The 70,657-nt window shown below is 53.1% G+C and overlaps 1 protein-coding gene and 1 long non-coding RNA gene across 2 annotated transcripts; both read right to left on the bottom strand.

Moving 5' to 3' along the window:
- Positions 1-25,467: 25,467 nt before the first annotated feature.
- LOC135285592 (uncharacterized) lies at positions 25,468-26,152 on the bottom strand. The gene is made up of 3 exons (XR_010350396.1): positions 26,030-26,152; positions 25,803-25,940; positions 25,468-25,521 (listed from the first exon to the last, which is right to left on the bottom strand). It is a non-coding gene; the product is annotated as an uncharacterized LOC135285592 (long non-coding RNA).
- Positions 26,153-56,793: 30,641 nt separating this feature from the next.
- Positions 56,794-59,387, bottom strand: LOC135285435 (serine/threonine-protein kinase pim-1-like; the record flags this gene model as incomplete). Its single annotated transcript, XM_064397709.1, has 5 exons — positions 56,794-57,498; positions 57,731-57,907; positions 58,536-58,902; positions 59,107-59,157; positions 59,271-59,387. Coding segments are annotated over 5 exons (819 nt in total), but the record flags the coding sequence as incomplete, so codon positions are not given.
- Between the last annotated feature and the right edge of the window lie 11,270 nt (positions 59,388-70,657).

The raw sequence follows: 70,657 nt of genomic DNA, 5'->3' as shown, positions 1-70,657 counted from the left end.
CACCCACCTTCAGGGCATCCCCTGCATCAACAGGGCGTGCATTTTGGCCTTTTCATCCCTCCACACCAGAACCAGGCCTGACATCTCCTCCTCTGCAGTTTTTACACTTAGGACGTCATCTCACGCTTGGCCAGTGCATCAGATGAGGCCGCAATGGCTTCTGATACCACCTCCATGCCAACCACAGCTCCACTGTGTGCTGTTCCTCTTTCACAGGTTAACTTCCCATCAATTGACCAATCCATTGTTTCTCTCAAGGGTCACATTCCCACCAGTTCAACCATAAGGTTTCCTTCACTGTCTGTTCTTCATTATCTTGCTGACGTGCACAGCAGCAGATCAAATGTGGCAGGGCCTTAGACACGACTTGGCTCCTGACACACAGGCTCCTTGTGCCACTGCTGGCCTTCCGTGTGCTCAGCAGGATCTGTACCTGCACAGTGTTGTGGAACTGCACCTTCAGCACAGGGACCGTGCCAGCCTGAGCTGCCCTCGTTCCTCTGGGTCTGTGCACAAAACACGGCGTGGCAGAGAACGGCAGCAGGGGCCTGTGTGTCCCAGGGCCCCGGATTTGTTCTGCTGCAGCTCCACAGGGATGCAGGCAAAGTGAAGGAGCCAAACTGTTTATTAATAGAAGGCGAAGCAAAGGGATGAGCTGGGAGGGAGAAAAGGGGAAGGGCAGGATCTGAGGACTAGAGGGAAAGAGCCGTGAACAGGGAGGGAGAATGGAGGGAAAAAGAAGGGATGGGCAGAGTCTGAGGGCTGGAGGGAGGGAGCTATCTATAAGCAGGGAGAGGGCTGAAGCCATGCAAGTTTCCCACAGGCTCAGCTGTGCCAATCATCAGCGGTGCCTGGAGCTCCAGCTGGTCTCTTCTGGTCTCAAGGCAGTCTCATCTTCCATGGCATTTGCAGGTCTTCTACAAACTCTGGTTCTTCTGTGGCAGTTCTGCAGCTCTCCCACTGACTATCTGTTGAACTAACATGTATGCCTGGGAAGGGCTGTCATCTCTCCTCAGGGCTTGAAGGGCTGGAACGGAGAGGAACAGAGCCATGGTCAGAGCCTGGATCGGTGGGAATCCTAGGAGACCATCCTGCCAGGGCCATCCCACCCAGCTCTGGCCATGGCCACAAGAGAGGGGGTGTCAAGTGGATCAGCTGGCCACGAATCTGCCGCCCCCCCCTTCTAGGCCATTCCCACTGACTAAGAAGATACCTTTGTGCAACTCAAAAGATTTCAAGAGATTTTCTAATGCTCTCCCAAAAAGATTGGGTGACTCCGTGAAACCTTGCGGTAGCACCATCCACCCAAGCTGTTCCCTTCTACCTGTATCCGAATCTTCCCACTCAAAGGCGAAATAATCTCTACTGCCCTCATCCAAAGGGCAAGTCCAAAAGGCATCTTTCAATTCCACTACACTGTACCACGTGTAATTAGGGGGCAATTGACTCAACAAAGGATATGGGTTAGCTACTATGGGAAAAGGAGGAATAGTTCTTTGATTTATTGCCCTTAAATCTTGAACCAGTCTGTAGCTCCTGTCAGATTTATTTACCGGTAAAATGGGAGTATTATGGGGTGGCATGCAAGGTTCTAATATTCCTTACCATATTAAATTTTCAGTTACTTGTTTTAATCCCCTCCGCCCCTCCAGTGATATTGTTTATTGCTTCACTCAGATTGGTATTTCTGGATTTTGTATTTCAACTTGAATGGGCGGAATGTTCAACCTCCCTACTTCACCTGAATGCCAAAAGGTATTATTAATTTCCAGATTATCCTCTTCATTTAAAGAATAGATTTTGAGTTTTCCTTCACAGGGGTTTATCTGTATTCCCAAGGCTATTGTTAAATCTCTGCCCAACAAATTATTCTCAGCCTCCGGGAGCAACAATAAGTCACTCACTCCAAATCTCTCATCTGTCTCTATTTGCACCCCTTTAAATACAGGAACTGAAAAAGCCTCTCCCTTAATTCCAATTACTGGAATTTTCTCCTGACTTATCTTACATCCCTGTGGTAATTTCCTTACTGTTGACCTAGAATCTCCCGTGTCCACTAAAAATATAATTTCTTCGCTATGGGGACCTATTTTTAACTTTATCAAGGGCTCTTCTGGTGGTGTTTCAGTCCCCTTCATTAAATAGAGCCCCTGACCACCCTAATCTTCCTGAAAATTTCCCTCATCTTGCTGCTTTTTCCTACAACTTTTTTGTAGGTGTCCCTTTTTATGACAATAAAAACAGGTGGGTCCTGTACCCATAAAGGCAGGGCAAGAATTTTGGAAGTGTCCCTTCTTGTGGCAGAAAAAGCACGTGGGTCCTGGGTTTCTAAAAAGAGGACCTGATGTCTGCTGTTTGTTCTTTCCTGAGGGTTTTTCTCTATTCAAAGCTGCCTGCATTTCTTTAACTGCTGCCACCAAGATTCTTGCATCTGCCCTCTGCTTCTCCTCATCCCTCTTTACATACACCTTTTGTGCTTCTCTCAGGAACTCCTGAAGCCCCCTGTCCCGCCAATCTTCTCGTTTCTCCAGCTTCTTTCTGATGTCTCCCCAAGATTTCGCCACAAACCGAGGTTTGAAAAGAACCTGCCCAGCTGCAGAATCAGCACCTATACCTGAATATAATTGCAAGTCCTCCTTTCATCTCTCTAACCATGCTGCCGGGGACTCATCCTTTCTTTGATGCTCACTCAAAGCTTTTCCCATATTTTGCCCCCTGGGCACTGCCTGCCAAATTCCTCGAATAATTGTCCACCAAAGATCACTCATATTCTGCTTATGTCCCACATCCTGGTTATTCCAATTTGGATCCTGCACAGGCCATTTCTGATCACCCCGCTCTGGTCCCTGATGTTCTCTGTCCCAAATCCGCATCCCTGCCTGTCAGATCATCTCTCTTTCTTCTCTGGTAAACAAAATTCCTAGGATAGACTGCAACTCCACCCAGGTATATGTGTTTGGTGCCAAAACCTCATCCAACTATTTTGCCACTCCAACGGGGTCCTCTGCATCTCGCCCATCTCCTTCTTAGACTCCCTGACATCCCCTGTATTTATGGGAGCACTCACACAACTAATAGGTGGTCCCTGTCCTGCATTTGCCATTGGAACCCCTCTAAGTGGGTAATAATCGATTTTCCCTTTCTTCCCCCTCATCTCCATCATTCTCCTCCCCTTGCCTCCCCCTGCCTCTGGTGCTGTGTGCCACTGGTTCCTCTTGAATAAGAGGTGCCTTTGGATTCACAGGGGGACCCTCAGACACTCGAGGCTGAGCTAGCTGCTTAGGTTGTCCATAGGGGGGTGGGAGATGATTCAATGGGTCTCACGGCTCCTGCCTGTTCCTTTTGACCGCTTGCTCTTTGCTTAATAAAGGATACAACGGGTAACCCTTACCTTCTTGCTTCTGAACAACAACCCACTTCTCCCCTCAGGGATCTGTAAGGCAGCATATTCACTCTCTTCCTGATTAACAGGCTCTTTGGAATTCACATATATATTTAGAGCCTGGCAAATCCAATCCTCAAATGATCCAAACTTAGGCCAATAGAAATTATTTTTCTGGATCATTTCCTTTGTCTATTCAAACATACAATACTTAATCATTTTCTGCTTACTTTTTCCCCTTCGGGATTCTCATTCATCTTAAAACTGTATCATCATCCCCAGCGGGCTGTCTTGAGGAATGCTCTCTTCTTGAGAATTTCCTTCACTGTCCTCAGATCCTCCAAATTCCTGCGAATTTTTCACACAATCCGCAGCCCCTGGGTTTAGGCACTTACTTTTTCCCTGACTTATCCCTTGCGGCACCAAACTCCAGTAGCAGGAGAATCTTGGTTTCTCACACTCACCCCGTGGTTCCACTGCCTCACTTACTCCTCTGTCACACTACCTTCTCAAACTACTTGTTCTACACCTATTTATTTTTCTCTCTTTCTCAATCTATTTCCACTTCTCTTTATTAATTTTCTCCTTCTTTCTCAATCTATTTCTACCTTCCTTTCTTCATTTATTTTACACTTTTCTGGTTACCTCTTCTCACTATTTAATCACATACTAAACCTCTAGCTATCAACTCTTCAAAGCAAATTGAACTAATTCAATCACTCTTCTTCTTAGTCTCCTTACTGAGTCACTCTCTGCTGCTCAAGCACCTTCCCACAGGTTCTTGGACCAGGGACTCCCTTCCTTCCTTGGTCAATCCCTCCCAGGGGCCTCCCTTGTTCACTTCTTGCTTTCTTCCTTTCTCGGCCGGTCTCCTGGCGGAGATCTCGCAAACGCGGTACCGGCAGCTCCCACTCACTTCGGGGGTCCAAGGCTGCCCAGCCCCCGTCTCAGATACTCCACACACACTCACACATGCACACAGCAGCCCCCCAGACCCAAAACCTCGTGATACTCACAGCCTCCTTTCCTCACGAGGGTCTTGGTGCACAAAGAAGTTTTATATGGCTACTCCCTTTCTCCTCTAAGCCGCCACTCTGATAGGAGACTCATTTGCGCGCTCATAATAACTAATTTGCTTACGCGTTATTGGAATTAAGGCTCTCTTTTCCAAGGGAGACTGGTCTAGTCTCAGGACCACTTAAAAGTCTGGTGGTGGGGAGCTCCTTTCCCGAGGGCTACCCATCTCCCCGGGACTTGGAGAGCCTTCCTGGGTGTCGGCACCAAAATTGTTCTATTTGCCTTTCTTCAGCCCCTCTGGGCTCAGAGTTGCTGCTCTTCTGGCTCAATCCTGCCTAAAGCCAGAGAGCTCGGCCTCCCCCACACCAACAGGAACAAGACTCGGCAAGCAGGCACTGGAGCTCAGTGCCTAAGGCTGAGGGGCCGCGGGCTCCAGTCTCGAGCACAGGGAGGGCATACGCCCAGCCCCACAACTCCTGGCCTCACAGCCCTGAAAGGCCGGGACCAGGGTTCCACACCTGATGCCAGGGGTTCCCTCCAAACGCCCACTGAGGAAGTGCCAGAGCAGCCGGCTGTCAGGAACAAGGTGGCTGCCAGGGGGCTGCTCATGGCCTCTGACACCCAATTGCTCAGGGCTTCCCAGTGCCCCAGCCCCTCAGGCTCTCCCCCAGCCCGGCCAAGCTTCCCAGCAGCAGCGCCGCAGCCCCACAGGAGCTCCAGAGGAGCCCCAGCCAGAGGCACCTGGGAGCCCTCAGCAATGCAGCCAGCAGCACACGGCCAGGAGGACACGGATGGCGCTTCCTGCCTGCCACAGGCCTTGTGGCCATCTCCAGGCACCGCTCCAGCAGGGATCCCTGCAGCTCCGGCCCTGCCCACCCGCTCTGCCGGCAGCACAAAGGCTTCAGCAGAACCACCACAGGCCAAGGGGCTTCTGGCCATTGTCCCTGCAGCACTGCACGCCTGGGCAGCTGGCTGAGTGCAAGCACCATTTTCCCCCTCCTCATCTATGCCCTGTGGATGCAGGGCAGCAAAAGAAACATCCTGGAGCCTGTGTATTATAACGCATTCTATATTTATAAAGTAAAAGCAAACAAAAAGGAGAACATTTTAGAAGAAAAAAAAATTCCCCATTACTCAGGGGGTCCCAGCAAAAAGAGCCTCTGGGATTAGTTCTCCACTGAGCTCCAGCAGCTCAGCCTGCGGAGATGCGAGAGACGCGGCCGAGCCTTCCACACCCTGCGCAGCTGATCTTGCAGCCTCTGGAACCTGGAGATTGGAGCCCGCTCTGCTGACCTCAGGATGCACAAGGTTTCAATGGCCAGGCTTCCGACACCAAGGCTGATGTCACTGGCCATTTCTTCAAGGGCTGCAAGAGAAAGGAACAGAGTCACGGTCAGAACCTGGACCTGTGGGGATGCGAGCAGAGTCACCTGCCAGGGCCATCCCAGCCGGCTCTTGCCATGGCCAGGAGGGAGCAGGGACCAAGGGGATCAGCCTGAAGCTGCTGGCTATGGATCCTCCACGTGGCCCTGAAATCTGTGTGTGCTCTGCCCAGAGCAGCCTTCCTCTGCACCGGGAGCAGAGCCCTCCACAGCCGGGGCAGGGCTTGCAGGTCTTCACCCGCCAACCACTGGTGTCAGCCCGCTGCCCTCACTCACCAGTGCAGATCATCAGGAGCTCTCCTGGCTGCCCCCTCAGGTGCCGCCCAGCCATCCCTGTGAACACAGAGCCTGTCAGGGCGGCAGCGGCACAGCTCCCTGCCAGCGGCGCTGCCAGCGCTGCGGCCACACGCCCTGCTGGCCCGGCAGGGCTCAGCCCGGGCCCTTGCCGCACGCTGCCGCCCAAGGGCACGGCTGCCAGAGGGCGGCAGCAGCGCCCGGGCCAGGCGGGGCTCCACGGCGCCGGGCCCGGATGGCGCTGCCGGGGCAGCGGGCGGGGCTGGGGCCGAGCTGCGGCGGGCCGGGGAGGGAGCCCGGCCTCGGGGCTCACCCATGAACCTGATGGCCGCCTCTCGCAGGGGCTCCTGGGGGCTCTCCAGGTAGCGCAGGGCCCGGCGCAGCTGCTCGGCCGCTCGGCTCGTGTCCTCTGCCAGCTGCAGAGAGCGGCAGCAGGGAAGGCTCGGCGTGGGCTCAGCCCCTGTGGCGGGCGCTCCCTGCGCCCAGCCCCGGCCTCCCCTGCCCGCACAGCCCTGAGGCGCGGCCAGCAGCCGCTGGCGCCGGGCTCCGCAGGGGGCAGAGGGCCGGCTGCTGCCCGGGGAGCCGCGGGGCCGCCCCGCAGCCCCGCCGCGCCGGGGCTCCATGGGCACCCGGCTCGGGCCCACAGCAGCCTGGAGAAGAGCCCGCGCGGCCTCTGGGTGCAGCAGCGGGCAGGGGCACAGCTGCCAGCCCCGCACACTGAGCACCGCGCTCAGGGGCCTTCTCCAGGCTGAGGTTGGGGATTCTCGGTCGTCCTTACCAGGCACTTGCTGAACTTCCACAGTTTTTCCTCCTTCACCAGCTTTTTTATATCCCTCCTCTTCAGGAACTTGGCTGCACAAAGCAGCGTTTCCCGAGAACACTGGAGAGCAGCAGAAACGTGGAGATGGCCCCACAGCCCAGGGCACAGGAGCATCCCAGTGCCACAGCCTGGGGGAGGCTGCAGCCTGCAAGGCGCCAGGACAGGAGGCAGCCCAGCCCCCTGCCAGGGAGACAGCAGCCAGCCATAAGTCCTCACCTCAGCAACAATCTGATTCTCATCATGGCAGTGGAAGTAGAGTGGCAGCAGGCTGTGGTGCACGGGTGACTTCAGGGCATGTTTTCCATCTTCCGTTAATAACTCCAGCATCTCTTGAAAGACCATCATGGAGCTCAGCTGCACCTGGCTATCATCCTGTATGAAAGCAAGAACAAAAGAGCTCAGCATCAGCTGCTTCGGGTCCAGCAGGGCACAGGCCTGCATCTCCACAGGGCACCAAGTGCCCGGGCAGCAGCCAGTGGCCGTGGCTGTGGGCACAGAGCCTTACGCGGTCAAAGAGTGGCAGGAGCGCCTCAGCCAGCTGCAGGGCAAGGGAGCTGGGTATTGGGGTACCATTATCCAGGAATAAATATCTGAGTAGGAGAATGGTCATCCTGATCACGTCACTATCATTTTCCTCCAGGAGCTCCACAAGACTTTCAGTCAGGCTCCACATTTTTTCGGCCTGTGTGGAACACAAGTTTGTGAAAGGCCACCCGGCTGCAGCAGGGCCTAGAGGCCAAAGCATGTCCTGAAGCACTCGGGCAGCTGAAGCGGGAGGCAGGAGAGCTGGGAGCAGCTGCCCCGGGCCCAAAGCCCAGCCAAGCCCAAGTGACAGCGTTTTCCAGCCCCACACTGCCGGCAGGGCTTCAGCCACTGCCCCCTTCTCACCATCAAGGGATTCTTGCCCAGCACCACGAGGCCTCGGAGTGCCAAGTGACGCCTCTCCCCGTCCTCGCTCCGCAGGTTCTTTGTCATGATCTCCAGAACACTGTCGCTGCATTCCCTCAAGTCCAGGCACTCGAGGACCTGAAAGGCACAGGGCAGTGACAGGGCACCCGGCCAGCAGCAGCCCGGAACCGCACAGGGCTGGGCCCAGGCAGCAGCACAGGGCACGGGCACCGTCCCAGGCAGCTGCGGCTACGAGAGGGTAGAGAGCTGGGAGGCAGCTCAGCCAGGCAGCGCTGGCCTTCAGGCTCACCTCCACAAGGAACGCCAGGGCAGGGAAATCCCAGTATAGCATCTCTTTGCTGAGCAGGCCAAGCAGGTAGAATGCAATCCCACAACAAAAGTGTATGGATGACAGGCGAATTTCTCTGACAAGAGGAAAAAGGAAACCAGACCCTGAGCCAGTGGGGCAAACCTCTGCCAGGAGTGACGCACACAGTTCACATCTTTCCTCACCACCCTCCCAGCAAGGGGCCCTGGGCCATTTGGGAGTTGTTTGCTCCAGATCAGCCTCCTCTCCCAGCCTTTTCCAGTCTGCTTGGCCATCCCTCAGTGACAAGGGCCTCTGGCCCACAGCCACAGGGACTGTGTGGGGCACCCTGGGCACAGAGCACAAGTGGCTGGAGCAATGGGGAGAAGGGGGTCTCACCTGGCCAGCAGACCCACGGCATAGTGGTGGGTGTCAGCACAGAGCAGCGTGTCCCAGGCACCCTTGCGTTCCATTGCCACCACCACATCCTCACAGCGGAGAAGGCAGAGCAGGGACTTGAGGGTCCGCACTGCAAACCTGTGTGCAGAGCAAAGCCCAGGTCACACTGGGAGCACTGGCTCCTTCCCAGGCCACGTGGCAGGGACAGGAGCTCTAGGATGGGAGCACCTGTTGGGGCTGGTGGCAAGGCCGTGTTCTTCCTGGCATCCCTTCCAGAAGGTATCCACCTCTTCTGGCATATCCAGAGTGCTGAAGAACACTTGGAAGAGCAGGTGCACAAACAGGTGTGGGAAATACACCTTCATTATACGTGGGATGCAGGGCACCTGGAGGACCTTCCACATCACCAGAGTTGCCTGCAAAGGACAAAGGCCCAGAGAGAGCGCTCAGTGCCGAGGTGTCCGTGCGGCAGGGCCCGAGCGTGGCAGGGAGAGGCCTGGAGAGACGCAGGGGGAGCAGGGGGCCTGGTGGCCCTGAAGCTGCCCCTGTGCGAGGTTTCAGGCCAGTGCCTGAGGCAGGGAGATGCAGTGGGGGAAGGAGGATGGAGAGCTGCTGGAGAGGCAGCCTTGGGGCCAGCAAAGGCCACTTGCAGAAACTCACAGCCAGGGCAAAGACACCCGTTTTGTCCCCATCGGAGGTGCACGTGCTGTGCTCCGGCCAGCTCCCCAGCACATCCAGGAGCACCAGCTGTGCCAGCTCCGCAGTCCTGCTTGAGCCCATGATGGTTTTCCACATGGCCGCGGCAGCTCTGCAGGGTTAGAGCTCTGTCTCAGGGGGGTGTCAGACACAGCACCGCTGGGAGCTGAGCTGGCTGCCAGTTCTGCCTCTGCCCTCTGCCCCTGGCCAGCAGCAGCCAGGCAGCCCAGCCCTGTGGGGACAGAGCCCTGAGGGGCAGGGAGGGAGCACGGCAGTAGGCTCGGGGGCTGACATGCCAGGGCTGGGAAAGGGAGCAGCCAGAGGGCCCTGGAAGTCTCTGCTGCTCAGACACCTGGGCCAGGCTGTGCAGGGTGATGGGCTGGGGAGCCCTGAGCCCTCTGGGCAGCTGGGCCCTTACCTGTCACAGGACGGGGCCACACGCAGGAGCGTCATGACCGCGTCATTTGTCAGTGCTTCAGTGAGATCCAGCAGGGCCATGTCCAGCCTGTGCTCAGCGGAATCATTGGCCAGGAGCCACTGGTGGATGTACCTCACCATGGCGGGCACCTGGAGAAGGCACAGTGAAACTTGGAAAGCTGCCAGAGGGAGCAATGTCCCCAGCTTCCCCAGAGATGTTCTTCCCATCCCACCACACTGTGATGGCCTCAAAGGCTCACAAGGACCAGCAGGTGTGGCTGGGGAGGCCAAGAAGTTCCTGGGAGGATGAAACGCTGGCCACAGGCTGCTTACTTGCTTTGGATGGTAACAATCTTCCTCTACAAGCATATACAGCAGGGCAGCACTGGTCTTGCTTTGGAAGATGGGCGAGTATGGTCTGTACGCAGTGCCCCTGGTGATGGTCTCTTCCTGCCGAATCCTCTTGATGAATTTGCAAACGAGCTGTAGGAGAAGGGCAAGAAGCCAGGGATGTTCCATGGAGTGCTCCACACACGGTGCTCGGCTGAGCAGGGACAGCAGGCCCAGCCCAGGTGGGCATGGCTGCAGGTACCTGCGCTGTTCTGCGGAAGCGGCCATGGCTGGATTGCTGCTCTTGTGTGCGCTCCACGGCTGCATCTGGCAAAGAGCAAGCACAGCCAGAGCTGAGGGGCTGCGGGAGAGGCCGGAGAACACAGCCCAGCCCTGCGCTCCCCAGGCAGGGACAGCCCCGGGATGCCCCAGGGGGATGGAGCACGGCCACTGCGGGGTGTCTGCCTGGGCCCTCTTCTGTCCTGTCCATGGGCATTTCCTGCCCATCATGGGATGGGATGGGATGGGATGGGATGGGATGGGATGGGATGGGATGGGATGGGATGGGACGGGACGGGATGGGATGGGATGGGATATGCCACAGGATGGGGCCAAGCTGGCTGCAGGCTCCAGTCCTACGGCCCAACTCTGCCACTCACCCTCCTGTGGTGGATGGAATGGCACCACCTCTTCTGTCTCCTCTCCTGGGTCAGCTCCAGAGCCTTCTTCCTCCTCCTCCACCCAGGCCATCCTAGGGTCTCTTGGGGGTCTCTGCTCCATGTCAGTGACTGGAGCTAGTAGCAGGACAGATGCCTTGGAAAAGCTCGGGAGCACCAAGTCCCACGCTCTGCCCTCGAGGGCACTGCCAAACAGAAGCCTCGGAAGGCCACAGGTCCCCAGGTCCTGAGGTCTGGCCTCAAGGTCAGCTGCAGGAACAACGCCTCAGAAAAGCTCCAGGTCAGACAGGAACGAGTGTGCTGTGCGGGGGCTCCTCACAGCACCGCTCTGTCCTGTCCTGTCCCGTCGCCTGCTCCTGCAAGCTGTGGAGTGTTCTTGTCACCCCCAGCTCCTATGTCACCACGTGTCACAAAGGACACACTCCTCCATTCCATGCCACCGTGACCGTGCTGCAGTGTGTCACAAAGGAACCTTGCACACACTGCCACCTGCCCTGGGGCCGCCCCCAGCCCACCCAAAGTGGCCCCGGTTGGCAGGAATCCCTGGCCCCAAGTGTCTAAGGCAGCCCGACAGGATCTTTAGGAAGGGCTCAGCCCATCAGCAAACGCTGCCCTGCTCTGCGGGCTCAGGGCAGCAGAAGGAGCCCCCAGGGCTGCCGAGGCAGCTGCGCTGGCAAGGGCACAGGGCCTTCCAGGGAAGCTGGCATGGCCTCCTTGGGACACGTCCCGGCTGCTGGCCATCCTAAACCCGCGGCTGTGACAGGCACAGGGAACGTGTGGGCCAGGGCACCAATGCTGCTCTGAGCCCTGGGGCCCGGGCAGCGCTGCCATCAGCAGGTGTGGCAGAGTCCCCGCCCAAGCAGAGCTGCCACCCCCGGAGCCCTGGCAGCGCTGCTGCCCCTCTCCTGCCCCAGAGACCTGTGCCCCGGGGGGCTTGTGTGCCACAGGGAGCCAAAGCCCACGTGCACTGGGGGCTGTGCTCCTCCCTGCAGGGGCTGTTGGCAGCAGCACCTGGAGCTCTGCTGCAACACTTGGTGTCTGTCAGAAGCTGGTACTACATGCTGGAAGTGTTTTCTCATTAAAGTAATTTCCTGCAGCACAAAAGCCTCTTTACCGTGATGACACAGAAGAATCTGGCATTAAAGACTCCTCACTTCAGGAAAGCTTTACTTTCCATTTCTCAACTCAAGTAGTTCCAAAAAAGTTGCAAACTCCCCCAATCAATTGTGATGGCCTGAGAACATGAGAGTTGGAAATTGCCTTCCCCTCTCAAAGCAGCAACTCATGTGCCTTGATGTCATGCATTGGGAGTCACTTTACAAACATCACACTACCCAGAGGTGAACAGAAGGCCATTCTTTCCTTTCAAATGGTTTTCAATGAACGGATGATAACATCCTCATTCCCTTAAGGAATAGAAGCTCTAAAAGAATGCAAGTCCTCTTCTTCCCTGCAGGATAATCAGGACCATGAACAGACATAGTCACAGGTATTCTTTCTGCCCTCCATAACCAATGCTCCACCAAACCACAGATGCTGTCTTCAAACTGACTCCAATTCCAGCCTAGACCTCTCCCCTTCCAGACAACTCCTTCCCCAACCTGCCCCCCAACACCAATCCCCCCAAACACCCACACAGGAGCCCTCAACACCCCGCCAGGACCCCCAGCTGTCCCTGTCCCTCCGCAGAGCTTTCCCAGCCTCCAGCAGACCCCCTGGTTCCCTGCACATGCCGTGGGATGGCCCTCAGGAGGATCTGCTCCAAGGCCTTTCCTGGGAGCAAGCTCAGGCTGCCAGGCCCATGGTTCCTGGATCATCCTTCCCACCGAGCCTTCCTGTGCACGGCTGTTCCCTTGGCACATTTGCGCTCGGCTGGGACTTCTCCACTCAGCCAGGGCTGCTGCTAAAGGATGGAGAGCAGCCTGGCAAGCTCTTCCTCCAGCTGCCTCTTTCCTCTTGGGGGAGGTAGAACATTCCACAGGCAAGAAACTGGTGCCACCACAGACCCTGGATCCATGCTGGGACAGACAAGGACATGAAGTATGTCATATGGAAAAACTCTTTATCACTAACCGCTCGCATTTGTTCTGTCTGTTCCTTTGTTACCCGTGGTATAAAGCAATACTCACTCGTTTGTCATACACAGAGGCCCCCGCCTACACAGCTCATTCACACCATGTGGGTTCAAGTCTGATGGGTCCCTTGCACAGGTGGCACAGGGAGTCCCACCTACACGGTCCCGGGTCGGGGCGAGCGTCCCCTTGGTGGGTTAGAGTCCCAGAGTTCGGGAGTGGTATGCTAACTGGCATTGATTAAATGTGGCTGGAATTTGGACTGGGAGCTGGTTTAGAGAGTTTATTAAGTCTGGTATAATATCGTGTGTGTGTCCATGTGTTAAATCTGTCAATGCAACATCGTTTATTCTTTGCTTATGTGAAGATAAGGAAGGGAATGTGCTCAACACTGTTACCTTTTTCCTTTGGGGATGGAATGCTATTAATTGGAGTAGAAGTAGTCAGAAAATTGAGTGTGTGTTCCAAGGTTAATCTCTAAGAATGCAAGAAGTGGAGACACAGTCTCAGAGCGAAACAGCGTTGTATGGTTGTCCTGGGTTGACTATATGATGCTTTTATCCCCAGTCGTCTTGTTCTGTTTATACTGAATAATAAGTTTTACACCTTTAAGACTCTCTTCCAGACAGTGAAGAAGGGAGGGAAGAAGGGCGCAGTTTGTTTTCAGACTGCTCTCACTCCTACACAATCCTGATCCTGGACTGTGTTGTCTGCGGATGGACAGACAGCCGGACAGAGCTCCTTTTTTCCCTTTTTCTTGCTTTTAGTTAGTTTTAGCTAGCTGAGGCAAAGAAGTTCTCCGGATTGTGATTTTTTCCTTTTTTCTTGGACCTGTTCAAGCCTGCTCTGCACTGAACACCCAGAAGAGCACCGGCAGCTCCACCTGTGGCCCCCCTGGCTGGGCCTGGGCAGCAGCATTTCCAGCACCAGAGAGACTGATCAAAGACTGAGTGAGCCGAGCTGCAACCCGGGGAGGGGACTGTTCTGAGTTTGCTTTCCTTGGATCAGTGAGAAGTTTTATTGTTTAATATTGTTTGGTTTCTATTGTTTAATAAACAGGTTTCTTTCCACTTTTCTCCAAGGAGATATTTTCTCCCGAACCGGTTGGAGGGGGGAGGGGCAATTGAATCTGCTTTTGTAGAGAAGCCCCTTTGGGGGTTATCTCCCAAACTTGCCCTAAACCAGGACACTGCATCAAATAAATCAACACATTTTGAGCAGAGGAGCAAGAGGGTGCTCCTCTCCACAAATCCAGCCTGGGGACCAGGTATATGTCAAATCCCCTGGGGGAAAGCCTCTTATCCCAAAATGGAAAGGACTCTATTTGGTACTTTTAATCACTTATACAGCCTTTAAAGCTTGAAGCGTTCACCTCTTGGCTACACTGTTCCAGAATTAAAAGACTTCTGCAAAAGGCTAGAGGAGTCCACAACTGGACCTCAGAAAGAACAGAAGAACCAAGATGCGCTTCACACCATCATCATCTTCCCGATATTTCTGACCAGAATCCAAGCCACAGTAGGTGACTGTCATGACATCATGATCTCCTTGGCCTGCGAGATCCTGCTAGATGGAACATTCAAAAACATTTGGGACCTAATTGGCTAAAAGGGAATAATAATGTAAAAACACTTTATGCTATTTTAAGGATTAATGACTGAGCAGTTGAAGATTGAGGGAAACCTGACTCCATGCCAGCCTTTCTTGTCCCACCTGAAAGCAGGACCTCTATGGCGTGTGAATTTGAAACTCACAAACCTCTTTTAGATGAGATTACTACAGTGACCATGCGCATCCGTGACCTTTCTAAAAAGCAGCATGTGAATCCATTTTCATGTGATTCCTATCAGGATTTTTGTGCTATGCAAATTAAAATGGGGGACTATAACCTAGCACAAGATAGTTCCCTTCTTCTGCAGTGCACAGGTGGGGTGGGAGGACCATCATCACACAGAGATACAGGAATTGAGCCTGCCAGGGGTGCGACCCAACAAATATTGTTTCCAGCAGGCAGCTCTTGTGCCACTAGAATAATAAATTGTCCTGCTGGTATGCTTAGTACATGGAACAGGTCTCATAGAGGATCTGCTTTTGAGAACTGAATTTCATTCTTGGCTTATTCCAGGCCATCAGAAATAGTCACCAATCAAGTTGGAGGGGAAGCCGGGAGCACAATCATCCTGTTAGGGTATATCATGCCCAATGTCATGACCGTGTGATGGCAACCCAGATATGAATGGAATCCTGACAGCACAACTACATCCTCTTATGGGCTGAGGTACTCAGAATACTCAGCCATTTGTACTGGGAAATTTAGTAAAGTAAGTGTCCTTTGTAATACTACCAGGGGCCAGTGTAAGGTTTCTGAAGGTTTCTGAAACGCTTGCCTAAAGGCAGGCAATGTATCTGAAGAAACCTGTTACCATGCCTTGGGTACTCGACAAGGAGCGAAACAGAATGGGTCACACAACAGGCATTTAAAATTAAAACAAACAACTTTACATGAGCAAACAATGGCATAGCACGGGATCCATGTGTGAAATAATATAGTCTTTCACTCTGTGGTAAGAAAAACAAATGAACAATTGTTGCTTCTAAATCCAAGGTACTCTCTGAAAATGCTGGAGGTAAAGATACAGGCTAATAGATCCAAAATTAAACAGCAATACTACCCATTCATACAGCAAAGCCTAAAAGGCTGGGAGACATGGATACATTCCCAGACACCAAATCATAGGTCTAAAAAAGGCTTAAGGGGATGGTTTGGGTCTGAACTGGGAATATGAAATTCTATTGATCAAGAAGTCTTAGCCAATAAATGAAGCACTGTGAATTCTTATATTGGACAGACACAAACTCCTCTCAGATCAGCCCTGCTAACACTTGCCCAAACCCACAGCCTGGCAGCTAACCTATTAACCACCCTGGCCAACAATACACAGCAGGATTGTTTCCAGCAGGTGTTGGCTTTATGGGGAAACTACAGGGTAACATTTCTTTAGCATTTCAATGTAGACCAGCTCAGCTGTGGCTACAGTCTGTAATCTCAGGAAAACTTAAAAAAAGGAGAGCTGGGGGAAATTACCATGAGAATTAACTAAATCATGCCTAAAAATGAAACCACAAAGGAGTTTGAAAAAGACTTCCACACTTGGTGGCAATTGGTCAGTTTCACATAGAATGAACAGAACCCTGCAGTCTTTTACATTAACCATTAAGAATGCAACAAAATACTGTGTAATTCCAATTTTGGCCTGTGTGAGATCTGCTTGCACAACTATTACAACAGATTCATTTAATGAAACTGCTAATGGTACTACCTTCTCTATTTGTAATTCACAACCAAAAGTGGATGTGACTTGAGCTGCACCACACAATAACTTCTCTTCAGATTATGCAGAATGTGTACGATGTGTATCATGAAGCACCCAAATTCCAAACTGGAAGGAACATTGATGTACTAAAACAAATGCTGTACCAGCCTAATATAGAATGGCTAGTGGCAGAAGTCAAAAATGCATCTCACAGAGCCTTATGGACACTCAAACTGGTATCAAAGAAGTTACCAAAATCATCACCAAAATAGGGAAAGTTAGAGAACATCATGAGTCAGATGTCTTCTTGTGATGGACAAATCTGCAATCACCAACAGCTCCTCAGATTTTTAGCTTCCTCAGAAAAGCCGTTCTACTTTTTAAAAAAATGAACCCTCCTCTAAACCATCATGAACCTATGGATGTGGTAGAAAATTAAAAGAGCAGCATAACAGTACATATGTCCTGTGGACTGTGGAGGGAATCTTGCAAAAGAATTTGCATCAGGATAAAGAGAAGGGGAGGATGAAACAAGGCCTTTGTTTGACACAAGCACAAGCAATTCACATAAGCAAACAAGTACTTAGCACAGACACAGGTAAGTACTTAGCACCAGTTAGCATAAGAAAAACCTGGCGGGCCTAACGTGACAGGAGAGGGACTTGAAAAAAGCTTTAGACACATTCTAGCAGAAGAAGGAAGGGCAAGTAGGGAATGAGCCCTGTGCAGGGAAGCCATGAGGAAGAAGTGCTGCTTTAGGCCATGGAGACCGCTCTGGCCAGCGCCTGCACATCAGCTTCAAGTACAGGAATCTGACAGAATGTATTTCTAACCCCCTGCCTATGCAATCACCTCAGCAGGGTGAAGATGGATGGTATTTTTGATGCAATTCCTACATCAACCCACTGAAATTTATACATGGCAGAGAAGCATTTTGGTGGGGTGCAGACCCCTGCCCTCCCGTCAGCTCAAGAAAAGGGCTTTTGGTGGACAGTGCATTTGTCTGCAGATTTCTTTGAATTAGGGAGACCCCTCGGGACTGCTGTATCCTGAGGGAACACCATGGGCCCTGACCTGTGCCTCAGCTTCCAGGGCTGCTCTTGGCCAGCATCCTGACGTGGATGCAGGACAGCTGCCAGGCACTGCTGGGACCCAGCGGGACAGGACCGGCTGTCTCGTGCCCACGGAGCCCCCCTCACACAGCCAGGGCCACCCCGAAACCAGACAAAGGCTCACGTGTCAGCAGAGAGGAGCAAGGAGCACTGGGCTCCTCTCAGGGGATCTCAGCGTGGTGCTCCAGTGGGAGGGGCAGGCAGGCCACCCACCTTCACGGCATCCCCTGCATCAACAGGGCGTGCATTTTGTCCTTTTCATCCCTCCACACCAGAACCAGGCCTGACATCTCCTCCTCTGCAGTTTTTACACTTAGGACGTCATCTCACGCTTGGCCAGTGCATCAGATGAGGCCGCAATGGCTTCTGATACCACCTCCATGCCAACCACAGCTCCACTGTGTGCTGTTCCTCTTTCACAGGTTAACTTCCCATCAATTGACCAATCCATTGTTTCTCTCAAGGGTCACATTCCCACCAGTTCAACCATAAGGTTTCCTTCACTGTCTGTTCTTCATTATCTTGCTGACGTGCACAGCAGCAGATCAAATGTGGCAGGGCCTTAGACACGACTTGGCTCCTGACACACAGGCTCCTTGTGCCACTGCTGGCCTTCCGTGTGCTCAGCAGGATCTGTACCTGCACAGGGTTGTGAAACTGCACCTTCAGCACAGGGACCGTGCCAGCCTGAGCTGCCCTCGTTCCTCTGGGTCTGTGCACAAAACACGGCGTGGCAGAGAACGGCAGCAGGGGCCTGTGTGTCCCAGGGCCCCGGATTTGTTCTGCTGCAGCTCCACAGGGATGCAGGCAAAGTGAAGGAGCCAAACTGTTTATTAATAGAAGGCGAAGCAAAGGGATGAGCTGGGAGGGAGAAAAGGGGAAGGGCAGGATCTGAGGACTAGAGGGAAAGAGCCGTGAACAGGGAGGGAGAATGGAGGGAAAAAGAAGGGATGGGCAGAGTCTGAGGGCTGGAGGGTGGGAGCTATCTATAAGCAAGGAGAGGGCTGAAGCCATGCAAGTTTCCCACAGGCTCAGCTGTGCCAATCATCAGCGGTGCCTGGAGCTCCAGCTGGTCTCTTCTGGTCTCAAGGCAGTCTCATCTTCCATGGCATTTGCAGGTCTTCTACAAACTCTGGTTCTTCTGTGGCAGTTCTGCAGCTCTCCCACTGACTATCTGTTGAACTAACATGTATGCCTGGGAAGGGCTGTCATCTCTCCTCAGGGCTTGAAGGGCTGGAACGGAGAGGAACAGAGCCATGGTCAGAGCCTGGATCGGTGGGAATCCTAGGAGACCATCCTGCCAGGGCCATCCCACCCAGCTCTGGCCATGGCCACAAGAGAGGGGGTGTCAAGTGGATCAGCTGGCCACGAATCTGCCGCCCCCCCCTTCTAGGCCATTCCCACTGACTAAGAAGATACCTTTGTGCAACTCAAAAGATTTCAAGAGATTTTCTAATGCTCTCCCAAAAAGATTGGGTGACTCCGTGAAACCTTGCGGTAGCACCATCCACCCAAGCTGTTCCCTTCTACCTGTATCCGGATCTTCCCACTCAAAGGCAAAATAATCTCTACTGCCCTCATCCAAAGGGCAAGTCCAAAAGGCATCTTTCAATTCCACTACACTGTACCACGTGTAATTAGGGGGCAATTGACTCAACAAAGGATATGGGTTAGCTACTATGGGAAAAGGAGGAATAGTTCTTTGATTTATTGCCCTTAAATCTTGAACCAGTCTGTAGCTCCTGTCAGATTTATTTACCGGTAAAATGGGAGTATTATGGGGTGGCATGCAAGGTTCTAATATTCCTTACCATATTAAATTTTCAGTTACTTGTTTTAATCCCCTCCGCCCCTCCAGTGATATTGTTTATTGCTTCACTCAGATTGGTATTTCTGGATTTTGTATTTCAACTTGAATGGGCGGAATGTTCAACCTCCCTACTTCACCTGAATGCCAAAAGGTATTATTAATTTCCAGATTATCCTCTTCATTTAAAGAATAGATTTTGAGTTTTCCTTCACAGGGGTTTATCTGTATTCCCAAGGCTATTGCTAAATCTCTGCCCAACAAATTATTCTCAGCCTCCGGGAGCAACAATAAGTCACTCACTCCAAATCTCTCATCTGTCTCTATTTGCACCCCTTTAAATACAGGAACTGAAAAAGCCTCTCCCTTAATTCCAATTACTGGAATTTTCTCCTGACTTATCTTACATCCCTGTGGTAATTTCCTTACTGTTGACCTAGAATCTCCCGTGTCCACTAAAAATATAATTTCTTCGCTATGGGGACCTATTTTTAACTTTATCAAGGGCTCTTCTGGTTGTGTTTCAGTCCCCTTCATTAAATAGAGCCCCTGACCACCCTAATCTTCCTGAAAATTTCCCTCATCTTGCTGCTTTTTCCTACAACTTTTTTGTAGGTGTCCCTTTTTATGACAATAAAAACAGGTGGGTCCTGTACCCATAAAGGCAGGGCAAGAATTTTGGAAGTGTCCCTTCTTGTGGCAGAAAAAGCACGTGGGTCCTGGGTTTCTAAAAAGAGGACCTGATGTCTGCTGTTTGTTCTTTCCTGAGGGTTTTTCTCTATTCAAAGCTGCCTGCATTTCTTTAACTGCTGCCACCAAGATTCTTGCATCTGCCCTCTGCTTCTCCTCATCCCTCTTTACATACACCTTTTGTGCTTCTCTCAGGAACTCCTGAAGCCCCCTGTCCCGCCAATCTTCTCGTTTCTCCAGCTTCTTTCTGATGTCTCCCCAAGATTTCGCCACAAACCGAGGTTTGAAAAGAACCTGCCCAGCTGCAGAATCAGCACCTATACCTGAATATAATTGCAAGTCCTCCTTTCATCTCTCTAACCATGCTGCCGGGGACTCATCCTTTCTTTGATGCTCACTCAAAGCTTTTCCCATATTTTGCCCCCTGGGCACTGCCTGCCAAATTCCTCGAATAATTGTCCACCAAAGATCACTCATATTCTGCTTATGTCCCACATCCTGGTTATTCCAATTTGGATCCTGCACAGGCCATTTCTGATCACCCCGCTCTGGTCCCTGATGTTCTCTGTCCCAAATCCGCATCCCTGCCTGTCAGATCATCTCTCTTTCTTCTCTGGTAAACAAAATTCCTAGGATAGACTGCAACTCCACCCAGGTATATGTGTTTGGTGCCAAAACCTCATCCAACTATTTTGCCACTCCAACGGGGTCCTCTGCATCTCGCCCATCTCCTTCTTAGACTCCCTGACATCCCCTGTATTTATGGGAGCACTCACACAACTAATAGGTGGTCCCTGTCCTGCATTTGCCATTGGAACCCCTCTAAGTGGGTAATAATCGATTTTCCCTTTCTTCCCCCTCATCTCCATCATTCTCCTCCCCTTGCCTCCCCCTGCCTCTGGTGCTGTGTGCCACTGGTTCCTCTTGAATAAGAGGTGCCTTTGGATTCACAGGGGGACCCTCAGACACTCGAGGCTGAGCTAGCTGCTTAGGTTGTCCATAGGGGGGTGGGAGATGATTCAATGGGTCTCACGGCTCCTGCCTGTTCCTTTTGACCGCTTGCTCTTTGCTTAATAAAGGATACAACGGGTAACCCTTACCTTCTTGCTTCTGAACAACAACCCACTTCTCCCCTCAGGGATCTGTAAGGCAGCATACTCACTCTCTTCCTGATTAACAGGCTCTTTGGAATTCACATATATATTTAGAGCCTGGCAAATCCAATCCTCAAATGATCCAAACTTAGGCCAATAGAAATTATTTTTCTGGATCATTTCCTTTGTCTATTCAAACATACAATACTTAATCATTTTCTGCTTACTTTTTCCCCTTCGGGATTCTCATTCATCTTAAAACTGTATCATCATCCCCAGCGGGCTGTCTTGAGGAATGCTCTCTTCTTGAGAATTTCCTTCACTGTCCTCAGATCCTCCAAATTCCTGCGAATTTTTCACACAATCCGCAGCCCCTGGGTTTAGGCACTTACTTTTTCCCTGACTTATCCCTTGCGGCACCAAACTCCAGTAGCAGGAGAATCTTGGTTTCTCACACTCACCCCGTGGTTCCACTGCCTCACTTACTCCTCTGTCACACTACCTTCTCAAACTACTTGTTCTACACCTATTTATTTTTCTCTCTTTCTCAATCTATTTCCACTTCTCTTTATTAATTTTCTCCTTCTTTCTCAATCTATTTCTACCTTCCTTTCTTCATTTATTTTACACTTTTCTGGTTACCTCTTCTCACTATTTCATCACATACTAAACCTCTAGCTATCAACTCTTCAAAGCAAATTGAATTAATTCAATCACTCTTCTCCTTAGTCTCCTTACTGAGTCACTCTCTGCTGCTCAAGCACCTTCCCACAGGTTCTTGGACCAGGGACTCCCTTCCTTCCTTGGTCAATCCCTCCCAGGGGCCTCCCTTGTTCACTTCTTGCTTTCTTCCTTTCTCGGCCGGTCTCCTGGCGGAGATCTCGCAAACGCGGTACCGGCAGCTCCCACTCACTTCGGGGGTCCAAGGCTGCCCAGCCCCCGTCTCAGATACTCCACACACACTCACACATGCACACAGCAGCCCCCCAGACCCAAAACCTCGTGATACTCACAGCCTCCTTTCCTCACGAGGGTCTTGGTGCACAAAGAAGTTTTATATGGCTACTCCCTTTCTCCTCTAAGCCGCCACTCTGATAGGAGACTCATTTGCGCGCTCATAATAACTAATTTGCTTACGCGTTATTGGAATTAAGGCTCTCTTTTCCAAGGGAGACTGGTCTAGTCTCAGGACCACTTAAAAGTCTGGTGGTGGGGAGCTCCTTTCCCGAGGGCTACCCATCTCCCCGGGACTTGGAGAGCCTTCCTGGGTGTCGGCACCAAAATTGTTCTATTTGCCTTTCTTCAGCCCCTCTGGGCTCAGAGTTGCTGCTCTTCTGGCTCAATCCTGCCTAAAGCCAGAGAGCTCGGCCTCCCCCACACCAACAGGAACAAGACTCGGCAAGCAGGCACTGGAGCTCAGTGCCTAAGGCTGAGGGGCCGCGGGCTCCAGTCTCGAGCACAGGGAGGGCATACGCCCAGCCCCACAACTCCTGGCCTCACCGCCCTGAAAGGCCGGGACCAGGGTTCCACACCTGATGCCAGGGGTTCCCTCCAAACGCCCACTGAGGAAGTGCCAGAGCAGCCGGCTGTCAGGAACAAGGCGGCTGCCAGGGGGCTGCTCATGGCCTCTGACACCCAATTGCTCAGGGCTTCCCAGTGCCCCAGCCCCTCAGGCTCTCCCCCAGCCCGGCCAAGCTTCCCAGCAGCAGCGCCGCAGCCCCACAGGAGCTCCAGAGGAGCCCCAGCCAGAGGCACCTGGGAGCCCTCAGCAATGCAGCCAGCAGCACACGGCCAGGAGGACACGGATGGCGCTTCCTGCCTGCCACAGGCCTTGTGGCCATCTCCAGGCACCGCTCCAGCAGGGATCCCTGCAGCTCCGGCCCTGCCCACCCGCTCTGCCGGCAGCACAAAGGCTTCAGCAGAACCACCACAGGCCAAGGGGCTTCTGGCCATTGTCCCTGCAGCACTGCACGCCTGGGCAGCTGGCTGAGTGCAAGCACCATTTTCCCCCTCCTCATCTATGCCCTGTGGATGCAGGGCAGCAAAAGAAACATCCTGGAGCCTGTGTATTATAACGCATTCTATATTTATAAAGTAAAAGCAAACAAAAAGGAGAACATTTTAGAAGAAAAAAAAATTCCCCATTACTCAGGGGGTCCCAGCAAAAAGAGCCTCTGGGATTAGTTCTCCACTGAGCTCCAGCAGCTCAGCCTGCGGAGATGCGAGAGACGCGGCCGAGCCTTCCACACCCTGCGCAGCTGATCTTGCAGCCTCTGGAACCTGGAGATTGGAGCCCGCTCTGCTGACCTCAGGATGCACAAGGTTTCAATGGCTAGGCTTCCGACACCAAGGCTGATGTCACTGGCCATTTCTTCAAGGGCTGCAAGAGAAAGGAACAGAGTCACGGTCAGAACCTGGACCTGTGGGGATGCGAGCAGAGTCCCCTGCCAGGGCCATCCCAGCCTGCTCTTGCCATGGCCAGGAGGGAGCAGGGACCAAGGGGATCAGCCTGAAGCTGCTGGCTATGGATCCTCCACGTGGCCCTGAAATCTGTGTGTGCTCTGCCCAGAGCAGCCTTCCTCTGCACCGGGAGCAGAGCCCTCCACAGCCGGGGCAGGGCTTGCAGGTCTTCACCCGCCAACCACTGGTGTCAGCCCGCTGCCCTCACTCACCAGTGTAGATCATCAGGAGCTCTCCTGGCTGCCCCCTCAGGTGCCGCCCAGCCATCCCTGTGAACACAGAGCCTGTCAGGGCGGCAGCGGCACAGCTCCCTGCCAGCGGCGCTGCCAGCGCTGCGGCCACACGCCCTGCTGGCCCGGCAGGGCTCAGCCCGGGCCCTTGCCGCACGCTGCCGCCCAAGGGCACGGCTGCCAGAGGGCGGCAGCAGCGCCCGGGCCAGGCGGGGCTCCACGGCGCCGGGCCCGGATGGCGCTGCCAGGGCAGCGGGCGGGGCTGGGGCCGAGCTGCGGCGGGCCGGGGAGGGAGCCCGGCCTCGGGGCTCACCCATGAACCTGATGGCCGCCTCTCGCAGGGGCTCCTGGGGGCTCTCCAGGTAGCGCAGGGCCCGGCGCAGCTGCTCGGCCGCTCGGCTCGTGTCCTCTGCCAGCTGCAGAGAGCGGCAGCAGGGAAGGCTCGGCGCGGGCTCAGCCCCTGTGGCGGGCGCTCCCTGCGCCCAGCCCCGGCCTCCCCTGCCCGCACAGCCCTGAGGCGCGGCCAGCAGCCGCTGGCGCCGGGCTCCGCAGGGGGCAGAGGGCCGGCTGCTGCCCGGGGAGCCGCGGGGCCGCCCCGCAGCCCCGCCGCGCCGGGGCTCCATGGGCACCCGGCTCGGGCCCACAGCAGCCTGGAGAAGAGCCCGCGCGGCCTCTGGGTGCAGCAGCGGGCAGGGGCACAGCTGCCAGCCCCGCACACTGAGCACCGCGCTCAGGGGCCTTCTCCAGGCTGAGGTTGGGGATTCTCGGTTGTCCTTACCAGGCACTTGCTGAACTTCCACAGTTTTTCCTCCTTCACCAGCTTTTTTATATCCCTCCTCTTCAGGAACTTGGCTGCACAAAGCAGCGTTTCCCAAGAACACTGGAGAGCAGCAGAAACGTGGAGATGGCCCCACAGCCCAGGGCACAGGAGCATCCCAGTGCCACAGCCTGGGGGAGGCTGCAGCCTGCAAGGCGCCAGGACAGGAGGCAGCCCAGACCCCTGCCAGGGAGACAGCAGCCAGCCATAAGTCCTCACCTCAGCAACAATCTGATTCTCATCATGGCAGTGGAAGTAGAGTGGCAGCAGGCTGTGGTGCACGGGTGACTTCAGGGCATGTTTTCCATCTTCCGTTAATAACTCCAGCATCTCTTGAAAGACCATCATGGAGCTCAGCTGCACCTGGCTATCATCCTGTATGAAAGCAAGAACAAAAGAGCTCAGCATCAGCTGCTTCGGGTCCAGCAGGGCACAGGCCTGCATCTCCACAGGGCACCAAGTGCCCGGGCAGCAGCCAGTGGCCGTGGCTGTGGGCACAGAGCCTTACGCGGTCAAAGAGTGGCAGGAGCGCCTCAGCCAGCTGCAGGGCAAGGGAGCTGGGTATTGGGGTACCATTATCCAGGAATAAATATCTGAGTAGGAGAATGGTCATCCTGATCACGTCACTATCATTTTCCTCCAGGAGCTCCACAAGACTTTCAGTCAGGCTCCACATTTTTTCAGCCTGTGTGGAACACAAGTTTGTGAAAGGCCACCCGGCTGCAGCAGGGCCTAGAGGCCAAAGCATGTCCTGAAGCACTCGGGCAGCTGAAGCGGGAGGCAGGAGAGCTGGGAGCAGCTGCCCCGGGCCCAAAGCCCAGCCAAGCCCAAGTGACAGCCTTTTCCAGCCCCACACTGCCGGCAGGGCTTCAGCCACTGCCCCCTTCTCACCATCAAGGGATTCTTGCCCAGCACCACGAGGCCTCGGAGTGCCAAGTGACGCCTCTCCCCGTCCTCGCTCCGCAGGTTCTTTGTCATGATCTCCAGAACACTGTCACTGCATTCCCTCAAGTCCAGGCACTCGAGGACCTGAAAGGCACAGGGCAGTGACAGGGCACCCGGCCAGCAGCAGCCCGGAACCGCACAGGGCTGGGCCCAGGCAGCAGCACAGGGCACGGGCACCGTCCCAGGCAGCTGCGGCTACGAGAGGGCAGAGAGCTGGGAGGCAGCTCAGCCAGGCAGCGCTGGCCTTCAGGCTCACCTCCACAAGGAACGCCAGGGCAGGGAAATCCCAGTATGGCATCTCTTTGCTGAGTAGGCCGAGCAGGTAGAATGCAATCCCACAACAAAAGTGTATGGATGACAGGCGAATTTCTCTGACAAGAGGAAAAAGGAAACCAGACCCTGAGCCAGTGGGGCAAACCTCTGCCAGGAGTGACGCACACAGTTCACATCTTTCCTCACCACCCTCCCAGCAAGGGGCCCTGGGGCATTTGGGAGTTGGTTGCTCCAGAGCATCCTCCTCTCCCAGCCTTTTCCAGTCTGCTTGGCCATCCCTCAGTGACAAGGGCCTCTGGCCCACAGCCACAGGGACTGTGTGGGGCACCTTGGGCACAGAGCACAAGTGGCTGGAGCAATGGGGAGAAGGGGGTCTCACCTGGCCAGCAGACCCACGGCATAGTGGTGGGTGTCAGCACAGAGCAGCGTGTCCCAGGCACCCTTGCGTTCCATTGCCACCACCACATCCTCACAGCGGAGAAGGCAGAGCAGGGACTTGAGGGTCCGCACTGCAAACCTGTGTGCAGAGCAAAGCCCAGGTCACACTGGGAGCACTGGCTCCTTCCCAGGCCACGTGGCAGGGACAGGAGCTCTAGGATGGAGCACCTGTTGGGGCTGGTGGCAAGGCCGTGTTCTTCCTGGCATCCCTTCCAGAAGGTATCCACCTCTTCTGGCATATCCAGAGTGCTGAAGAACACTTGGAAGAGCAGGTGCACAAACAGGTGTGGGAAATACACCTTCATTATACGTGGGATGCAGGGCACCTGGAGGACCTTCCACATCACCAGAGTTGCCTGCAAAGGACAAAGGCCCAGAGAGAGCGCTCAGTGACGAGGTGTCCGTGTGGCAGGGCCCGAGCGTGGCAGGGAGAGGCCCGGAGAGACGCAGGGGGAGCAGGGGGCCTGGTGGCCCTGAAGCTGCCCCTGGGCCAGGTTTCAGGCCAGTGCCTGAGGCAGGGAGATGCAGTGGGGGAAGGAGGATGGAGAGCTGCTGGAGAGGCAGCCTTGGGGCCAGCAAAGGCCACTTGCAGAAACTCACAGCCAGGGCAAAGACACCCGTTTTGTCCCCATCGGAGGTGCACGTGCTGTGCTCCGGCCAGCTCCCCAGCACATCCAGGAGCACCAGCTGTGCCAGCTCCGCAGTCCTGCTTGAGCCCATGATGGTTTTCCACATGGCCGCGGCAGCTCTGCAGGGTTAGAGCTCTGTCTCAGGGGGGTGTCAGACACAGCACCGCTGGGAGCTGAGCTGGCTGCCAGTTCTGCCTCTGCCCTCTGCCCCTGGCCAGCAGCAGCCAGGCAGCCCAGCCCTGTGGGGACAGAGCCCTGAGGGGCAGGGAGGGAGCACGGCAGCAGGCTCGGGGGCTGACATGCCAGGGCTGGGAAAGGGAGCAGCCAGAGGGCCCTGGAAGTCTCTGCTGCTCAGACACCTGGGCCAGGCTGTGCAGGATGATGGGCTGGGGAGCCCTGAGCCCTCTGGGCAGCTGGGCCCTTACCTGTCACAGGACGGGGCCACACGCAGTAGTGTCATGACTGCGTCATTTGTCAGTGCTTCAGTGAGATTCAGCAGGGTCTTGTCCCGCCAGTGCTCAGCGGAATCATTGGCCAGGAGCCACTGGTGGATGTACCTCACCATGGCGGGCACCTGGAGAAGGCACAGTGAAACTTGGAAAGCTGCCAGAGGGAGCAATGTCCCCAGCTTCCCCAGATATGTTCTTCCCTTCCCATCATGCTGCGATGGCTTCAGATGCTCACAAGGACCAGCAGGCGTGGCTTCGGAGACCAAGCAATTCCTTGGGGGATGAAACGCTGGCCACAGGCTGCTTACTTGCTTTGGATGGTAACAATCTTCCTCTACAAGCATATACAGCAGGGCAGCACTGGTCTTGCTTTGGAAGATGGGCGAGTATGGTCTGTACGCAGTGCCCCTGGTGATGGTCTCTTCCTGCCGAATCCTCTTGATGAATTTGCAAACGAGCTGTAGGAGAAGGGCAAGAAGCCAGGGATGTTCCATGGAGTGCTCCACACACGGTGCTCGGCTGAGCAGGGACAGCAGGCCCAGCCCAGGTGGGCATGGCTGCAGGTACCTGCGCTGTTCTGCGGAAGCGGCCACGGCTGGATTGCTGCTCTTGTGTGCGCTCCACGGCTGCATCTGACAAAGAGCGAGCGCAGCCAGAGCTGAGGGGCTGCGGGAGAGGCCGGAGAACACAGCCCAGCCCTGCGCTCCCCAGGCAGGGACAGCCCCGGGATGCCCCAGGGGGATGGAGCACGGCCACTGTGGGGTGTCTGCCTGGGCCCTCTTCTGTCCTGTCCATGGGCATTTCCCCAGGGGATGGGATGGGATGGGATGGGATGGGATGGGATGGGATGGGATGGGATGGGATGGGATGGGATGGGATGGGATGGGATGGGATGGGACGGCACGGGATGGGATGGGATGCCATGGGATGCCATGGGATGGGAAGCCATGGGATAGGCTGGGATGGGATGCCATGGGATGGGGCCAGGCTGGCCGCAGGCTCCAGTCCTACAGCCCAGCTCTGCCACTCACCCTCCTGTGGTGGATGCAACGGCACCACCTCTTCAGTCTGCTCTGCTGTGGCAGCTCCAGAGCCTTCTTTCTCCTCCTCCAAACAGGCCATCTTGGGTACTCTCGGGGGTCTCTGCTCCATGTCAGTGACTGGAGCTACTTGCAGGACAGAGGCCTTGAAAAAGGTCCAGGGCACCAAGTCCCAAGCTCTGCCCTCGAGGGCACCTGCAGAACAGAAGCCTCGGAAGGCCACAGGTCACCAGGTCCTGTGCTCTGCCCTCAAGGTCAGCTGCAGGAACAACGCCTCAGAAAACCTCTGGGTCAGACAAGAACGAGTGCACTGTGTGGGCTCCTCACAGCACCGCTCTGTCCCGTCGCGTGCTCAGAGAACTCTGGAGTGTTCTTATCACTTCCAGCTCCTATGTCACCACGTGTCACAAAGGACACACTTCTCCATTCCATGCCACCGTGACCGTGCTGCAGCGTGTCACAAAGGAACCTTGCACACAATGCCACCTGCCCTGGGGCCGCCCCCAGCCCACCCAAAGTGGCCCCGGTTGGAAGGAATCCCTGGCCCCAAGTGTCTAAGGCAGCCCGACAGGATCTTTAGGAAGGGCTCAGCCCATCAGCAAACGCTGCCCTGCTCTGCGGGCTCAGGGCAGCAGAAGGAGCCCCCAGGGCTGCCGAGGCAGCCGCGCTGGCAAGGGCACGGGGCCTTCCACGGAAGCTGGCATGGCCTCCTTGGGACACGTCCCGGCTGCTGGCCATCCTAAACCCGCGGCTGTGACAGGCACAGGGAACGTGTGGGCCAGGGCACCAATGCTGCTCTGAGCCCTGGGGCCTGGGCAGCGCTGCCATCAGCAGGTGTGGCAGAGTCCCCGCCCAAGCAGAGCTGCCACCCCCCGAGCCCTGGCAGCGCTGCTGCCCCTCTCCTGCCCCAGAGACCTGTGCCCCGGGGGGCTTGTGTGCCACAGGGAGCCAAAGCCCACGTGCACTGGGGGCTGTGCTCCTCCCTGAAGGGGCTGTTGGCAGGAGCACCTGGAGCAACTGCTGGCAACTCTTGGTCTCTGTCAGATGATGTTGCTCTTTCCTGGAATGATTTTTTCCATAGCTGGGATTAGCTGCAGTACAAAAGCACCAACAGCTACTGAATTTCACAGGACAGAGAGACTCTACAGAGCCACTCGCATGTCTCCTTGGACTTTTCTGTGTGTGTTTCATGCATCCTTGCATAAAAAGCAGGCGAGTTTAAAGTTTAATGCAGCATTGTTTATATGTCTAGCTGAGGCCAGCAGCTAATATCTGGAGCATTGCGAAAGTGCAGAGGACAGACATAATTCTCAAAGGAGAAGGAGAAGGTGTTCTGTGTCTCTGAGTGTGGTGCGATCACCCTAAAGGAGCAGCCAATGGAAGTGCTGAAAGTAGACTTGCTGTTCTTGAGCACATTCCTGAGCAGGCTCTGCTGCTGTTTCTGTGGGGCCAAAAGCTGCCGGGGCAGCAGCGACTGTGCAGCCCTGCTGGAGGAGATGCGGGCACCCTCGCCATGGTGGCAGCAGCTCTGTGGGCTCAGAGCTCTGTGACAGGGGGGCCGCGGTCACGGCACCGTGGCCTGGGCAGCCACCAGGGCCCGGGCTGGCTGCCAGCCCTGCGACTGCCCCCTGCCCTTTATTGGCAGCACCCAGACAACAGCCCCTGCTGGCCCCCTGCCCTCGCTGAAGGTGCAGACACCGAATACTGGGCCCTGGGCCTGAGGCCACGAGAGGACAAGTGACCCTTGCAGCCCTGGGGCCTCATTGCCTCCTTGTCCCTGCTCAGCAGCCTGGCAGGGGCCGCCCCATGGTCCTGCCCTTGGCATTGCACATCCCCACATCCCAGAGCCCATCCCGGGAAGAGCCCTGAGCAAGGAGGAAGGGACAGGATCTGCCTTGACAGGGGCTGGGGCTCAGGCCTTGGCCCTTTGCATTCCTCAAACACATCCAGGTTTGCTCAGCACCAGAGACACCTTTCTCTTGCTTGTTTCCACCTGTCATCACTGCCTCCAGTGTTCTGCTCTACCTGGAACCTGGGGACACATTCACATGAGTTGTGTCCCTCCTTGGGACCCATTAGAAGTTAAAGAAAGTTTGAAATTTGAATCTGATTTGGAGTTCTTGAGAAGTTCTTTGAGGATACTCTGAGGGACTGAGTCTGATGCAAAGAGCACCAAAGCCCCAGAGGGTCATTAAAGTCCTGGTGCTGTGTCTGTGTTGCTGAGCTGGGCCGGGCTCCTGGCCCAGAGGCAGCTCCTGGCAAGGGCAGTGCTGCAGAGAGACAGCTCTGGCCAGGAGCAGCTCCTGGGCACAGCCCAGCAGGGCTGGGGCACTGCCAGGGCAGCTCAGGGACACTAGCAGGGCACAGGCAGAGCTGACAGGGGCTCAGCATTGGCAGGGACTGGGGGATGTCCCAGAGGGGGCTGTCACAGCGGCACCTCTGTGGCTGTGTCCTAGAAGCACAGAGCAGCTGTGATGTCAGCAAGGGGCTGTGTGACAGCACAGAGTGGGCTGTGTGAGGTCATAGGTTGGGCTGTGACATCACAGACTTTCTTGTGTGAGGTCACTGAGTAGCAACAGCATAATAGAAGGGATTCTGTGTGACATCACAGAGCAGGCTGTGACATCATGGCATGGCAGTATGACATCATAGAGCAGGCTGTGATGTGAAACTGTGTGCTGTGACATTATAGAGTGTCAGTATGGCATCACAGAGAGGATTGTGTAACATCATGGAGGGGGTTGTGACATCACAGAGTAGGATGTGAGGCCATGGAGTAGCCTCTGCCATCATGGAAGGTGGCTCTGTGACATCAGAGAGTGGGTTGTGACATCACTGGGTGACTGAGCAACTTCACAGAGCCAGGTGTGACATCACAGAACAGACGGGGACATCACATGGTGATTTTGTGACATCACCAAATCTTCTTCTGTGACATCACAGTGCAGATTTATATCACAGAATGGTATCCCAGCACTGGCCCTGTGATATCATGAAGGGGCTTTGTGACATCACAGAGCAGTTGTGTGTGTCATCACTGAGTTGTCTGTGACATCATAGAGTAGGCTCTGTGACATCATAGGTTGTGACATCATAGAATTGATTCTGCCATCACAGGGTATCTGTGTGACATCACAGAGGGGATGTGACATCACAGAATGGCTGTGTGACATCCCAGGGTAGGTTGTGTGCTATCACAACATTATCTGTGACATCACAATATGGGCTGTGGCATCACAATGGGCTGTGTGACATCACAGGGGCTGTGTGAGGTCACTGGGGAGGTCACTCTGCCCCAGCCCCCCTCACAGCTCCCCCCAGAGCAGTCCAACCCTGCTCGTGCACAGCGGGGTCCCCTGTCCCCCCGGGTCCCCTCATCCCCGGCGCCACAGCCTCCCCCAGAGGATGTTCCACGAGATCGACCCCAGAGCCTGGCACGGGGACAGGGGGCCGGGGCCCTGGTGGGGGAACAGGGAGACAGGGACCCCCCGGCAGTGTCCCCGTGTCCCCCAGGGCCAGAGCCTGGGCCAGGGCTCCTTCACCCTGTTACGAACAAGTGCTTGAGAGCGCTGAAAAAATCCCCAGCAAGGGATCAGCAACAACCAGATTTAATATTAAGTGACAGCACCACAAAATTCCTTGGCAAGAGTCACTCTGCTCCTGACTAGACACTTCAAGCACATGAAGGAAACAAAGCAACAACAAAACCAAACAAAATCCAGGCAATCAAACCAGAAAGGAATCGAAAACCGTTCCTGTGTGTGTGTGTGACACAAGGACAGTGAGGGCAAGGATAAAAGGAATGTGGCCCAAAAGCTTAACAGAGCTCAAACTTAACAGGACTTAACTTATAACTTAACCTTAACTTCCACCTTAACCTTAAGTGATACCTCGAACTTCACAATTTAGCAAAAGAACAGAGCTTATCAGTATTTGACCTATGACCTATGACTTTGGAATTTAACAAAGAAATAACATTTAACAGTATTTAACTCAGCTTATAACTTATATTAAACATAACTACTTAGGAGAAAAAGAACTCTTAACAACATTTAACTTAGGTTATTCCTCATGACTTAACCTTACTTACAGGTCTGACTGACTCAACTATCCAAGGCACTCCAACCCCTCCGAGAGCAGCATTTCTGCCACATCTCCCCAGCACAGACACTCCTGTGTGCACACAGACACAAAGAGGCAGTGCAAGGCACCTGTGAGAAATTCCCCTGAGGGCAGGAAATGCTCCCTGTGGATGTTTTGGCATCTCCCCAGTGGGTGAAGGGTTGAGCCTGGAGGAGTGGGGGGATCGGCCCAGGCTCTGTCCTTGTTCAGGATCCCCGAGTGCAGCAAACGGGAGAGTTCCCGGCTGGGAGAGGCCCCACTCAGAGGGAGTCGCTGGCCCAGGAGAGCTCCAAGGGGTTCCTTTTGGAACGCTGTTCGTAGGGCCCCAAGAGAGGGGCTGCAGTCACAGCAATGGTTCATCCTGGCCACACTTGGCATCAACAGCTTTCTTTGGCAGTGTGAGAACAGGGATGTTGTGCCACTGAGGGAACAAAACCAGTTCCCAGGGCTGCTCCTCCAGAAACCAGGAGCTGGTTGGGCAGCAGCAGTGCCTGGGGCAGACAGTGTTTGTGCTGAGCTGCAGAGGAGCTGAGCCCAGGGGTTGTTGACCAAGGCTGAGGCCCAAGGAGCATTTCTCAGCTGGCAGGGCGGTCTGAGAGCGGCAGCAGCGCCCGGGCCAGGCGGGGCTCCACGGCGCCGGGCCCGGATGGCGCTGCCGGGGCAGCGGGCGGGGCTGGGGCCGAGCTGCGGCGGGCCGGGGAGGGAGCCCGGCCTCGGGGCTCACCCATGAACCTGATGGCCGCCTCTCGCAGGGGCTCCTGGGGGCTCTCCAGGTAGCGCAGGGCCCGGCGCAGCTGCTCGGCCGCTCGGCTCGTGTCCTCTGCCAGCTGCAGAGAGCGGCAGCAGGGAAGGCTCGGCGTGGGCTCAGCCCCTGTGGCGGGCGCTCCCTGCGCCCAGCCCCGGCCTCCCCTGCCCGCACAGCCCTGAGGCGCGGCCAGCAGCCGCCGGCGCCGGGCTCCGCAGGGGGCAGAGGGCCGGCTGCTGCCCGGGGAGCCGCGGGGCCGCCCCGCAGCCCCGCCGCGCCGGGGCTCCATGGGCACCCGGCTCGGGCCCACAGCAGCCTGGAGAAGAGCCCGCGCCGCCTCTGGCAAGGGAGCGGCGTGTGGGGTGGAGGCTGGCACCCCTGCATACAGCACTTTACATGGACTGACTCCAGACTTCAGACCTTACAGAACATGGTTTCACAGTGACATTCACACAATAACAGATCTCTAGAGCTTTGGGCAATCACACAGCAGGTTCTTGTTTCCATGTGGCAGGATGGTAGATGTTATGAATAGAAAGTTGTATTTTTTTTAAGTTTCAGAGTTAAAAAAACCAAGCCAGACTGAGTCAGACTCCTTTAGGTTCCCTGCCAAGAAAAGCCTTTAATCACTCGTTGATGGCGGGTGATTAACTGATTGTTTCCCTGATGCTAGCTGTATGCCAAGGAGATACCAAGGGAAACCCTCCAGGGTAAAGAGATGGGCAGTGACACCAGAGACAACATGCAAATGACAAATGCAGTGCACCCTGGGTTTTTACAGTTTTACAGTTTTTATAAGAAAAACCCCTAAAATCACGAGCCAATAAGTGACTTAAAGTGACGTCTAAGGATGGGAGCATTGTCCCGTACCTGCTTGAATCTTTTTATTTCTCACCCTAACCTGAAAAGAAACTGATTAAAGAGACCCCCCGGGTTTCTAAACCAACAAACCAAGGACTCAACGACTCTCCCGTGAGGACAGAGTCCCCAGTTCTGCCTGCAGACCAGCGGACAAAACTGCACCATCCTCCTGCTTCGTGCCACGCCTGGGAGCAGCGGCGGCGAGGGCGCAACCCGTCGATTTCTTCCCACCTGAGCTGATTCTTCTTAATAAAGGCATTAAAAAAGGAGAAAGATCTCCTGCCCATTTATTTCAGTAGAAGTGCTGCCACCTCCTTCGAAGCATCTCCTTCAGAAACCACTTGGAGCAGGGTCACAAGAACAGCCATTCATAGTCCATGCACACATGCACGCCTCACATAGCTCAGCAGAGGAAAGACAGGAGGGGTCTTTGTTTGATGTATTCCAGTGAAGGTTTATTGCATCCACCATGCCAAAGGGATCAGGGACAAAGACCTGGCCATGGGGTCTGCACAAGGTTAAGTAGGGGCCAGTGGGACACGGGGGCAGCACCAAGGGCAGGGCAAAGGGCACTGGCCTACAGGGAAGACGGGGCTGGCCACCAGGGGTACCACAATCAGTGAGGAAACAGGGAAAGGAAAACCAGGAGACTTTGGGACACATAGGGAAAGGAACTGGGGTGGATCATTGTGTTGCAAGGCTCCATGGGGAAGTTTTCTCTTTCAGCCTAGGTGGAGACTCTGGTATATTTTTCCAAGGCAAGGCCCTTGGGATTGGCCTGAAGGGTTCAAAGGATCCCAAAGGTTTTATATAGGAAGGAATGAACAAAAAGCACAGTTTTCACATCCAAGGCAGAGAAATGATTAAGGGAAAATTAATTTTCCAGCAAGGAACCTTATCTCAAGAATGTATGATGCAAGCTAACTGCCATGTGAATGAGTGAAAGCCTGGCAGGAAATATTTCCCCATGTAAACAAATACCACTGCTACTGTTAGTGCTGGATCCCCCAGGATGGTGTCATGCACAGCACACAGTGCAGCTGGGTCATGAGATGCAGGGAGAAAAGAGCAGCAACCTCTCTGAATGTATCATAAGGATATAAAGCTAGCAGGGAGCATCCAAAGTGGAGAATGAAGATGATGAGGGGACAGGAGGGGAAGCTGTATGAGGAACAGCTGAGGTCAACTGGCTTGTTCAGCTTGGAGAGAAGGAGGAGGAGAGAGAGAGAGAGGAGGTCTCAGCATTGTGGAGGATTTTGTGAACAGCTGTCTAGCTGACAAAGGTCACACTGACATAATACCGTTAGTTAATGAAGAAGGAGATAGGTATAGGAGCCAGCAGTCAGTGTCTAAATCAGGCAAGAGCACTGTGCCCTTGGTGCAACATCAGGATGGGGGAGAGGATCGTTAGTTAGAAATATGAAGAAAAGATGAGAACAGCTGCAACATAGTAGTCACAAGAATGCTAAGGTAGGCGTAGTTAGCTGATAAGTAACTAACCAATAATGAGCTCGCCTTTTGGAATATTAGCCCCATTAACACCAATATAAATGTATGTGCCTATCAATAAAGTTCTGAAATTTGCTGATCACTCATATTCAGTGCCGCATTTCTTCTGCCGATCTCAACAAATGGTGACCCCAGACGTGATACCAGTAATGGCAACCACGGTGGGTCAGTGAACGAGTTTGGGTCCTATAGCAGCAAGGATGGCGAATAACCACCCCTGAGAAAGCGAAAGGTGCCGCGCCCTGGGTGACCTTATAGAAGAGCCCGGCCGATACGTGCTGCCGAGACCTTGAAGGGCTGCAAGAGCATTGACGTTCTCAAAAATGGAAATGGAAAGGCAAGCAGCATATGATTTATTTAATTGCTTTTAAAAAAAAGCGTCAGGTTAAGGACATAGACTTGCAGAATGAGCTCCCACAGTTGTTAACTTACGGGTATGCACAAGGGTTTTTTCAAAATCCCCATACAGTACATGAATTAACAGAATGGCATAAGTTCGGCGACAAGCTGAGGGAGGCAGCTATAGATGAGGATAAAACTGCAAGGAAGTTAGGAAAGCTATGGTGAGTCATGCACAATGAGTTATTACAACATCAGGTAGAAAAGAAAGCTGCGCAGCAAGCTAGCGTAGCATATGATAAGAATAAGAGTCATGGGGACTGCTCCGACTGTCTGTTACCCCCTACCACATCTACAGTCATTTTGCCACCAACAGCGGCTCCTTCTTCAAGCAGCAGCTCGCACCGTCCGCACCGCCTGTGCCATGGCCAGACCCTCCGTCTCCTCCTCCTTGTAATGAGCCGATCCCTGGGGCAAAAAGTGACCTAGCGGGGGCCATTGCAAGGGAACGAAGGAAAGCATGGGTGGCGGTAGCAAAAGAGATCATGGATTCGGGGGATAGTGGAGCTATAGCTGCAGCAATGGAGGTTGCTTGTCCGGCAGTATTTTTGCCTTTGGCGGAGGGTGGGTATGAAGCCACAATTACAGCGTTGGACTGGAAGCTGCTGTCACAATTACGGTCCACAGTTAGTCAGTTTGGGGTGACTGGTGAGCCCACAAAGCAGATGCTTGATTATATCTGGGGGACTCAGGTATTACTGGCAGCTGATTGCAAAGGAGTAGCGAAGCTTATCTTCACTCAGCATCAGCAGCTCTTGTTTAATGCACACTGGCAGGCACTTTGCCAGAAATGTGTAGCGACACAACGGCAGCAAGGCGACCCGTTACACGGAATAACCCTGGATGAGCTAATGGGTTCAGGACCTTTTCTTCGTACAGAAGCGCAAGCGTTAATTGGTCCCGAAAAATGTCGGGAGGCTATGCGCTTAGTACGGCTGGCCATAGACAGGATAAAAGAGCCAGGCGGGGTCTCCTCTTATATGGGAATAAAGCAAGGAAGAGATGAATCATTTGGATCTTTTATAGATAAGGCAGCCGTTGCTATCGAATGGGCGGGAGTCCCTGACTTTATGACAGGTGCTTTACTGAAACAATGTGCACTCCAGAATAGTAACCAGGCTACGAGGAACGTATTAAATACCCTAGGAGCTAATTGGTCTATAAAAGAAGCGTTACAACAATTGGCAAATATGCCCATAGGGAATCAAGCGATGTTAGTAGAAGCTATTAAGGAGTTAGGAGTAGGATTACAAAAACAAGCGGCAGCTTCAGAGTCAGGTATTAGCTGCTCTTGCACCCCTACAAGCGGCGGCAACAAATAAGCCACAGGCTCCATCTCTTGGCTGATTTAAATGTTACCGGTGCGGAGGCATGGGACATACGCGATGAGCCTGTCAGACAGCTGGCGTCTGGTGCCAGAGTTGTCACTCTGATACCCACAGCACCGGACTGCTGTGGGTATGTTTGCCGACACCGCTCGGGAAACATAAAGACGAGTGCGTTCAACAGCCGCCGCGCCCAGACACAAGTAGCCGCTGTCAACACCTCAGCCCAGCTGCACACCAGCCAGCCAGTGCTGGGAGCTTCGGGCTGGATGTGGCAGCCTCAGTAGTGGTAACACTGATGACCACCCAACCGGAAAAGGTGCCGACTGGAATAAAGGGACCGATCATCATTGATGGACAACCTATGGGAGCTTTGCTTCTGGGACGATCATCGGCCACCATGATGGGATTATTTGTTTTAACTGGAGTAATAGACGCTGATTATACGGGGGAAATTTGTGTCACGGTACATATTCCTTTTCCACCGATACGAATTGAGAAAGGGAAGAGGATAGCCCAATTGGTTCCATTGGAGCAAATTGCTAAAACATTGCCCCCTTGTCAATTACTGTTGAGGGGAGAACGAGGCTTTGGTTCCACTGGAGGACTGTAGCAGGCACAGGGCCTGCACGACCTCCTTGGCGATCAGAGGCCTGAGAGCTAGGAAATACCAAGTCAGCATGACTAAGGCTTTAGAAGCCCCTCTCTTCTGTCTTTCGGACCCTGTTTATCTCCCTGTAAACTCATAGGTCACTTTCCCCTGACCCTTACTATTGGACAGTTTTCAAAACCCCTGTAGGGTATAAAAACCCCTAATTCTGCCCGGTTGGAGAGAAGAGCTGTCACTGGACCCTTCGCGGAGACCCGAATAAAAGAACCCTGTGGAACCCGTACAGCGCTTCTCCCTCTCTCTGCGTCTGCTGTGGCGGCACCTAGGGTGGCGGCACAGGCAAGCTGAAAGAGCTGAAATCACAAAAGAGCTGGCTGCAAATCACTATAGCTTGCCTAGGTTGGCTGAGTCCCCCCCGCTGAGCTATTCTGGCTGGCCGGCATTCCCTGCTGGGCTTCTGCCCTGAGGGTAATAGCCCAGCCATATGCGCCAGTGACCACCGCCATGGATTGCAGTGGCAGGCATCTCCAGCATGCTGTGGCAAACTGCATTCAACAAAATTTGACACCTACAACTCCCAAGCGCCGCCAGCAGAGGAGAAATCATCACCAAGCCTGCTCCAGACAGCAAATTAATGTAACTGTACAAGTTTTCTATAGAAATCATAACACTTCCCCTTTTATTCCTCCTTCCTGGTAAATATATTTTCAGTTGTATTTAGATAATTTTAAGTTTAACCAAGTTCTAGATCACCTTGAAGATATGTTTGTTTGATTAACCTTTTACAGCTCCCCAGTCTTCATTAAAAAGGAGTAACTTGATTTAATAGTATTAATTGAAGTGATGTAAGCTATTCAATACCAGTATTCTTATTTTGTTGGTTAATGTTGATTTAGTTTTTACAGAGTGTTATTATCTCTTTTAATTTTAATATATACAAAAATGTAAATAGTTCTCAAGTAAAGTTACAAGAAGTTAATATGACAGAAACAATCCTAACTCCCATTATTCATGTTAAATCTTTAAATGCCTCTGTTTTAATTAATTGGAAAAATCGAGTTTCCAGAATGCACTCTTTATACCCTGTCTATTGTCCTTTCTGCAAGGAACCCCGCAGAAAGACAATATCATATTGTAAAAGTATGTGTCTGTCATAGGTTAAGAAGGAAGTGAGTTTTTTTGGGAAGCTGTGATTAAAGCAATCAGTGCTTAGATTTGAATATTGGCACTTAGTTTGGCCACTGAAGGTATGGAGTGCCTTTGAGAACACCAGGGGTGAAAAGAGCAGAGAACTCCTAAGAGAACTTTCCTGGTCCCAGTCCGTGAAGCAAGTCAGACCTTCCCTACCCAGCCAGGGCTGGGTGGGGGAGGCGAAGCCTTGCGGCTGGGTGAAGTAGGCCGGAGCTTCAGGCAAAGGAGGGGAGGTGAAGGCCTTGTAAGATGAAAAAGTGGAACAGCCCTGAAAAGCATTGAGCCACCCCCTACTCCCCAGGAGAGAGAGAGAGTCAGTGCCTGTGCTGCCTTAAAATTCAATATCACAGCCTGACAGCACAGCTGGCCAGAAGGAGAAGTAAGGGATGTGGCACAAAAAAAGTGCCCAGCAGCCGTGGGAGTTCTGATTGTAAGACAAGGAGTGATAGTATAGAATACTTGAAAGACTTAAAGGGAAGAGAAAGAGGAAAAAAAGGAAAAAGAAAAGAGAGACAGTGAGAGTGAGAAAAAAGGACTAGTTTACTTAGATTAACGGCATTAAGTTGAGAACAAAGAAATGAAAGAAAAGACTTTCCTTAAGTGTTACTTTGATTATTACGTTAAACTTATTTTCTTACCTATACCTTTCAATCTTTACATATGCCAAAATTATTTTCTTGTATGTACCCATTTCATGTTTAATCTTTCCATTAAGATTGTTTATTGTCTGAAGTTTAGCTAAAATTATCAGTTCTATAATTGTCATTTACTTGTTAATAGTGTTTCACTGTTCATTATTATGTCCCCGGGAATCCCTTTATGAGTTGTCCTAATGCCTCTAGAAGTTACCCCATAAGTATGAAGGAATTTAAGTTGAAGAGTATTCTGGGGCCATAACTTAAAGATTGTTCTCCTGTTTCTAAAAGAAATAAAAAAGGGGGAGTTGTGTAGTGCCCCCGCCCCAGGTGGCAGGGATTCTACCCAGACAGACAGCATCGGTTGAGGGGTGTGATTTAAAGAAGATTCCACCCCTCCACCCTGTGGGGCATGTCCCTGGAAGTCCGGAAAAAGGCATTCCACTCCATCTTGTCAAAGAAGGAATGGCTCCAGAATGTTCTTCCTTTCCTGTACCCCCATTGGTTTCAATTCTACTGCAATGTCCTCACCTTAGTTTTTTCCATTGGCTGTCCTCCTTGATCCACCCATTTGCAGTCCCCTACTCCTTCTGCTATTGGACCCTGACCCTAAATGCCACCCCTAGCCTGTCATATAAAACCCATGACTACCCCCTTGTTTCTTGTCTTGGTCGCTGGCACAATAAAGGATCAAGGCTTTTGCTAAAGCAAGAAGCATCCTGTTGCCTGCCTTTCCCTGTTGGTCATCGGTGCCTGCCTGAGGTCTGAGACTCCAGGGCCCAGGGGAGTTGTTGCAGCACAGTCCCCATCCCACTCAATTTGGAATTTTAGGAGGTGGCAGGCCATGGGGGGCCACAGGCCCCTGGGCTGGATGCAGGTCCCTGGACACGAACGCCAGCCGTTTTTCATGGGCAACAAAACTGACCAGGCCAGTTTGCTGATGTCCTTTCCAGGAGGTGCTTCCCACTGCCAGGGCAGCCTGAGCTTTAGGTGGTACCAGGTTGCCTCTGGGAGACATCCTGCGCTGTCTGGGATTTCAGGAGGCAGCAGACTAGTTGGGGCCACGGGCCCCTTGGCTGAATGCAGGCCATTTTCCATTGGAAACAAAACTCACCACCCCAGTTTCATGGTGTCACTTTGCAAGAGGCACTTGGCACTGCCAGGGCAGCCCGAGTTGGAGGTGCTGGCAGCTTGGGTCTGGGAGACATCCTGTGGCATTTGGGATTTTAGGAGGCAGCAGCCCACTTGGGGTCACAGGCCTCTGGACATGAATGCCAGTGGAGGAAAGATATAATGTTAAAAGCATGGCCCAGGCAATGCTCCTTTGACAAGTTCTGCCCTGAGCTTTCCTCAGGAAGATCTGAAATGTTCAATGTCACCAGCAAAAGCTCCTGCAATGGCTGCTCGCCATCAGAGCAGGGCTGTCAGCTGTGAAACAAGTGCTGCCACAAGCAGCACCTTACCCAGGGCAGCAAATCAAGAGCTAGGAAGGAGCTGATCTGAAGGCCAAACTTCCTTAGCTCCTTCTAAAAGAGCTGGAACAGTTCCTCATTCCAGTGCGGTGGAATGCTGGGCACCACAGTTCTCGGTGAGAACTGGGCACAAGTTTTCTCTCACTGAGTCCTGTGATGGTTTCTGGAGGAGCTCTGGGCTCCTGTGCGTGCTGGCCACAATGAGGAGAGAAGGAATCAAGTGCACTGACACTCCTTTGCCTTGAGCATAACCCAGCCTGGACCAAACACACTGAAAGGTTTCCCCCTGTCTCAAAATGGCAGGTCCACTGTTTGACAACTCAGGTTGGTTTGGTGTCAAGGAATTTCCCTGAGAAATACTCAGTTTGTCTTCCTCTGTGCCTTTCCCTCAGCAGCCTTGGGGATGCTCCTATGTGAAGCCATCTGTCTCACAGAGTTTGAGACAACTTAAAACAGGATACTGTGCAATAAGTCGTCTCCTCTAAACTGTTGCAACAATCCCTTTCCAGCAATAGGAAATTATTACTAATAGATGAAAGTGGAAAAAAACCCCAACAGTTTATTAACAAACAGATCCCCCTATGACACGTGTTACAAGGTGGAGCCGGGATCTCTCTCGGGAAGAACAGGAGCTGTCATGGAGTAGTTCTAGCAGCTGATGAAAGCTCGGTGGCTTGTCTGGCATCGACTTTCTGCCAGTGGCAGAGCTCCATGGAACAGTCACAGCAGGTGAAGCAGCTGGGCTGGAGCCCCTCAGTGCCTTTTCTCCCTGGCATGACTCAGCTCACAGACTCTTGGGCTGGGAGCGGGGCTGCTCCACTTCTGCCAGCACCATGTCCCTGGGCTTGGACAAACAGTTTTCTGCTAGGAGAGCCCTGCACTCTGTTCCACAAATCTTTCATAAAGGCCCAAACCAACTCCAAACACTCAGTCTACAGCAGCTTTTCACAATGGGCTGCAAAAATCGAGGACTGCTGCAAGTGAGTGTTGGAAGGCTCTTGTTTTGTTCCTGCCAGCAGAATTCCTGATGATCTTATGCAATTTTATTAAGATGTAACATAAAAGCTGTGGTTTTTTATTGTAATATTTCATGATGAGTAACAAGCCTTGGGAGCATGAGGTACAGAACTGACATGTGAAAGCATGAGCATATCCTCCAAAGTGGCCAGTTTAATTGTCCATTTTATTACTCTTCTATTTACTCTACACTAAGAAGGAAACGCCAGCTTTGCTTGGAGGCAAAACAGGCATGGGATACACTAGGATCCCTCGCAGGCTCACCAGGGCTGGCAGTGACAAAGCAGACAGACTGCTTCATTGAGAACCACTACAGAGCTACATCCCAATGCGCTTTTAAGTACTATGGTATTATTAAGAGCTCCTTTTCTGCATGAGATGCAAAAAGGAGGTCCCAAATGATCTTCATGCAAGCATGCAGTAAAGACCTGATCCTGCTATCCTAATGAGGCTTTTGCTTTGGCAATTACACTCTTCCCATTCATCTTTTGATGCAAACACTTGCGGTCTTCCCCTACACCCTTGCAAGGCTGGCAGTTGCTGCTTCCCATTTCCTGTTCTTCCCTAGAGCCAGTACAGTGGCTGCTTTGAAACAAAAAGCCCTGAGATCTGGATAGCTTGAAGGAGCATGAAATGCTAATTGAGTGTTCATGGTGGTCATACCCAGGTCTGCACTTCCCAGTGCTCTGAAGCAGCAGCAGGAGGACCGTGCATCATTCCTGTTGGTGGATGTTCATGTTTCTGGTGTGCAAGAGCAATGACTTGAGGAGGGACAAAAATGCCCCAATTCAAACAGTGGCTGTGCAAGGAGATGTGAAGTTTCACTGCCTTTTCTAGGATATTTTAGAAAGATGTAAGAGAATATTGTGGCATTGAGTAGGTCCCTAATTTTGTCTCCAGAGAAATCCCCAAAGGCCACATTCACTCTGCTGGTGATGGCAACCCCAGCAGCTCACGGGCTAGTTTTCCCTGCAACATGCCACCCTGCCCTGGCTTTACTAGGCCAGGACTAGACCCATAGCTAAGCAAACACATGCAGCCAGGTGACATAGAGTTTTACTTTCAGAAAGCCTAATTAACACATTCCCATGCCGTTTCTTCTGTAACATCAGAAGGTGGCAACCATGAGAACTTTGCTGGCAAAAGGTTACATTTTGCACTGGGCCTAGAAGTGTTTTTCCCTAAGGCAAAGCAAAGTGAAATGTGAAGTTCAAAATCTTCAAATGCCTATGAAAGAAAACTGTGGAATAATTTCTGGAAAGGCAGCATTGTCAATGATCATGCAGCCCACAAACAGGTGGAGCTGCATCCAGAATTGCTTCTTCCAGCTGTTCAGGAATTCATTTCAGTGGCAAGCACTGTTCCATGATGAACAAATTGTCCCCTAGCTCTGGGCTGAATGGCACCCAGGCTGCAGTACAGATTTGAGGAACCTTTGTCACTTGTTATTGGCCTCCCAGTGCACTCATCCTTCTGCAAACAAGGTGCAAACAACACAGCTGGGCTGCTGTCCTGGGTAAATATACATACAGATGCTTTTTCCAAAGCAGTGCATCTTTTCCCAGTGAAAGACACGAATTCTTCTTACCTATGAAATTGTGATTCAAGACACCTGTGAGCCAGATCTGTGTGAGACTGCAAAGGAGCAAAGCTTTGGGGTTTGGGCACACTTCTCTTTGTTTCTTTGCTCAGGCCTTTTCTGAGCACAGAACACACCTATGTAGAAAGATTTTGACTATACAGGGTCTTTTGGATCCATTGTCCTCCAAACAGGTCAAGAGGTGGCCCTGTCGTAATGCCAAGTAACAAAGAGCAGCACAAATGACACCAAGAAAACATGGCCAAAGAGGAAGAGGAGAGGCCCAGTGAGGAGGAAAGGATGTGGTGGGACACCGGCTCATTGAGTGAGCTGCACTCCCATAATCTCTAGGCTAGCAGGACCTGGTCTCACATTCTTCTCCTGGTTTATTTAAATTTGATTTATTTATTTAATTTTTTCATCATCAGTATAAAATATATACAATTAAAAATATGTAATCAAGATGTAAAGGTACAATCAAAACACATTTATTCAAAACTACACCTAAGGATCAGAACATATGTACATCTGTAACTATGAAACCTAAAACATAAATCCTATTCTTCAAACAATATTCATACAGGCAGCAGCTTTTTCCTGAGCTTGGAGGAAAGAGATCTCTGTACAGCAGGCAAGGACTTTGTGGATAAGGGAACATCAGAACTGTCCAGAGGAACCTTCTTGGTAAGACTGTAACCAGTCAGATCTGCAAAATGGAGACACAAAGTTTAACGGGGGCCACAATGCAAACCTAAAGCAGCTAAATTCCATATCTCATGGGACACATTCCCTGCAAACTTCTAAAGAGCTGCACAGGGAAACATGCTCCTGCTGGTAGGCACTTGAGGCAGGCCAAGGGAAAACCCTGGCCCACTTCCACAGGGCTGCCACAGGAGCACCCTGGCCTCTGGGCTGCCCTGGGACAGCAGGGAGCCCAGAGCCCTGTGCTCTCCAGCAATGGCTCAGCTGCACAAGCACCCTCCTGCTCCTCTCCCTGCCCCACAGCTGAGCAGCCCTCCAGCTCCACAGGCACTGGCAGCAGCACAGCTCATTGCAGGGGCACATGCAGGGCACAGCTGTTCCCTGGCAATGTGCACAGGCTCTCTGGGCTGCCACAAGACCCTTCCTCCCACCAGAGATTGGCCCAGCTCTACCCCCTCACCTCTGTGTGAGGCTGAGCCATGCTCACAAGGAAAGAAGTGAGTTAGGTGAATTCCCACCTTTATCATTAACACATATAATGGGTGTGGCACTCAAGGGGAATAATTTTTAATTGTAGAGAAAATTTATTTGGGTTCATTTTTCATGGAACTAGCCTGCATTTAATTCCTATGAACAGTATGAAGCTGGCAAGTCTGAAGGGAAAAGGCGAAGGCTCCAATGATAAGAGGAGAAAATATTCCTTCTTCAGTCTGGCCTGTGAATCCACAGGAAAAACCCACACCGCTGTGACTGCTATTTCTGTAAACCACCAAGTCCTGTCAGCAACAGGCAGGCCTTATTGGTGTTTCTGTAGGACTGTAATACCATCCTCAGGGTTGGACCTGACCAGCAAGCAGAGGAAGAATGGGAAATTTATCTGTAGTGAGACCTGACATTGATGGCAAGGAAAGCAACAGGACTTGCGTCTCATGACCATGTCCAATCTGTGCTCAGCTGTGGCCACAGTCCCTGTCCTGGCTGACAGTATGAGTGATTTGGCTGCTGTCAAAAAGGAGAAAGCAGAGTAAACTAATGACAGAATGTTGTGATGCCATGGGCATCCTTGCAGGATCATCTGTATCTGTCAGCCACCTACTCTGACCCAGAACTGACCAGCATGGAGCAGTTTTCCCTGAAATATGGTGGGATTGTTTTTCCATTTGGCTTCAGCCTTTCAGCTCCTTCCTATGCTCACCTTTTCCTTCAGAGGTTTTTCCTTTTCCAGTAAACTCCATCTTTGAACCCGTGCTTCTGCCTGGCAGAAGGATCTGGGTTTGAATTTGGGAATACTCCCAGTGTAGCCAGCGAAAGAAGCTTGGTGCCCAGCCTCAGAACAAGGCCGGGTGACTCCGATCGCCAGCGCTCGGCACAGAGAGGCAGAGCCAGACGCGTCTGCTGCCGCTGCGGCCGTGCCAGCCACAACCTTCACAGCCTTCACAGCCCCAGCGTGGGGCTGCCCCTTTGTGACACAATAGCCCATGGGGCTGCCCCTTTGTGATGCAATAGCCCGTGGTTCTCTCATTTCCATGGCTGCAAAACCCCACCCCAACTCCATCCCTTTCCCTTCCCTTCCCAAGGGCAGCCAGCCTTAAGCCCAGCCTGGCCACGCCTGAGGGTTTCACACTGTCTAGGAAGTAAACCCTCTCCAAAGCTACTTTTCAAGTCCTTTATTTCTGGAATTCCCACTCAGTTCTGGGTTGCAGCTGGTTGGTGTGGGAATTGGTTAATTTCTCTTCACATCAAACAAAGTGCTGGGACACAAACAATGGCACCATGCTGTGGAAGTTAAAGCAGCTCTGCACTCCCCAGTAGATGAGCCCACAATTCAGCTGGCCAATAGCTTTAGGGAACAAATTGACCATCCAAACATTCCACTTTTGCTCTGCTTCATTGTTCCAGTGGTTTATTTCCTGCTTTCTTGATTGCAGAGACACCCAAACCCAACATAAACATCATCTTCCTCAAAACATTTCTGACCCTGACAGCTCCTGACAATTCAAAATTTTCTTCATAGAAATAGCACTTGGCAGGTCATTCTAAAATACTCTCCAACAGAGCAGATAAAACTAATCATCCTTGATTTGGCAGAACTAAGCCTGACCCATGGGACACGTGGGTCTGATCCCTTCTTCAGCATCTGCAAAATTATTCTTCAAGTCTCATCTCTCTTATCTATTCAAAGATCTCTGCATTAGATGCCCCCAGTGTTCAGTGGGCTGACATGATCAGTGTATCTGTAGGGTGTAAATTGGCCATGCAAAGTTCTCCATTGTTGTGCAAGGAGTTTATTCCTGCTTTCTTTCCTGCAGACACACCCAAACCCAACATTACAACACCTGCCTCAAAGCAATTCTCATTTGGACTGTCCCTGAAAATTCAAACCTATACTCAGAGTGTTTCCCTGTCCCCAGGGACAGGCTCCAAGGCTGGGCTCTCACCTGCATGGAATGAAGAAGAGCTGCTGCCCTTGCCAGCGGCTCCGGGGAGTCGTGGTCAGTGCTTTGAATGCAGCTTTTGTACACACACTGCCTCTCTGGGCCAAGCAGCATTCCTGGACATTGGCAGCACCTCTGCAGGCCAACATCCTCCAGGCACAGCTGCAGGAACGAGATTGCAGCAAGTGTTGGCTGAAGGAATCTCCAGGCTGCAGCAGCCCTTCACCTCCAGCGGAATCATCTTGTGCTGCCATGGGAGAAAGCAAAGGGGGTGACGGGCTCTTTGCAGATGAGGGTCTCCTCCAAGTGCTGCTGCTCGCTGGGCTGATACAGCTGCTGGTGCCGTCCCCTGCAGATGTACCAGGAGCCTGTCTGGAAAAATAACACTGCCAGTGCCAGTGCCAGCCACGCATCCCTGCCACGGCCCTGCCCGCAGGGCGTCCTGCCTACCAAACTGCTCCAGTCAGGTGATGTCAGACACCATCAAAATACATTCAAACTATGCATTTTACACATTCTTTCCAAATCGTGGCCATGCAGTCCACATGCTGGAGGCAGACTGCTCTTGGCAGAATGGGGGAAGCCCCAGCAGCTGCTCTCCCCATGGCTGGATGGCCATGGCAGCAGAGCCAAGTCTCTCACCGTGCCCACTGCTGTTGGGACCCAGTGCTTTGGACATGTTCTCACTGAACTCAGGCTTCTGCTACAGCAGTATTGTGCCTTCACACATTTGATAACTAAGAGTTGGAATGGCAAGGACTCCTTACAAGAGCTACCAAAAAAAAAAAAAAAGAGGAGGGAGGGGGTGAGTGAGTTAGAATAGTTTGCTCCTTTTTAATACAAGCATACCTGGATTGAAGCAGGGACACTGGGCTAATCGTACTGGGGACTGGTTTGTAAGCCTTGTCTCTAGCAATTCCCACCAGTCTGCAAGCATTTTTTAGTAGAAAGGGGTAGATAAGATTTTACAGCACATCCATGAGTAAGTTGAAGCCAGAACTCCAAGTACAAAACAAATACTCCCAAATTGGCCACCCATGGGGAAAGGAAGAAGAAAAGCAGGTGAAACAAGTGCCACTGCAACTGAATTGCCTGCATTCATCCCATGGTCCAGCCTTTGTGGACAAAAGCACTTCAATTCAAACACACAGCTTAAGAGCAAGGAATTCAAGTGTTTTGAGAGCATTTAAAACCTGATTCCTATTACTTTCAAGGAAAGGTAGATGCTAAATTCCTTAAAAACACAAATATGTGTCTATTTGGGACTGCATCCTTCAAAGCAGGAATGGAAGTTCAGAATTGCAGAACTGTTTCCATTGGAAAAGGCCTTTAAGATCATAGAGTCCTCCCAATAACCTGTGACCACTAACACTGCCAAGGCAACCACAAAAGCATATCCCAGGAAATGTTGGGAGATGAGACATCTTTCTTGTCTCCTTTGTCTCCCCAGGAGCCCCTTGGCAGGAGAAATGCCCACATGGGCTTTATCTGACTCCTTTCTAACCAGCCTTTCCCTCACTCCCAGGTGGCATTTGCTCTGCAGGCTTCACTAGCTCGTTCAACCCAGAGGAGCTCTCAGAGGAGAAAATGCTGCCTGGCGTGGGGCTGTCTGATCCCTGTCCCATCTTGATTCCATCTGCCCCCTTCCCTCTCCCATCAAAGAGACCGAAGGATCCCCCACAACCCCACGGTACTGCAGCAGATCCCTGGCACGTTCCCTCCTCCGCTCCTTGGTGGCCCTGGGGAGGCTCCAGAGCCCTCCCTGTGTGCGGGACAGCTGCTGCAGCAGCGCTGCGCCTGCGGGCCAGCAGCGCCCAAGGAGCAGCTGCGCAAGTTCAGAGTCTGAAACAGAATCCTCAGCGCACACAAATGACAACTGGCATTTCAGGGGCTGGCAGGAGAAGCTAAATCCATCTGCTCGCTGCCCCTGCTAGCCATAGCCACGGTGATGCAACTGGAAGAATTGCCCCTGCCCAGGAAGCTCTCAGGTAGAAGAGAGGAGCAAAAGCCACGTGTTTCTGAGCTGCTAGCTCCCAGTGCCTCAGGTTTTCCTTCCAATTTCTAAAGGGTTTGGGCTATTTTTACTGTTTCAACCCTTGTTGTGCACCCCTGTGAGCAAGTAAGCACCACAAACCCTCTCCCTCAAAGTCTTGAGGTAGTGACAAAGCAGAACTTGTTCTGGTGATTTTCTCACTTCTAAAAGAACTTCTAAAAGAACTAAAAGAACTCACTTCTAAAAGAACTAAAAGAACTAAAAGAACTTTTCTCCTGGTGATTTTACAATCCCGTGCAGACTCTGACAGCAAACCCATGCTGTAGAGGAAAGATTGACCTTGGAATTGTAGGGCACTTTCTGGGTGGGTGTTTGTCTTGGTTTGACCCGGAAGTGAGTTTTTGGAATGGTTATGGTCAAACCAATCAGTGGCCAGATTTGAAATTGGCACCTGGTGTGGCTACTGGGATTTGGATACGCCTCTGAGAACACACAGTGGTTAAAAGCAGAGCATTCCGAGAGAAACTCCGTCTTTGGAGTCCGGCAGGCAGGTGAGCTGGTCTGACGTCTTCCCCCTGCCCAGCTGCGTCTGGGTGGTGGAGGGGAAGGCCATGCGGCCTGTGGGGAGAGAGGCTGGAGCCCCTGCAAGAGGCAGGGGTGGAGGAGAACTGGGACGGTTTGGGCAGCCCCCCCGGGAGAGAGTGATAGAGTCTGTGCTGGCTTGGAATTTGATATCTCCTGCCGGCACCACGGCCAGGAGGAGAAGCGCGGGGGCGCAAGGTGCCCAGCCGCTGGGAGACCGGGCTGAGCTTTTAACTCTTTTAGTATTGAAACAATGGAAGCTGTGAAAACACTGATCCTCCCCAGCTGCGAGTTTAGAGAGGACGGAGGATAAGAAAGAAGAAAGGGTTTGAGTAGTTGAAGGAAATGCCAGCAGATGCGAGTACCTTAGATGGAAGAGATGATTGGAGTGGCTTTATCTGAACTTTTCTCTCACATAGCCACAAGCGAAACAAATTTCTTCCAATAATGCAGAGACTGCACCTTGAGAGAGGCAGTTGGCTGGAAGCCAAGAATGATAAGGCCGCGAAGAGAAATAGAGAGAACAAAGACAAAGGGGGAAAGTGTGGTGGAGCCCTCTGCCTTCAGCGAAAGATCTCTGTTCCTGAGACCCAGACCCCAAGAGAATAAAAATATAGGGGGGACAGGTGTCCCAAATGGTAAGAGGCGGCCACTTCTTAAAACTGGGTGATGCATTCTTAAAAGGACCTAAGGAGCAGTTTGGATCCATGGCCGGTAGTGAGAGCGCTGGACATAGGAAGAAAATGGTCACCACAGCAGATTCTCTCGGGGCGGCTGCCACGTGTGACACAGAAGCACAAGAAGTTCCAACTGTGTTTCCGAGAAAGGACCATGGTGCTAGAGGGAGACTCCTCTCCCCTGATGAACTGGGGGAGCATGTGTGAAGGAGGGTATTGGACTGAGATTTGAATGTTAGAGGACTAGGGGGAGGAGGAGTGTTTTGGGAGTGTTCCATTGTGGATTGTTGTGTCTGTTTTTTTCTTTTTCCCTTATGTTTCTGTGTTGTAGATTATTCAAGTGTTGTGTTTTTCCCTCCATCCCCAGGTGGGAGCCTGCTTTGTTGTGTTTCCGGGTCACATCTCACAGTAACCATTTTGGAAATACACCTTTCATGGGGGCCCTGGCATTGTGCCAGGGTCAAACCATGACAGGCATAAAGGTGTCACCTCTTGTTCTTCAATGAAGTACTGCTCAAGTTCATTACTCAGAGCTCTAATTTGCATTCCCTTTAAAACCTGCTTAATTAGCTGCTATTCTCTGTTACTTTACCAAATGTCCCTTTTTTCTTGAGACTGTGTCTTTTTTTTTTAGACAAGTCTCAGTACTCCATTTCCAGCAAAAGGTGTCACAACAACTCTAACATGGAATCATGACACACCATGTGCTGCAATGATGACAGTGACTGCCACAAATTCATTTCACAGCAGCCTCCAATTTGGGAGCCAATCCCACCAGGAAGAATTTTCTCCTTTCTGCCTCTCTCCTCCTGATCTTTCTATCAAGGAGATTCCTGATGGTTGGATATCAAACCCAGCACTGCCAGACATTCCTGTAACATTCCTGCCCTAGAATAGCCCAGGTTCCTCCCTAGCCAGCAAGCAGATAATCCAAGGCTGTGTGGTTCTGCAGAGCCTCATTTGTGTTGGTTGGAGCTCACAGTATGTGCTATTGGACATTTTCACTGCATCACTTATTATTTCTTGTAATAATTGATTTAGCTCTAATATAAATTGGGGGCAGCCATGCACAGCCAGGGGTTTCCGTTTCCCCAGTGGGCCATTGTTAAGGGCTTGGAGCACACCTGGGAGATGGGTTCTCCATGGGGACAGGTTCCCATCTCCTCATTTTGTCAACTGCTCTTTTAACAACCCCTTCACCTGTTCAATCAATCCTGCAGCTTGTGGATTGTCTAGCACATGAAAAACCCAGAAGTCTTAATGTCTTTATTTCTCACAGTAATAGAAAAAGCACTCTGCATCACAGTATCAGCAAACCCTATAAAAATACCCAATTTCATCCTGTCCTCCTTTATTCATTACACACAATATACAAAGTTTACCACTGACATTTGGGTCGTGGCCAGTCCTTTTCTGTAGGGTATTTAGTGTTACAGTGAGCAGCCAAAGCTAACAAATTACAGTTTTCAACATTATTTCACATTATCCATTTTTTATGGGAAGAGGAATACAACTTGTGTTTTTGGGAAGACGAGGGTGAATTTTGTTAATGACACATTGGAAACAACACCAACAGAAGGAAAAACTGTTGTTGGAACACTCCCACATGAAGTGACAGAAAAAGGTTTGTGTCTTGAGCTCAGGTTTGTTTGTGTGATATAATAATATTAATATTAATAGTAAATAGTTTCACTTGCACAAATGAACCTGACCTCAAGATTTAAACTTTCCTCTGTCCCTCTATGTGGGAGCATTCCAAAACCAATTCTTCCTTCAGTTGGTGCTGTTTCCAATGTGCAGTTAACAAAATTAATCTTCGTCTTCCCAAACCCACAAGTTCTTTTCCTTTTTGCATATGCAATTTTTGGATGCATTTTAATACATCTGGCATTAAAAGACTTTTAAGTGCTTGCTCACTGCTCCAATCTCTTTTTAGGGCATGGTTTCTGTTTTACCAAGAAAAAAAAGGAAAAAGAAAAGAAAACCAGGAATTTCTGGCAGGACTGATTCCTCATATTTACATTTAACAAGTGACATTTCGCTCTGATCTGGCCAGACTCTGCCAGTTTTGTTTTACCAGTGGGCAGGGTCAGCACCAAAGACACAGACTCCAACTGAAGGAATCGGTGTCATTTACTGCAGCTCAAAGCAGCAAAGGATCACAAAAGGAGCAGCTCAGCAATGCACTCAATCATCAGAACCAAAGATTGCCTGCAGTGATTAAGAAAGATCCAGCACCTGTTACCCTCAGCCTTCAGCATCCCCCAGATCCACACAGCAGCTGGGGGAAGCTGTCCCAGCCAAGGGCTGCAGATCCACTCCTGGACACTGGGAATTCCTGCAGGTGCCTCCAGCCACAGGTGAGGCTCCAACCTCGCTGTGAGACGGCCCAGCTCTGACAGTGCTGAATGAACAAACTGACAGCACTTCCAGTGTGGGAACATCTGGTTTCATCCTCCTCTTGGGTTCCTCCCAAAGCCTGGTCAGGGCTCAAGGAGGAACCAAGGGAGCTGACTTTGATCCTCCAGCCCCAAACAAGGCCAGATGTCAGAGTTCATGGCCTTGTCCAGCTTCTAAATACAGAAAGGTCAATACATATTTCACTAATAAGTGGCTACATCCATCACAATGCTAATGACCATGCATATTTCATCAGTGAGCATATACAAAGATAACCTTTGGTTGGAAGGTTCATCCAGAGGTCACCTTTGGCTCAGGGCTTGCTGCTCAGGCCTCACTCAGGGCTGTTATCCAGGCCTTGGCACTTCAGGGACATGGTTTAGTGCTGGGCTTGACACTGCTGGGTGAACAGCTGGACTGGATGAGCTCAGAGGTTTTTTCCAACAGAAATGATGCTGTGATTCCATTATTCTATCCGCTGCATTTAGCTAGGTCTATTTGAGCAGCATTACTTTGCTCTAAAAGTTCCCTCTTGCTCAGCTCCTGTGGCCTATGGTGGCAGCTCCTTCAGCTCCTGGTGCTAAGCTGCTCATGCTGAACGAGACGACTCGGAGAGTTGAATACAGTCCATGCAATTCCTTCTGGGACACAGAGAGGGGAGGGTGTGGAAACAGGAGCATTGTTTGGTATGGCCTCCTCTCTGCCCTTCATGCCTTTCAGCGCTGTGAACCAGCCAAGAGCTTTCTCCAAGAGTGCAGTGAAGCAGCTGTTCCTGTCCCAGGTCTGGCTCTCTCCAGTCTCTGACTTCGCCTGGTTTTGTCCCTCTTGCTGTGCCCTCTCTTCCCCCAAGGCTCAGTGGCTGCTGCCCAGGACTCTGGGACTGGCTCAGATCCAGTGGTCGAGACTCTCCTTTCTTTGCCCTTGGAGCTGCCTGGGCACAGCAGCCTTTTCCATCTGGAAGCTCCCCATGGACTGGGAGTCCCCAGCTCCGTTCCTTGCACAACCTCCAGGAGCCCAGGGCTGCCGTCTCAAGTCCCTGCTGGCACTGGGGGCTCCCAGGTGCCTCAGGCTGCTGTGACACCGCTGCACACAGGAGGGAAGAGGGGCAGGGGCTGTGCTGAAAGTCAGCTCCATGTGCTGCTGCTGCTGCTGCTGTGGGGTCATTTGCCCAGCCCTGCCCCAGAGTCAGGGATCAGATCCAGGCCCTGCTGCTGCTCCCTCGGGATCAGCCCCAGTTTGGGTGTTGCTGTCAGGGTCAGCAGGAGCGGTGGCTGGAGCAGCAGGTGCTGACAGTGCCCCAAGCCCTGGGGCTGGAGGGGTCCCTGGGCTGGGCTGGGCTGGGAGCTGCCCCTTGTTCTCCCTCTGCCCCAGGCAGAGCTGGGCTGGGCACAAGTGGGGCAGCACAGCCACCAGGGAGTCTGCGAGTCTCTTCCAGCTCTGGCTGCTCAGAGTTTGGGCCTTGGAGCCTCAGGTGGCCAAAGGCAGCTGCTCCTGGTGCCTCTGGGTGTGCCCGTGTTCAGCAGTGCTGCTCCATCAGTCTGTGCCCAGCAGTGGGGAAAAGCCTCAGCCCTGCAGGGCCAGGAGCTGCCGGGCTCTGCCTGAGCAGCTCAGCCAGCAGGAAGGGAGCTGCTCCACACGGGAACCAGGAGCAAAGGGCTGCAGCACCTCGTGCTGGGGCAGAGCCCAAATTCTGAGAGGGAATAACAGAGTTATTCATGTGCATTGGTGTGTCAGCACTGCAGGTGCTGTGCCTGCAAACACAAGGTTCAAGATCTGCAAAAGAATTCTGCAGCTCTTGACTGGATCAGGATGTCAGCAGTGCTTAACTCCAGCACAGTCCAAATGAAACACTTCACACCTCTGCTCATATCTGCTAGATAATTTTCTTCAGGGTATCCATAGAAAAGGAAACAGAGGAGGAGCCTACATTTTCATTGTTTATCAGAAATATTTCTCATTTTGCTGTACATTCCTTTTGTAGGACGAGTTCTCTGTTAAAAACACTGGACAAAAAAGGAAAGAAAAAAATATGAAAGATAAAACCAAAAATACAAATGTGTACTGAAAATCATCAGTAACTTTGGATTAAGAGGCAACTGATCTTTTCAAGAAGAGAAATCAGTTACTCTGTAAATGTTCTGATGGCATGGATTCATCTTACTGACCTCAGCAACCCTTTTTAAAACATTCAGGGTTTTGTTTGCAATATTATGTTATTTTAAATTGTGATGGAATCAATAGGAAATTGAAAGATCTATTATGCATTTATGCATTACTGTGTCTTGAGTGTAAAAATATTGCAGTTTGAAATTTGGATTTAAAGTGTTGCAAATGAAAGTTATAAATCCCAATAGATTGTGTGACAGCAGCTTTTCCTAGAGGATGTGCAGCACTCTAAGGACTTCATCAGTGGGGTTGGGGGTACTTGGACCTTTGTCCTGTGCCACTCTGAGAATGTCATAGAATGGAACTTCACCTGCCACCAGCCCAGGTCACCCTCTGCCACCAAAGCTCCTTGGACCTTGTGTCCCCCAGGCAAGCACAAAGTGTTTGAGCTGCTCCCCCTTTTGCACAAACCCACAGAGAGCTGGGATTTCTCCAAGTCTCATGTCTGCATTGGGCCAAATTCCTAGAGAAGCAGCAGCCCATCCCAATGAATATGGCGAGTTATGTGGATGGTTGTGAGCTCCACTTCCTACCTAGAAATCCTGAATCTGCTTCTGAATGCTGCTCCTTCAGCTCTTGGACGCCTTCTCCCACAGAGTAGGGAAAAAATCCCCTGGCCACCAGTTAAATGGTGAGTTATGCTAAAGTTACTGCACTGTGGGAAACCCCTATCCATCCATATCCTATTAATATATCCATACCTGGGGGTGTGCATGGTTTTGTCTTGTGTACAAAGGAAGGAGTGTGCAAGCAACATGACTGACACTTTCACTGTCCATGTTCATGCCATACCCATGGGTACAGAGACATTATGGAAACCCTGGCACAGACAGAGCCTTCTGTCCATGGATACAGAGACAACCAAGAGCCCCTGGCACACACAGACCCTTCTGTCCATGGATACAGAGACATCCAAGAGCCCCTGGCACACACAGAGCCTTCTGCCCATGGATACAGAGACATCCAAGAGCCCCTGGCACACACAGACCCTTCTGTCCATGGATGCACAGACATCCAAGAGCCCCTGGCACACACAGACCCTTCTGTCTCTGGAGGATGGAGCGTGGTGGGTGGGGGCGGTTGGTGGGCAGCGAGTCCCGGACAGCAGGCCAGACCCGGCTCCAGCCCTGCCAGGCCCTGCCAAGGCTCAGTGCCAGCTCCTCTGGAATGGGAAAGCCCTTCAGCATTGTCCCTGCCCAGAGGGGCAGTGCTGGCCTGGCAGCACAGGTTGTTTTCCCCTCAGGCTGCAGGAGATGAGAACACAACACTTGCCAGCACTGAGTGCGAGGCACAGCTCCGGGTGCTCCCCATGAACCTCAGCTCTGGGAGCACTGTCTGCCCCAAGCTCCAGGGGCTGCAGTGGGAGCCCGGCTGGGCTCTGCCCTGGGGCCATCCTGCAGGGACAGCTGGAAACAGGGAGCATTCAGCTGCCACAAACAGCCAAGCCAGGGCTGCAGGGCAGCTGCTCCAGCCCGGACTGCACTGCTGTGTGCTGTGCTCTGGGACTGGGGCTCCCCACACAGGGGACTGGACTGGTGTGCCAGAGGAGACAGAGAAGCTTCAGCTTCAGCCTAACTGAGGTGGCTGCGTGGGCTGGGAAGAGTGGGGAGGCTCAAGGGGATTCACAGAGCTCATCCTGCTGCAAGGATGAAGAAAAGGGAGTGGGAACTCAGCAGTGAGGAGAGCTGAGGGCTGGAGAGTGGCTCTGAATGACACTAAAATCCCACTGGACCTCTGAGACATTGCTGCTCCTCAGCCAGTGACAGCACGAGCCCCTAAACCTGGGGCTTGGCCTTCCTTGTGGTCAGGGGCAACACGGAAGGCCAGCAAGTGATGGAGACTGCGATGGGCTGGGAATTCACTGGGGGAAAAAAGGGAGCAGTTGAGAAGTAAAAGGCAGGTGGGGGAAAGAACTGTTCAGAGAAGGGCTGAGCTACATCTTGAGCAAGCTGAAAAATGTCATTTGGAGTCATCCCAGATTGATTTGATTTCAGAAGGTATTGAACGATTTTAATTTTTGGGAGGTGTCATGTTTTCCATTGGAGGTGTCCACGCTGCAAACTTGAGCTGCGTTGTCAAAATGCTCAAGCAAGTCTGTGCTGCAGGTGACACCATTTCTTCTTTGGCTGATTCCAGCCCGGTGCTGAGCTCCAGCAGAGCCCTGCCAGAGCCCAGAGCAGCCTCAGCATCCGCAGAGCCTGGCTGCAAGGAGAGAAAGCAGAAACTGCCCATCAGCTGATGGCTCCTGTCCCCTTGTCCCAGCTGCCCGCAATGCCCAGGCGGTGCTGGCCGGGCTCAGAGCTGTGCCCAGAGCTGCCCATCAGTGCTGCCTTGGGAAGCAGGGCAGGAGGGCAGGACATGTGCCCAGCCTGCAGCCAGCCATAGCACATCCAGCCCTCAGCAGCTGCCCAGAGCCAAAAAGCAGCTGGGCAGTCGACCGAAGAATTTGTTGCATCCCTCCCAGCAAAGGGGGGAACCTTTGGTGCCCAGCCAGGCCATGCCATGCCCAGATCTGGGAGCATCCCCCTGGCTGTGGAACTCACCTGCAAATTGGGTGTGGAGTGTGTCTTTAGAGAAGCTGCCAGAATCCAAGTCCATCATCTTCAGCTGGCCAGGCCAAGGAAGAGATTGTTGTCCTTGAGGTTGTCCTTGCTGTCTCCAGCAGCAGCCCCACCTGGTACAGCTTCTCCAGGAGCTCCTTCTCCTTCCCTGGGACCAGACCAGGCTGTCAGGGCTCTGCCCAGGGCCCCAGCCATCCATGAACCAGACAAGCAAAACCAGGGGGGATGGTGGCCACCAGTGCTTGCCACACCAGATCTCCAGCTCAGCTCCATCCCAAGAGCTGCATGTTCCCTTCTGCTGACCCCTGCTCAGAGCTACAGGCAGGACAAAACCAGTCTGGTTTGCTTTGCCACTGAGTGCCAAGAAATGTGTGGAGCTCCTACCTGCCAGGCCCCTGGATCCAACTGTGCACATGGATCTCTCTCATCTTCTAGGGCCGAGGAGCACCCTGCACCCAAGGATGGCAGAAAAGCTCTTCTAATGATGGCCTGTCCGAGGGTTGCATGGACAAACACCTCTTAATGACATCTTGGCATTCTGGGGAGACAAACCAGAAATCACCAGTCACTTGGAGAAGTTTCCCCCTGTTCCTGTGCCCAGGCCATATGGGTGTGCCCAGAGCTGGGCCTAAACTTCCCCACAGATTCTCTGTTTAGAGGAGAGCAGGACATGTGCCACCTCCTCAGCAGCTGCCAGAGCAGGATGCCCATCAGCCCGCTGCTGTCTCCCAGCATTGGTATTCCCCCTGTGCCCAGAGATGAGGATCCACCTTGAGAGAGCCGTGGTGGGAACAAGATGCGCCCCCAGATGATCTCCTGGCCCCTCCTGAACGGGTGCTTCCCCACAACCAGCTGGTACAGCAGGAGGCCCAGGGACCAGATTGTTGCTGCCTCGCCATGGTAGCTTTGGTGCTGGGTCCACTCTGGAGGGCTGTAGGCCAGGGTTCCTGTGGAACACAGACACAGCTCAGCAGGGGGATGCTGCTGCTCCCAGAGCCTGGCCCCAGCATCCCTGGGCATGTGGGGGCTGCTCTAGCAACACACGGGGTGACCGCTGCCCTCTCACCATCACCTGGGACTTGTGTACAAACTCAGGGCTGGAAAAGAAGCCACTGGTGCTGGAAGAGGGCAGCAGAAACCCTGGGAAGGCCCAACCATGACACAGAAAGGAAAAACCCACCCACTGGTAGAGAAAACCCACTCTCCTCTTTGCCTGCATGGGCCCCCAAAAAATGTTAATAAGCCAAGGCAAACAAGGTGAGTGGAGCAGTCCAAGCCCCTCCTCCCCTGCACACCAAACCATCCAGGGCATGGGTTCAGACCCCCCTCTCCCATGGGGGAGAAAAACCCCCATGGGGGTTTTTGTCGGGCTGGCTCCACCAGCTCCAGCCCCAGCCCAGGGCACAGTGGGTAATGAAGGCTGTCAGCAGGGCTGGGAGCTGGCCTCCCTCACACCCCAACCAAATCAACTTGGCTCCAGCATTAATCCCATCCCAGCTGCAGTAGGGGGAAGCCCCGGTGCTACACCCAGGCTGGGCCATGAGATGCCCAGGAGCATCCCCTGCGAGGGCTCACCTGCAAACTGGGTGTAGGCTGTGTCTTGGAGGAAAGCGCCACAGCCAAAGTCGATCAGTTTCAGCTGCCCGCTGGCCAGGTCAAGCACGATGTTCTGAGGCTTGATGTCCCTGTGCAGGACCCCGCAGCTGGTGCAGTGCCGCACGGCCTCCAGCACCTGGCGGAACAGCCCCCGCGCCTCCTCCTCCGGCAGGAACCTCCGCTCCGCCAGGAAATCCGAGAGCTCCTGGCACCGTTCTGGACGCTCCAGCACCATCAAGAAGCTGTCGGGGAGCTCAAGCCACTCCAGGAGCTGAATGACACCAGCACAGCCACAGGACACCTTGGCCAGCAGCACGATCTCCAGGGGCGCGCTGGTGCCGTCGGGCTGCAGGAGGAGCGCGATGCCATCAGTGGAGCTGAGGCCGTGCCAGGGCTCTGGGACCACTCAGCCAGCCTGGGATGCTCTGCATGCCCTGTTCAGCCCACGCCCGCTCTCCCCCCAGGGCTCCTGGTGGCTCCCACCCAGCCGGGCCCCGGCTTCTCGCCGCCCGGCACGGCCCGGCTTCTGCCGCTGGCCCCGCTCACTCACCAGCTCGCTCCAGTGCCGGATGCGATCCCGCGGCACGCGTTTGATGGCCACCTATGAGCAAGCGAGAGCAGCAGGCTGAGCTCAACGCCCGTCCCGCCGCACCCTGACCTTCTCCTCCTTGTCCTCCTCCTCCTACTCCGCCCGCCGCCGGCCCCGCCGCTCACCGGGGCGCCGTCCAAGAGCCGCGTCGCCGAGCAGACGCTGCCGAATCCGCCGCGCCCCAGCAGGGAACCCAGGCGGTAGCGCTCCTGCAGGGCCTCCTGCGCCTTCCCTGCGGGCGGGACGCGGCTGTCAGCGCTCGGCCCGGGGCCAGCAACGGCCCCCGAGCGCCCCTCACCCGCCCCGGCCCGGCCATCCCCCGGCGTTCGGTTTTCGGAACGCGGCACGGGAGGCTCGGGGCCGGCGGCTGCGCTGCCGAGCGGCGGAGCTCGGGCCGGGCAAGCCGCAGCGGAGGCGGCGGGAGAGGCAACGCCGCCTGTGTCCTCCGCGGGCCCCGGGAGGAGCCGGGGCCGGGCTCGGGCTCGGGGTCGGGGCCGGGACTGGACCCTGCGTCGGTGCCGGGGCCGGGCTCGGGCCAGGCGGAGCCAAAAGCCGGCGATGCCGCCCCAGCCCCAGGCATTGACGCCCGCCCAGCACCGCCAGCGCCAGCACGGCCAGAGCCGGGCTGAGGCCAGGCGGCGGCGGGACGGCCGGGAGCGGGCACGGGGCAGCCCCGCCCGGGGCCGGGGGCGGGCCGGGGGCATGGCCCAGCCCGGCACGGGGAGAGGGAGGCGGGGAGAGGAGAGGGACGGCGGGAAAGGGAGAGCGGGAGAGGTACGGGGCAGCGGGAGAGGGAGAGGAGAAGAGACTCTAAAAGTTTCTTCTGTCGCTGCTGCTGCCGCTGCTGCTGCTGCCGCTGCTGCCGCTGCTGCCGCTGCTGCAACTGAAGCTCCGGGGCCGTTTGTCCCCGTGTCCGTTTGTCCGTTGCCCGCTCGCCCCCGCCCCGAGCCCCACGTTCCCCGAGGGCAGCCCCTGAGCCTGTCCAAACACGGGAACTTTGCCGAGTTCAGCCCAGACCCAGAGTCTGGACTCCTGCACAGTGGCTCAGGAATCCCCTCAGTCCCTGCTGTGCATTGTCCCTGCTGAGGGTCAAACACTCTCAGAGCGCATTCCCTGAATGCAGAATTTGTACCTGACCCAAGCACTGCACTTACCTCTCCAGCATTGATTTCCAAGAAAAACAGGGAAAGCCAAAGTGTGTGTAGGTCATGGTATCTTAAAATGTCTAAAACTTGCCAACTCATGGATCTTAGAAGTGAGATCTGTTTGGAATTAATGGGATGGACAACTAGTGCAAGATGGAAAAGGGGAGCATAAAAATAAATAGAGAAAAACGTCTTGAATTGTTTCAATTTTCATTTAATTTCTTAAAAGCTCTTTCAGTTTTTCCAGAATCTTCTCCTCAGTCCTGTTTGCTTTTTCCAAGAACCTTTCCCGGAGAACGAGGTGCAGCTTCTGTCACAAGGTGTGCCACCAACTGCAGCTTTCCACACTGTGGGTGCAGCACAACACTTGCAGCAAAGCAGGAGAAATATTTGAAGAATTTGACAGCTTGTTCTTTTCTTTTCCTTGTGGGCTGGGCAGTTGTGCCATTGGTAAGGTTTTCATTGTTACTGTTCTACCCTAAGAAAAGATGACAGGCTACCAAGAACTCTTAGGGAATGCAAGCCTGACTGAATGCAGAGAAAGAAACTCTAGAGCCTGCAGCCAGAAGTGGAGAGCTGTGTGATAATCATTCCAACACCCCCAAGGACATCTTGAAAATGATCTAGAAGATGAAAATGGGCTGACAGGGAGTTTGTTTCTGTCTTCAGTCCAGATTCTTCTACATCTGAAAACAATTCCACAGTCTCCATCTAAATCAAGAGTACAATCAGTTCATGAAAAGCCCCAAAACAAACTGTACCTCTGAGGAGATGACTGAAAGAATCTGAAAAGGGAAAATGCAGGAGAAATGCATTTCTCAGCACTGCAATACTTGCCCACCTGAAACCCTCCTCCATTTCCTCTGCATGCCTGGATCTGTTGGTGTCAGTTCTGTATTCGCTGGTGCCTCCAGCCCTGAATCCCCTCATCTACAGCCTGAGGAACCAGGAGCTCAAGGCTGCAGTGAGGAGACTGATGACTGGACATCTTAGGAAGCATTAAACTGATTGCTAATTTGGGCAAATCACTTGTAATAAAAGTCATCTTTTATAGCTCTTTTGGTTTGGTTCTTTGATTTCCCTGTCGTTTTTCTTTTTAAATATTCTTCCTAAAGCTAGACGATTGTTTCTGCCATCTCTGACTTTGTTTCTCTCCACCTTCCCTGTGGCCACAGACTGTGCCAATGAGGGGCTGCAGTCTCAAAGGTTTTAAAGGAACTAAAGGATATCCCAGCAAAGTTTTCTGCAGAGATCCCTCTATTCTTGCCTTCTCTGGAGATGCAGCAGCAATGTCTGTGTGCAGAGCTGGGGCAGATCAGTGCTGGCACAGCAGCTGTGCCCAGCAGCAGCAGCAGCACTTGGTATTGCCAGTGCTGCTGCCGTGGCCCTGCCCCGCTGCCCTGGTGGCCCTGGTGTTGCTGCAGGGCCTGAGTGCTCTCGGGGCCGGGCACAGTCCTGGGGGTGGCAGTGCCGGGGCTGCAGCAGGGACAGGCCATGGGCACTGCTGGGGCAGCGCTGACGCCTCAGGCCAGGCCCTGGGGGCTCCAGGCTCCTTGCCCAGGCTCTCTCAAGAACACGGCCAGGCCAATGCTCAGCACAGAAAAGCCCCATGGTGAGCAGCCCCAGGCTGGCCGTGGGCAGGCTGGGGGCAAACAGCATGGCTGGGGCTCTGCAAGGGCCCTGGGGGAGACGGGAAGGAGCAGCAGAGCAGGGGCTGATCCATCCCCAGGGTGCTGCACAGCCCAGGGCAGCGTCCCAGAGCATCCTCATGGAGCTGCCAACAACATCCCCCCTCTGCAGCCCTGGCCTCTCCCCCAGCTCACAGAGGTGCCGCATCCTTGCAGGCACAGCCACGGCAGCACTGGCTCAGGAGCCCCTGTTTGCATTGCACAGAGCAGGCAGGAGCACCCCCATGCTGCTGCTGTGGGGACATGAACCTGAGGGAGCACAAATGCCATCAGCCCCTGGGGCCAGGAAGAGCTGGGGGACAGCAGGGAAACCACTCAGCTTTGTCCTGGCCTCTGCAGTCAGCCAGAAACTTTGTTCCCATTAGCTGGGAGATTCCTGTCCCACTGCAGATGCTGTTGCTCAGAGCCAGGGCTGCCTGACAGCCACCCCTGAACTGCCCTGAGCATTTCCTTGGCTTCAGCTTTGCTTTTTTTTCCCCTTTTTTTGGTACAAATTTCTTCCTGTTGCCCACCCCTGTTCCCTCCCCTGCAAAAAGCCCATCCCTGTTTGCCCTTTCCTCTCTGGCCCCACTCCCCATTGCAGTTCCTGACTTGGCACCATGGGAACGTCCCTTGGGGAGCAGGATCATCCTCCAAGTGCTGCAGGAATTGTCTGCAGGCTCCTGCAGTGCCTCGTGCTGCTCCCTTGCCAGAGGCACCACAGGCCAGGGGGGCACATCTGGGCTGCTGTGTCTGCCTGTGGGGCTCCCTGTTCTGGGCAATGAGGAGGAGCTGCAGAGGCTCTGAGGACTGACAGGATGGGCTTTGGGCCTGGGAGGAGAAGCTGAGGCACCTGGGCTGCTGGAGCTTCTGAAGAGGAGGCCCAGGGCTCATCGTGCAACTGCTGCAAGGGTGGTTTCAGAGAATCCCAGAATCAGCAAGGTTGGAAAAGACCTTGGAGATCATCAAGTCCAACCTGTGCCCTGACACCACCTGGTCTCCCCCGGGCCTCCTCTTCTCCAGGATAAACAACCCCAGCTCCCTCAGCCTCTCTTCACAGGATTTTTGCTCCAGACCCTTCACCAGCCTTGTTGCCCTTCTCTGGACACACTCCAGCCCCTCCAATTCTTGCTAAATTTGGGGTCCCAGAACTGGACACAGCACCCGAGGTGCTGCCCAACCAGCGCCCAGCACAAGGGAAGAATTGCGCTCCTGGTCCTGCTGGAGACACCATTGCTGGTCCATAGGAGTGCCAGGGGTTGGATGAGGGAAATGGTTGGGAGGGGGCAGGAGACACAGTCTGATTGAATCTCAGCCATGAAGGGTCTAGATTTTCATAGCTATTCAGTCTGTATTAGAAGGTGCTGGGGGTCAATATCAACTGGACATTGCTGATATCAATCTATAAACAGGAAAAAAATTAAACAGAAGAAACTGTTCTGTCTGCATTGTTTTCAAGACAGTATATACACTTTGAATACACTTCAGATATCTGTCTAATTAATTAGAGAAAACTTGAAAACTTCTGTTATTCCAAATGGCTTTTCTTCTTTGGGCATGTTGAACAAATGTTTATGAGCTTTTCTCACTGAATTCCTGAACTGAAGAGCTCAAGAAAGAAGAGGCCTTGGGAGTAGGAAAATTCATCATCAACCTCCAAGTGGCTGAGGATCCATCCCCATCAGAGCAGCAATGAACAGCAATGGGCACAGCTTTGTGGCTGCCCCAGCTTTGGGATAGGCCCTGGGCCTGGAGCAGGAGCAGCTCTTGAGGGCCCCAAGGCCGGGGCTTTTGTGCTGCCCTGGGCACATGGGATGGCAGCAGGGGCTGCAGAGCTCTCAGCACCTGAGCCAGAGGGGAGCAGGGCAGCCAGGGAGCCTCCTTTGGCCTTGGCCCAGCACCTTCCCCCATGGCTGGGGCAGAGTCCTGTATGAGCTGCAGCTGCTGCTGTGCCCTTGGCAGGGGCTGAGGCCGTAGGGCCAGTGGCCAGAGCAGCCTGGCCTGAGCAGAGCTGTGGGGCCAGAGCCGGCTGGGCTGGGCTGGGGAGAGGCCCTTGGTGCTGCCCAGAGCTCAGGGCAGCTGGCAGAGCTTGCAGGGAGCTGGGCTGGGCTCAGAGAGCCTGCCCCAGAAACCATCAGTGTCCATCTCAGCCTGGCTGAGCGTGCAGGGGCAGGACTCAGGCCAGGCCTTGTGGGGCAGGGCCAGCGCCTGTGCAAGGCATTGAAAACAGGCAAGTGCCCCAGATAGGAGGCTGCTCTGTGCCCTTGGGGGCATGGACAGAGCAGGGAGGGGGCCCAGGACATTTGTCACCGCCAGCCTCTGTCCCCAGGCCTTGGCAGCCCTGGCTGCTGAGCCCAGCTTTGCCCTGGGCTGAGTTTGGCTGTGGCCCAGCTCCATCCTCCTGCGGGGCTCAGGGCCTGTTCCTGGCCATGGCCAGCCCTGGCCGGCCTCTCTGCTGGCCCAGAGGCCGGCAGAGCCCGGGGCAGGGCTGTCTGTGCAGGCCCACAGGTGCCTGGGGCTGTGCAGGAGCTGGCAGAGGCTGCCCAGCAGGGAGGCCATGGGGCACAGAGCCCCAAGGCTGCTGTGGGCAGCACGGCACAGGGGCCGTTCCCAGCCACAATGCTCCTGGCCTGGGCTGGGCCTTCACAGGGGCTGGGCCACTATGGCTGGGCCAGCACAGGGCCACCAAGGGGCCACGCAGCCACTGCCAGGGCTGACAGCAAGGCCAGGTACACACAAGCAATTGCTGAGCATGGCCTGCGCTGGCCAGGGCTGACTGTGCCACAGGCAGAGCTCAGCTGCCCTGGGGGGCTGCAGGAACTGTCAGGAGCCCAAAGAGCCTCCATGGCTGTGTTGGAGACCAAGGCTGGAGCAGGGAAATGCAGGGCTGCTGCAGGATGGGGAGAGCATGGAATTCCAGCACACACCTCAGCTCTCTGATGATCCCGGCACCATGCTGGGCCCTGTTTCAGACTGGGGCAGGGCAGATGTTGATGGGACATGAGCACTGCGGTGCTGGCAGGGACCTGCAGCTTGCAAGGTGCTCTGCTCTCCCTCTGGTGCTCTCAGTGAGATCCAATCCCTGGGCACCTCAATGCAGAAGTGGCACTGCCTCTTCATGGACACAAAACTGATGTCGGCCTGGAAAGGGGCACAGGTTTTAATACCTGTTGGTTTCATAATATATCAGAAAATATTTTTTATCTGAGGCATTTGAGTACTTTTAAGAAATGGCAAAATTTTCCCACCAGGAAGGGGAATTTCCTGGATCTACTGGTTTCTTCTGCTGATGTCAGGAGAAGAAATACTGATCTTCCCCTCAACCATTGCTACCAACTTTCCTTCTAGTATTTCATGGCTTTCTTCCTTCAGGTGTTTCCAGCTCTCCTGTGGAAATGCCATGTCTGAGATCTCTTGATTTGGAGCAGCTGGATCTATGTAATTCCAGTTGTTCCCAGATTTCCTCCTGCAGCTGTTCTCTGCTCATTCCATTGTGTCTCTGTTGACTGCCTTAGTGCTTTGAGAATCAGGGAGTTGCCCAATCTTTCAGAAGTTTCAACACCTTCTCAGTGAGCATTTTAGTTGTATTTGTATCTTTTATGTCACCTCTTCCTAAGTCTTTGTCTAAAATCCTTCCTGTATGGCAATCCATTGTGGATGGTGGACATGTCAGATGTTGCTGGCATGTCACAAGGTGCTGAGGGAAGGGTTTTGATGTTTCTTAAATTTTATCATGTTTACATTTATTATGTGTGCCATGAAGAGAAACCTTTCTATGCCTCTGAGTCTCACCCGTTCCTGCTCCCTCAAAGCACACAAACCTGATGAGTTGTGGTTCCCACTCCAGGGGCTGCACTTGGATCTCTCTCCACAGCCACAGCAGAGCTCCCTGGCAAAGGAGGGATGAAGGAAAGAGGACAGGCTGTGGGGATCAGGGCCAGGGCAGAGCCAGGGAGAAGAATGACTTTTGCATTTGATGGAGCTGTGCCTTCCCTTGGCTTTGTTGGCTGACAATCAATGAACATCCCTCTGTGTCTCAGGCAGTTCCTTCTCCAAGGAAAGCAGGTGGGAGTTGGAGCCAAGCAGCTGAAAGCTGCAGGTGCAGCCTGGCTTGGAGGCAGCTCAGATTTGCACAAGGCTGCTCTGAGTGCCAGGGCTTGGATGGGGGAAATGGTGGGGTGGGCGTAGGGACAGAGTCTGATTGATTGTCAGCCATGAAGGGTCTTGATTTTCATATCTATTCAAGCTGCATGAGGAGGTACTTGGCTTCAATATCAATTGTAGATTGCACGTATCAATTTTTTAGAAGTGAAAAAAAACTAAACAGGACCTAAAAAAATGATTTCTCACTGTCTTTTAAAATAGAATGTATTCAGTTTCAATACACTCCTGAAATCTGTCTAATAACCACAAATTAAATTATTTGAAAGGTTTATTTGAAAAAAATTCTTCCCAGAGTCTTGGATTTTTAAGGTGTTCTGAATGTTAATGAGGCCTGGGACACTGAATTCCTGCACTGAAGAGCTGAAGGCTGAACAAGCCTCTGGAGCAGTGAAATCCAGCAGCAGCCTCCAAGTTGCTGAGGAGGTCAGCAGCCCCCACTGAGGCCACCCCTGCCCAGAGACCGTGGGGGAATGGGCAGACAAGGAGAGCGTCCCTGGGGCTGGGCCAGCAGAACTCAGAGGCACCAGCGGCTCCAGCTGGGCAATGGAGTGTGGAATGTGGCTGGGAAAGCCCTGCCTGGGCTGTGCCAAGCAGGACAGACAAGCCCTGACTCCCATCCACTAAAAAACTCTCTCAAGGAGACATTTAATAGGAATTACATTTCTCTGTGTACTCTGAGTTGGACTCCCTGGAGAAATACCAGCAAGAGATTCTGAAAAGCTCAAAAGAGCAATACAGCCTTTACTGGCAACTTTAGAAAATCAGAGAAACTTTGGCAAAAGGTTTATTATGACATTAAATCAACAAAAAAACCACTTTTCAAAGCATTAATTTGGCACATTCAACTTCGCAAACTCTAAGCTGTTCAATTTTAAGTTCATCAAAATTTCCAAGGGGCATATAAAGTAGAAGCAGACAGGGAGAGAGAAAAAAAGTAAGAAAGATACAGAGGAGCACACACACAGCTACTGCCTCCTGGATTCCAGCCGTGTTCAGACAGAAATTCCAAGAGGCTGCAGGGTCAAGATGTGTGCTTGCCTTGTGGTCAGCCTTCAATACCCCTTGGTCTTCCTGGGCCCTTCCCCCAGGTGAGACTTGGGGTCATTTGGTCGCTAAGGAGCTGGGCTGGTGGCTCCAGAGGTGGCTGTGGAGCATTGCCTGTGCTGTGCCAGGGACTGGCAGCCACTGCTGGGCTGGGATAGAGGCTCTGGGGGGATTGGGGTTCCAGGACAGGGCAGTGCTGGGGTTCCAGGGCAAAGCTGGACCTGCTCCTTCCTCCCCCACACATGAAATGTTTCCAGCCAACAATCTCCTCCAGTCTGTCACAATAGGGAATGTTGGAGGTGAAATCCCAATTGTGGTCATGGGCACCTGGACAAGAAGGACAGTTCTTTTCCATAGGAAGGAAAGCACAGAGCCCCAGTGTTTGGAAGGCAGGTGAGAGCCTCACTCGGCCAAGGCCAGCAGAGTTGTCAGCAATGGCAGATTTTGTCTGGGAGCAGTCTTTGGATTTAGGGAATTTTGGAGATGGAACCCCAGTCTTGGCCATGGGTGCCTGGAGAAGCAGGACAGTTCTTTCCCTAGGAAGGAAAGCACGGAGCCTTCACCAGTGTTTTGAAGACAGATGGGAAGTGACCATGAAACCACTGCCAGCCAGACTTGTCCTGGCAATATTCCTGTGGAAAGAATTCCTTGATATAAGGAAATTTGGAGGTGAAATCTGAATTCTGGCCATGTGTGCCTGGAGGAGAAGGAGAGTTCTTTTCCATAGGAAGGAAAGCACGGAGCCCCAGTGTTTCAGTAGGAGGTAACAGGAGATTCTCAACATACCAAGGTCAGCTGGACCATTCAGGGGGCCCGGAAGGTCAAACCAGCCAGACTTGTTCCGTGTTCCCTTAGTTTTATGGTGCCTCATAATGTCACAACGATGCCTGGGTTCCATGAAGCCTTGCATTGTCACAATGGTCTCTGTGGTTCCCTAGGCCCCACAATGACATGTGACTCCTCTGTTCCATGAGCACTGCAATGTCACAATGGACCTTTGGACCCTGGGGGTTTGCAGTGTCACAATGGTCTCCTTTGGCTCCACAGTGTCACAATAGACCATTGATGACAGGAGGCCCCTCTGTGTTGCCCTGGAGCTTTGGTTCCATGAGCCCTGGAGTGTCACAATTGTCTCCTTTGGTTGCCCAGTGTCATAATGGAGCCCTGCAATGTCACAATGGAACTTTGGTTCCAGCCCTGCAGTGTCACAAAGGCCTCTTGGTTTCACAAGGCCCCACAGTATCACGATGTTCCTCTTGGTTCTGTGGGGACCCCCAGGGTCACAATGGTCTCACTGGTTCCATGAGGCCTCACAGTATCAAAATGCTTTGCTTATTCCATAGGGCCCTATAGTATCTTCATCATTCCATGAGTCCCCTCCTTGTCACAGCGGCCCCATGGTTCCATGAGGCTGTAAAGTCACTTAATGGTGCCTCCATGGTTCCACGAGGCCTTGCAATGTCACAAGGGACATTTGGCTTCATGGAGTCCCCTCAGTGTCACAATGGCCCCTTGGTCCCATGAAACCCCAAAGTGTCATAATGGTCTCCACGGTTGCAGGAGACCCCACAATGTTACAATGGACCCTTGGTTTGATGGGGCGTCTCAGTGTCACAATGATACCTACATTCCATGGAGTCACACAGTATCAGTACAGTCCTCTTGGTTCCATGAGCCCAGCGATGTCACAGTGCTCTCCATGATTCCATGTGGCCCCGCAGTGTCACAATGGTCCCTTGGTGTCACAAGGCCCCACAGTGTCACAATGGTCCCTTGGTTCCATGGGCCCTGTGCTGCTGCATTCACCCCTCCCCTTCTCAGGCCGCCCTGCCAGATGAGAAATGCTCCTTGGGCCTCGGCCTTGGCCAACAGCCCCTGGGCTCAGCTCTTCTGCAGCTCAGCACAAACACTGTCTGCCCCAGGCACTGCTGCTGCCCAACCAGCTCCTGGTTGCTGTAGAAGCAGCCCTGGGAACTGGTTTTGTTCCCTCAGGGGCACAACATGCCTGTTCTCACACTGCCAAAGAAAGCTGTTGATGCCAAGTGCGGCCAGGAGGAACCATTGCTGTGACTGCAGCCCCTCTCTTGGGGCCCTACAAACAGCACTGCAAAAGGAGCCCCTTGGAGCTCTCCTCGGCCAGCGACTCCCTCTGAGTGGGGCCTCTCCCAGCCGGGAACTCTCCCGTTTGCTGCACTCGGGGATCCTGAACAAGGACAGAGCCTGGGCCAATCCCCCCACTCCTCCAGGCTCAACCCTTCATCCGCTGGGGAGATGCCAAAGCATCCACAGGGAGTATTTCCTGCCCTCAGGGGAATTTGTCACAGGTGCCTTGCACTGACTCTTTGTGACTGTGTGCACACAGGAGTGCCTGTGTTGGGGAGATGTGGCAGAAATGCTGCTCTCGGAGGGGTTGGAGTGCCTTGGATAGCTGAGTCAGCCAGGCCTGTAAGTGAGGTGACTTATCACAAGGTCTAAGTGAAGTTAAATGCTGCTAAGAGTTGCTCCTTTGCTATGTTTTTATGTTTAATATAAGTTATAAGTTGAGTTAAATACTGTTATTTCTCTATTAAATTGGTATGGCATAGGTTGCAAGTTACGTGAAACACTATTATCTTTGTTCTTTTGCTAAATTGTGAAGTTCAAGGTAGAAGTCAAGGTTTAGTCCTGTTAGGTTTGAGCTGTGTTAAGCTTTTAGGCCATATTCCTTTTATCCTTGCCTTCACTGCCCTTTTGGCACACTCACACACACAGGGAGAGTTCTTGTTTCATTTCTGGTTTGATTGCCTGGATTTGTTTTGGCTTTGTTGTTTCTTTGTTTCCTTTGTGTGCCTGAATTGCCCATTCAGGAACAGAGCGACTCTTGCCAAGGAACTTTGGGCTGCTATCCCTTAATATTAAATCTGTCTTTTGCTGATCCCTTGCTGGGGATTTTTTGCGCGCTCTCAAGCGCTCGTGCATAAGAGGATGAAAGAGCCCTGGCCCAGGCTCTGGCCCTGGGGGACACGAGGACGCTGCCGGGGGGTCCCTGTCCCCCTGTCCCACCCCCCAGGGGCCCAACCCACCGTCCCCGTGTCAGGCTCTGGGGTCGATCTCGTGGAACATCCTCTGGGGGATGCTGCAGCATGGGGGGCGGGGGTACCCGGGGGACAGGGGACCCCACTGTGCACGAGCAGCGTTGGACTGCTCTGGGGGAACTGTGATGGGGGGGCTGGGGCAGAGGGACCTCCCCAGTGACCTCACACAGCACCTGTGATGTCACACAGCTGATCTGTGATGTCACACAGCCCCCTGTGATGTCTTACAGCTCCTGTGATGTCACACAGCTGATCTGTGATGTCACACAGCCCCCTGGGGCTGATGTCACAGCCCACAGGATGATGTCACAGATTCTTCTGTGATATCACACAACCTTCCCTGGGATGTCATACAGCCATTCAATGATGTCACAAACTGATCTGTGATGTCACAGCCCCTCTGTGATGTCAGAGAGAT

The sequence above is a fragment of the Passer domesticus genome, chromosome 23, assembly GCF_036417665.1.
Source record: "Passer domesticus isolate bPasDom1 chromosome 23, bPasDom1.hap1, whole genome shotgun sequence".
NCBI classification, from domain to species: Eukaryota; Metazoa; Chordata; class Aves; order Passeriformes; family Passeridae; genus Passer; species Passer domesticus.
This window is presented reverse-complemented; position numbering and strand designations above follow the sequence as displayed.